This window comes from Eschscholzia californica, unplaced genomic scaffold (genome assembly GCF_041429995.1).
Source record: "Eschscholzia californica isolate CP2 unplaced genomic scaffold, dmEscCali1.0.p SCAF_5, whole genome shotgun sequence".
Lineage (NCBI taxonomy): Eukaryota > Viridiplantae > Streptophyta > Magnoliopsida > Ranunculales > Papaveraceae > Eschscholzia > Eschscholzia californica.
The window spans coordinates 25,240,326-25,307,316 of NW_028238472.1; the positions used below are offsets into that span (position 1 = coordinate 25,240,326).

Consider the following 66,991-nt stretch of genomic DNA (forward strand, 5'->3'; position numbering starts at 1 on the left):
TGTTTTGGGTGTTTTGGACTTAGTTTTCAACATATTTGGATTTTCAACTAAAGGAACCCAGGTATGTTTAAACCTATATAATATATATATATATATATATATATATATATATATATATATATATATATATATATATATTGTCCTTTTATATCTTCAATTGTGAATTTTGTTTGAGCATCTTGAAAACCTTAAATTTGATCATTTCTCTGTTTTACTTACTTCATGTTAATACCTTGCAGTAAAGATTTTATTCATGATCGAAAATTGTATATGACAGGATATTGTTGGTTTCTAGGGTTTAAAAGAGTAATTCGCTTGAACCAGAATACTTTTATCAGCACTCTATGAGAAGAACTATGTCAGATTCCTGCACAAAGGGAGCAACTGGATAGGTATGACCATATGAAACAAAGTCATAAGTAGCTTCAGCCTTCAGGGCATGAAATTAGTAAATTGCATTTTAAATGTGCGGGTCTTGTTGTTCAGTCAGGATGAAAGTGGCATTTTGGATGTACAAGTCCTGTAAGACTAAAGACCACCATTGGACACCAGTCTTTCTTAACCACTAATGGTTCTAGTCCACATTGGTGATCACAAAAAGACACTGTTAGGAATCAAAGAGAGGGTTTAGTTTTAATGCTTGCCAACTGTCTAAGAGATCCCTCTTGACATTGTGAAGTGGTAAGTTGATGATTCAAAAATCCATGATAAAATATTAGAAAAACGCACTTCCTCTACAGGGAACTGATATGTTGATGATTCATGAATCCATGAAAAGTAAAAAAAGTGATCAAGTTTAACTTGTCACTTTGTACATACTTACTTCCAGAAGCTGGATAAGATTAACACCAACAGATGAAGCAGTTGGAGGAGTTTACAGTGAAAATGGGAGCGTAAGCGGGGTGTTTGAAGTTCTCTGGAACGTACGCAAGTCATATATGTTTAACAAGCTTCACCATCAGATGTAGTTCTTCAATTAAAGGTTGATGGAGTTCCTTTGAACATTTAGTTGAACTTGACGATCTATCATATCGATTAAGTCACAGTTCGTCTAAAAATGTACACTATTACAGCCAAAATCCAAATTATGAAGAACTAATGCGATTCAAGTTACAGAGATCACTTCATATCTGTAAGAAATTGAACCTGGTGAATCTTGATCGAGATTGTCGATCGGTGGAAGAGGAAATGACTACAATGGAAACTGGGACATACTTCCGAGAATTTAAAGCATTATAATCAAAATCAAGTGCAAATTTCAGTTCGCATTCTCGCATCTTCATAAAGATGGTCGATCGATCGATGAAAGAAGAATCAACGACCTCGGCCAGCAAGAATCCAGGTCGCTCTTTCATGCCCTTATGCCTTCAAAAAGTAATTTGTTTAGACATCAAATACTTCTTGAAGTCTTTGAATTAATCTGTTCCTTATTTATGACATCAAATACTTCTTGAAGTCTTTGATCTTTCACATTTTAGAGGTAATTAGGTCTATTTTCTGCATGAGAAGGCTGCTCGATTGGATTAGGGACTGTTGTGCCTAAATACTTGGAAGGTACTGTTTCTAGAATTTGATTTGTGTTAGAATTGTGTTTCATCGTTTTAGTATTTCAAGTTTTACCACAGATTTTTGTTCTATACACAACTTGAATTTTCTGTATATAACAGGATATAGAGGGTTTCTAGCCTCTAGGTTTCAAAAAAGAAGAAAAAGCGTCGGCAAAATGGATGTTTAAAATGGCACTCCAGGTAATTTTTCTGATTTCAGTTCAAATACCTAATCATTAATGGGAAGCATTTCTGTTGATGTAGCTCCTTAGTAATTAGAGCATAGTGTGACAAAAACCTTCAATTTATTGGTAATGCAATCGTTTTGGAAGGCAGTCAGGGAAGAAGGCCTCGTTAATAATGGGCCTTCTAAGTCTGGGTCCTGTTGTTCAATTAGGATTTAGGAATAAATTGGACTTCGGAACTTATGTGTTCTGTAAGAATAAAACCACCATTTGGCCCTTGTCTCTTTACTATCTTTGTCATCAGAGATAGTTCTATATTTAAAGGTTAATTCAGTTCACATGAGTATCTCTTTAATTGATTAAGTCGCATTTTTTCTAAAAGTTTCACCATTGCAATGAACTTTCAGTTATTAAGAACTCATTATGTGATTGAACTTCTGGAAGTTGCAGAGTTCAGTTCATATCTGTTTGTGTCTTAACAATTATTGTAACAAATTGATCCTGGTTAATCTTGATTGAGATTTTCAATCAGTCGTTTTGTCGACGGAAGAAGAAATGACAACAATTGCAAGTAAGAAATGCTTTCAAGAATTTCAAGCGTTAATCAAAATCAAGTTCATGAAAAATCATACGATTTAATTGCATATTTCCAGTTTGCGCTCTTGAATCATGATGAAAGAAGAATCGTCGACCTCGGCCAACAAGGACGAGGTTGCCTTTCGTTGTAACTTGTAAGTACTATTCAGCTTTTTCATGACCTTATGGCTTCAAATAGTAATTTTCCTTCTAGTTATCTTTCCAATATAAGACGAGTCTTGTGGCAACTAAAAGTACTTTGCCAGCACTGGTGCATCTTGTATGCTGTGGGATACCTTTTCATTTTATATCTATATGATGCTACATGTTTATGGCTTTATGCATCAGTTATTTGGGTTCTGACTAGTTGTATCTATGTAGGGGTGGGAATCGGGCGGGCGCGGACGGGCTCGGGCTATAAAGTGTCGGGCTCGGGCGGATCGGGTTCGGATAAGCCGAGCCCGAGGTAGGGAGTCGGGCGGATCGGGCCGGGCGAAACAAGCCATCTAAGTGCCCGTAGCTAGGGTTGGGAATCGGTCCGGACGGGCAGTCCGCGGGCAGACTTGCTCCCGGTCCGGGCGGAACGGACAAAACTCCGCGATGACCACTCGGGCTGGCGGACTAAACGGACGGACTAACCGGAATTTTTTCCTCAAAATGTCCGCCCGTGTCCGTTTTATCCAACCGGACATGCCGGGCACCGGTCGGTCGGGCGTCGGGTATAGTGTTAAAATACCTAAACAAATGCCAAAATTCAAAATTTACTAAAGTAACAAATTTACATAATTATAGTTATAAGTTTAGAACTTAATCTCTAAATGAATTCAAAAATTACAAAAGTTAATATTCAAATCAAGAAAGTCATAAAAATGACATTATGTTGCATAAGATAATGACAGTAATGTTGTTGTATCCTGAAAAACAAAAAAAAAATCAAGTAAGAATGACTTGAACAAAATAATAATGATTTAAACAGATAAAATAATAAAGATTCAAAGTTAAAATAAAAACAAACAGAGAAGAAAATCTCTTACCGAGTTTAGATCTGAAGATGAGTAGATCGAAAAAAAAGAGAAGATGAATAGATCGAACAGAAAAAAGAGAAGATGAGTAGATCAAACAAAAAGATGAAGAACATGAGTAGATCGAACAAAAAGAAAGAGAAGATGAGTATATCTTACCGAGTTGATCGAACGGTTGAAGCCTTGAGGGTTGAAATCTTGCAGATAAGTTGAAAAGTTGGAGACTAAAGGTTAGAGATTTAGGGTTCTTCAAACATGTGTCTCAGCAGTCATACCTACATTGAGGGGTTGAGAATTTGGGAATGAGAAGAGAAGTGGCCAGGAGAAGGGTAAAATGATTTTAGGTTTTGTTTTGTATTTATATATAAGTCACTTGCAAATCTAAAGGCTCAAATATAACCCTAAGAAATCTAAGGGTCAGTAATCTTTCGGGCTAGAGGCGGGTAATCCGGACGGGCGGACAGACCTTCACTTAAGCGGTCGGTCACGGGCGGACCTCCGGGTAGGCCCTTTTGTCCGTGACCGTCCGCCAAAGCCTTCTCGGTCGGACGGGTCTTGCCCGATTCGGTCACGGGCGGTCCCGGTCCTTTGCGGACGTGGGCGGACGCGGGCGGATCCGGGTTTTCGGACCAAATTCCCAACCCTACCCGTAGCCCGTCCGAGCTCGGCTGCCCGAGCGGGTTCCAACGGGCTCGGGCCGGACGGGCTCGGGTTTTTGAGACTTAAAAAATATTAAAAAAAAACAATTCTTTAATAAAAAAATCATTTTGTTGGTACTAGTCAATTTCTTGATTCTGAACACTTTCTATTATATGAAACAAAACCCAATGTGGGTATTGATTTTCCATTAAAATTTTGATCTAAGAAAACCTAATCCATTTGGAGTGATGAGTGTGAGATCTTCAGGTTCATTAAGAAATATTGTTGAAGAAGCCATGAAATGAAAAAATAAACAAAACCCACAACAAGAAACTAGTGCTAAATCTTCAGATTGAGTGATTGAAACCCTAGAAATCAAATTTTTACTGAAACTCAACTATATGGGATTATTAGAGAGGGAAGGAGAGAGATTTTAAAGTGAATCAAACTGCAACGATCTTCATTTCGATCTCTTTCTCTGCCATTATTATATATTGTTCAGTAGATTAAGCATGTTTTGTTACTGAAATATCTCTTCTCTCTTAATCAAACTACTATTCTATTTTCAGATTCAATAACCTTGCCCTAAATAATAGACATTCTTCTTAGGGTTTGATGTTTGTCTTTAGATCCTCTTGCCATTTTGCATAGGAAAGAAACAAACAAACATTTAAGAAGAAGAATGTCTTTCTTCTTTTTCAGTTTTCACCCACCCTGAAATTAAAATTATGAACCCCCAAGATTATCATAGGGTGAAACCCTAAACTAAAAATTTTGGAAAACTTAGACTATGAAAAGATTAAAAAAGATCTTAAACCCTAAATCTTCATACTAAAAAATTTGATTTATTAAACCCTAGAACAAAACATAAATCTCCATAATAACAAATCTTCAAAAAGAGATTAAAACCTAGATTACCACCTACTTGATCACATATCTGATTTATAAAACCCTAAATCTTCATAATAGTAAATCATAAAAATAAAAATTACAGTGAAGTAAGAGAGAGAGAGAGAGAGAGGAACAGATATAGATAGAGAGAGGCGCAGAGACAGAGAGAGGTCGAGAGGTGTCATTAGGTTTAGGGTTTGGTATGATGTTTGGCCTTTTTTATAGGAGACAAAGGGTTATTTGCTTTAGATCTAACGGCTGGGGTTAATTTTGAAAAGGCATCTTACAGAGCAGTTAGAACTTAAGAAAGTAGGCGGGTTTGTGACGGGCGGGTTCTCACGGACGGGTAACTGGCGGACACTATCGGGCCGGGCTTCGGACGGGCTATACGGGCCGGGACTCGGAATTGAGAACCTGACCGAGTCCCGGCCCTATTAGCCCGATCTATCGGGCCGGGCTAACCCGGCTCGGGGTGCTTTCGGTCAGCGGTCACTCACGGTTCGGGCCGAACGGGCCGGACCGCGGGATTTCGGACCGTTTTCCCAGCCCTATATCTATGACATTACCATACTTCCAGTCACAAGAGAAAAAATGTTAACTTGCGCAAGAGCGGCTGCACTGATAAGAGCGTGTACAAGTTGGATACGCGAAAAGGTCAGAGGACTTTTAGATTCTTAGATCTATATAGAAAGTCTTACATGGTTTAAGGTTTAAAGCTTATTTAGCATATGGACCGTTTCATGAAGCTGGCTTGATTATAAGTTTGTTTGATTACTGCTATCTGTCATCTTTTACTTTGTGTAGTTACGGCATAACCTGAAGTCTTTGCTTGTAATTTTATTTATTTATTTACATGTTCTGATCAATTTGGTGATATGGATTGGCACGTACCCGGTAACATTGGCTGTAAGAGATTGAGCTCTTTGATATAGGAGCTCTTTGATATTACCTCTCTAACAACCATTTTTAACTCCACCTATCCGATGTTTGGTACTGGTACTTGCTGGGACCGAGCCCGCAAAAAGGAAGGAGGATTTTAAATTTGGGAATTTCAAGATGCATCGAATGACTATTCATCTATTGTATTTGCATTCAAATAGGGGGGCAGGAAGGCTCTATGGAAAAATGGTGGTTCAATTCGATCTTGTTTAACGAGGAATTTAAACACGGGTGCGGGCTAAGTAAATCAATGGATAGTCTTGGTCCTATTGAAAATACCAGTGGAAGTGAAGATCCCGTTATAAATGATATAGATAAAAATCTTTCTAGTTGGGGTGATAGTAACACTTCTAATAATGTTGATCATTTAGGGGGCTGTTGTGGGTTACCTAATTGGAGGAGATCCAATTTCCATGTGGTGTATTGGCTAGTTGTTTCTATGTCATGATATTGTTAACTTGTGCAAGAGCCGCTGCACTGGTAAGAGCGTATACAAGTTGGGTACTGACTAGTTGTTTCTATGTCATGATATTGTTAACTTGTGCAAGAGCCGCTACACTGGTAAGAGCGTAAACAAGTTGGGTACTGACTAGTTGTTTCTATGTCATGTTAACTTGTGCAAGAGCCGCTGCACTGGTAAGAGCGTATACAAGTTGGGCTACTTAAAAAGGCAATAAGAATTTTAGATTCTTAGATCTAAATACAAGGACTTACATGGTTTAAGGTTTGAAGCTTGTTTACCATATGGGCTTCAATCAGTCCATAAAGCTAGCTCCATTATAATTTCGTTTGATTACTGCTATCTGTCGTCTTTCACTATGGTTAGTTATTGCATAACCTGCAGTCCTTGCATCTATTTATTTTTGGTCTACTACTTCCGATCAATTTGGTGATACTGCACGTATACGGCTAACATTGACCTTAAGAGCGTGAGGTCTTTGATATGGGAGCAGGGGAGGTAGTGAACCTACAATCCAGGAAAATATTCAAATCGCGTCAGGTGAGATTTGATCTGTCACTGTCACTACACATCAAATAACAACCTCAAACATTTAATGCCTTCTTTTTCATTCAATATTATTAAGAACTTAGGATCTGGTTGATTAAATTAACTTGATCTTGTGCGATTTCTCTAATTTTTATTTTAATTTTTATACTTATAAAATTTACTATTTTGTGTCCTTTATTCTTAGCAATCCAAACTTGAGGAGCAAAAAAAATGGATAATTCCTGATGAACCATTTTAGGCGACACAAGCAACTCCAATACACATTTGGCGACAAAGTTAATGTGTTTTACAGTTTTATCTAAGTGAATCAGACTTGATCCATTAGGTTTGATTTGATGAAGGAAATTGCTCACTGGTTGTCTTCGCTGTAAATAAGAGAGAGTTCCCTAGACTGGCTTGGAGAAGCTTTATGCTTCAGGAATACGTTCTAATTTCAATCCACTTTTTTTTTTAGCAATGTCTAGTGAAGAGCTTATTGATGGTGGGAATAAGAAGCTGGATAAGAAGGATCAGGCTATTGAACGGTCGAAAATAGTCTGAGTTAACTTAAAACATTTCTTTGTGTAAATGTTGTTATAACTAATGGGGTCTTCCCTTAAAAATTAATGTAGGTTGTGCAGTTGTGGAACAAACAATTGAAGTGATAGCTTAAACTGGATCTACCTTAAAGAACAAAGTGAGTAGATTTACTAGTTCCTTAGGCATCTGATACCAGACTGAAGTTGATACGGTTGCTTTTGAATTTTCAGTTAGAAGTATCTTGTGTTGCGAATGCAAATTGTTAGGGAGAGGAATCAAGGCAGGCCAGGTACCAGAGCAGCTAAGGCCATTTTATTGATTTTATGTTAAAATTAAGGATGCTGCAGAAAACATATGCTAAAAGGACAGAACTTACAGAGTTAAGATTGATGATAGTTTGGAATCTTGACTTATGGTAAAGTAATTAAAAGCTCTAGATACAAATGTATTGTTGATGTGACACGAAAATATCTCATTTGGAGAGCCTAAGTCTGATTAGATTGTTTCGAGTATTATAAATAATATTTTATGTGTTTTTCATGTTATATGGGATATAGAAAGTTCTATGATGTTCTATAAGAAAGGATTTCTTCCTTAATACTGAAATATGCAATGTAATAAAGTTCGATGTTTTATAGGAAAGACATCGTCTTTGTGAGGCAGATTGGGCTTTCTTCCCTTACCAAAAGGCGGCTGTCTAGTTCATATTTTCTCCTTTAGTTTCTTTCCTCTGCGATGATCTACTTCTGTTCCATTTTCTTTCTCAGGGAGGATCTTTGACACGGACTAGGAGTAGCTATTCCTGTTCTTCCTGTATTATCACGGGGTAGGCGGTCGCGTTTGATAAATCTACTAACATTATTGCTTTTGTGGTCTTTTTTTGTAGTTCTATGTTTATTCTGCTTTCTTGTTTGCTATTTTATCCTTGTTAGAGGAATAATAATTTAAGCATGTGATATTTATTTAATTTTTCCTTCTCCTTTAAACTAGACTTGTCCTAGGAAGATAATTTGATTTTCTCGTGAGGATATTTTCTTAGTTTACATGGATCACTTAAACTAATCTCTACAGTAGGTTTATCCTTTTCTGTGAGTGTTTACATGCTTTCCATTAATATGCAAATCAGCAAATATTATAGATAGTTTCTTCGTGGGAAAAGAGTACTATCAATAATTTCCTTTTTGGATATCTTTTCATTACCTAACATATGCAGTCCTCTTTTGCGTTGTTCGTTTGTTTCGAGGACGAGAAGTGTCTAATGGAGACGGTTCATGTGGAATATATCTCTATATGGGGAAATGTGTTACATACAACAGTGCCTCAATTCTTATTAGGGGTTTTCTGAAAGCTTAGATTACTCTCTGTCCACCTTTTTTCCTAATCATATTAAAAATTCCTTAGCTATACTTGCAGGGTGTCTGCCTGTTGGGTCTGGAAGAGCTCTCCTCACAAAAAGTGGAGCTTTCGTATTTCTTGTATACCATCTATCTGAATCCTCTTAGCTTGTTCCACTGAATTTTTTTTGTTGAGTGAAGACCATCTTTCTAGTTCTCCTTTTCTCACAAGTGTATTAGGTTTACACTGTCTTGTTTTTTTCTTGAAGGGGGTTTTCTACACCAACAAGTAAAAGATGCCTCAAATTATTTCAGGAAATGTTAATGGATGTCTGCTATCCAACACCCATCTTGATCCTTTATATTCTAGGACTAGAAATTGCTCTGAAAAACGACTCAGTAATCGGTATGTATGGAGGGAGTTTTCTGTATTAAGTTGCGTTATTGGTTCTGGAAGATAATGTTGCATGACTTTATTTAATTTTTCTCTCTGTATTGAAGTTATATGGACCAGGTGTAGTGGGATTCTGATGCGATGAGTATTTTCGGGGTTGTTTCCATTATTAGCGGGATAATAGCTTGTGCCCAGGTTCTTCACTCTTGTTTCCTTCTTGGTTTCATTTTGGTCTTCTCCTGGTGCCCAGATTTGATTTCATGTCGTGCCACTGCAATGGATGACGTTATGGTAATTTACTTTTTTGTATCTTGAGGTCCTCACGTGCTTGATGTTATAGTTATCTAGTTAGGTTGTTATTTTTTGTTCTTCGTCTATTTTGGCTTCATCCAAACTTCTTTTCTGCATCTGTTAGTTTGTTCTATAAGCTACTTTAAATTGCATGTGAGAAATATTTTCATTGGATGTTATCTGGTGACTGACTTACCATGAATTATTTGTTTCAGATGTGGTGTATGCAGTGTTTATGTCGAAGTAGGAACTGGAATGATTGTTGTGGTAGTTCTTCCACATGAGCCTGCCGCCAAGGCATTCGATACTACCTTCACAGCAACCATTTTAGACTCTAGGGAATTGATGTTTTATAATTGTCGATGTCTAGTTAACTAGTTAGGTCCATACCAGTTTTGTAACTTCAACATGATCTAGTCTTTTTGTTACTGTCAATTAGAATCTGTCGCCCCCTCGTGGTTTTCAGGGTTCATATGGAATTTAGTGAGATAACCGGGCGTTGCTGCTTGCATAACTTTAGAACATCATCTTGGTTCTGGAAAGTTCGGAAGGTTTATCGTTTTCCTTAGATATCTTTATAATGCTTTAGAATTCCACACTGTGATTACAGGATTGATGATATGGGGATGGCTGCCTTCATTTCAGTGTCCATCTAAAATCTACAACATCTTCAACAAAAATATATCTACCAATTTGATGGGTTGGAATTGATTGTTCTGGCTCATGTCCCGAGGGGAAAAGAACATTCAGACATCACTTCTCGATCGCCATTCATATGTGTCTTGTAATTGTGTATGGTAAGTGAAGTTATCGGTTCCGAAAAATAAGGTTAGATGACTTTCTTAAGTTCTCGTCCCCGTTTTGAAGTTGTATGCTGTCTAGTGGTGATTTATTTGTTTGTAGCACAAAGCCCTCACGTGCTTGATTTTCTTGTTGTCTTCTTAGGTTGTTAATTTTTTTTTTTATTATATATCAATTTTGGGTTCAGCTGTGCTTTTTTTTTGCATCAGTTTGTTCTACAATTGGCTACTTTAAATTGCAAGTGAGAACTATTTTTGTTAGATGTTATCTGGTGAAAGACTTGACATGAATTATGTGTTTCAGATGTGGGTATGTAGTGTTTTATTTGAAGTAGGAGTTGGAATGATTGTTGTGATACCGCCAAGGCATTTGGTACTACCTCTGCAGCAACCATTCTTAAATCCAGCGATTTGAAGTTTTGTTCTTGTAATTGCCGGTGTCTAGTTATCTAGTTAGGTCCATATCAGTTTTGAAACTTCAACATGATCCAGTCTTTTTGTTAGTGTTAATTAGAATATGTTGTCCCCATGTGGTTTTCACGGTTAATATAGAGTATGTTGAGATAACTTGGGTATTGCTTATTTTATAAATTTAGAACATTATCTTGGTTGTTGGGGTTCATAATGTTTATTGTTTTGCTTAGATATCTTTATAATGCATTGGAATACCACACTGATTAACGGATTGTTGATATGGGGATGACTGCCTTTGTTTCAGTGTCCATCTAAAATTTACCAACATCTTTAACAAAGTATTTCAACCAATTTGAGGATGGGTTGGAATTGATCACCGTCAATAGTTGGTCGACTGATGAACTAAATTATGGTTGATCTGATTGCTATGCAGGGAATGCACAAATTCTTTGTCAGTTCAAGCAGTGAGGGAAACTATATGTCACCTTGTTGCTGAATCAGAGCTGTCTGGGAGTGAATATTTGTAAATGTCCTTGGTTTGATTGTTGTTTTCTCCTGTTGGTAATGCATTTCTTGTTACTCAGCCGGTGTAGATTATATTCACGGGATGGAATAAAAAAATTGAAATGTTGACATGAAGGCCGAAGGGTGTCTCGCTTGCGTCATTTGTTCTAGATTTTTTTGTTGTTTCTTAATTACGAAGCATTGTAAAAAGTTCTACGATGTTCTATAGGAAAAGAAGCGTCTTTGTGAGGAAGATTGGGCTTTCTTCTTTTATTAGAAGGGGATTGTCTCTTTATAAATAGTTTTTTCTCTTTATAAATTCAATCAAAGTTTCAAAAAAAAATCTGACTCTCATGTTGAATTTTATTTTATTTGCTCAAGATAATCAATTTTGGTAATTTCTGTGCCATTTTCTTTCTCAGGGTGGATCTTTGATATGGACCAGGAGCAGCTATTCTTTATCTTCCTGTATTATCATGGGGACGGCGGTGGCTTTTGATAAACCTACTTGCATTTTTTTGTGGTCTTTTTAGTAGTTTTATGTATTTATTCTGCTTTGTTGTTTGCTAGGAGGATTGGATTCAACTATGAGGAGCTAATTCCGTTGTATCTGAATGAGTCTTCTTAACTTGCTTCTTTAATTTCTTATCCTTGTTAGAGGAATAGTAATTGAAGCGTGCGATATTTATTTAACATTTTGTTTTCCTGTGAAGTGGAAACTAGACTTATCCTAGATATACCTGTGGAGTCTTGGTTCTTTGAAGGGGGTTTTCTATAGGGCTTTGATACATGTGGAGTCTTGGTTCTTTGAAGGGGGTTTTCTATTTCAACTGATCCTTCGTACTCTAGGGAGTCATTTCCAGCACTCATCTTGATCCTTCAATTAGGAGTAGAAACTGCTCCTAAACATGTGGAGTCTTGGTTCTTTGAAGGGAGTTTTCTATTTCAACTAATCCTTCGTACTCTAGGGAGTCATTTCCAGCACTCATCTTGATCCTCCAATTAGGAGTGGAAACTGCTCCGAAACATGACTCAACCTATCAGGAGGGAGTTTCCTATATAAGTTGGTTGTTGAAATTTGTTAATTCGTCTTTGTTTATGCATATTCAAGCTGAATGTAAAAAATGTTCACTTCATTTTGGGATTTGCATGACAGTGGTTGTTGGTGTCCATACTAACCTTAAGCTAGAAAGAGAAACATTTGGAGCTCCTGTGGCCTCCTATTTGTGGGTTCTGCTCAATCTCGTTCAGTTCTGTTCTCATTTCTTAGAGAGTTTGTATGTTTGCGGTAGATTTTAGTCGTAGATTGGAAACCTTATACCTTCGGATTTTTCTTTTGTGCCGCATAGCTATTTTCAGCATGAATCGTACAGTTTCCTTCTACTTTCAGGGCACACAATTTGGACAACCACAATCTATATTTGGCTCATGTCCTGAAGGGAAAAGAACATTGGATATCTCTTCTCGATTTGCTGTTCGTATGTGTCCTGTAATTGTGTATGTTGAGTTATGTTATTGGTTGGCGAAGATAAGGCTCGATGGCTTTCTCTAGATGTAGAAAAGGGTGACACTTCAACTCCCACTCTGAAATCTGCTTTGTTTTTTTTGATTGGCTGTGTTAATATTGTCGCTTCAGTTTCTCTTTTCTTCCGCTGAGTCTGGTTACATTTTCCACATTTCAAGGGGATAAATTAATCTTGATCTCTTAGTTGTATTACTTACGTACAGATGATAGGATCTACTCGGAGAAGCGATCTAATTGTTGTTAAGGAGGTTTATATGCTCTCTTGGTTCTTTAGTTCATAGGTTGGAGGTTTTAGCACTCTGTACCGGGCCGCAACAATTCAGGAAACAGTTACGTTTTGATTGACCCCTTAAAAACTTAACCCTTTTGTAGTTTCACTTTTGTTCTTCCTCTGAACGTCCCTTCCTCATTTTCCCATGGTAATTGGGATTTAACCCTTGAAGAACTGGTGTGGCTCTTCTTTTCGAGGGAGTCTTCTGTCCTTGTTCCATGGGAGAATGTTTTTGTGTTTAGGTTATGTCCGTTTCGACGACTACAAGATCCAGTTGGATATAACGATGCCATTTGCGTGATTTTGCTGGTCGAAATTCAGATGATCGCTGGCATTTGGTATACTAGGACTTGGATTGAAGCAGAGCCTGTTTAATGTCAAGGGGGTTTTCTACTTCTTGCTCTGCTGAAAGTTTAGTTTACAATTCGTCCAATTTTCCCACCGTGTTTAAAATTCCTTGACTTTTTTAGATTTGGCGCCTGTTGTAGTATGGACGCGCTCTCCTGTTAAAAAGTATTGTGTTCGAATTTCTTCCTTAAATTGGTCTGGAACTTTTGCTTTCTTTGGGTTTTTATTCTACAAGCTAATTGAATTTCTTGTATTGCCGCAAAGAGTATCTTTCTAGATTTGGTTTCTTCTCGAAGCAGGTTTACTACACCCACACGTAGAAGTTATATGGCCAATCTGCAGTTTCAGTTTTACTGCCTTTGTAGCCAAGTTCCTGTCCCGTGGGGACTTGTCCGCGAGAAGTGGTGAACAGAAGCAGACCTTGAGGGAAGTATCTCCACCTGTCTATGCGAGAGGACTCAACTTGCCGACCACATTCGTGGTGTTGGACTCTCCGTCGGCCTACAACATGATCCTAGGCAGACCGTGGATACACGCAATGAGAGCAGTGCCCTCAACATTCCATCAGGTAGTACGGTTCCCTACACTCTGGGAAGTTAGAGAGTTTAAGGGAGACCAAGGGGCCTCCCGTAATTGTTATAGAAATACAATAAAATCTCCTAAGACCCCTTTATAGCAATTACAGATCAAGCAACCACACAGTGCTGACCCTGACCAACCTAGCATAGAGGAGCTGGATGAAGTACAAATCCATCCAGACTACTCTGACCATAAAATACAATTAGGGTCGGTCATCCGAGAAATGTCACCTCTTCTTTGCTACTCTAAAGAAACCCAAGGACTTCAATTGGACACCAGCTTGCGAGGACGCACTTCAACAACTAAAACAGTACCTCACTTCGCCTCCATTGCTTTCAAAACCTACGTCAGGTGAGCACCTTTACATTTATTTAGCAGTATCTGAAACAACTGTTAGTTCTGTCTTGGTAAGAGAAGAGGACGGTGAGCAACTGCCAGTTTACTACGTCAGCAAGTCTTTACTCGATGTCGAGACTCGGTACAATCAACTAAAAAAGCTGGCATTAGCTCTGGTGACAGCCGCTAGAAAGTTGAGATCGTACTTCCAATGCCATTCTATTGTGGTCGTCACTGCCTTCCCGATAAAGAATGTCTTGCACAAGCCAGACATGTCTGGACGCTTGACTAAATGGTTTGTCGAACTTAACGAGCACGACATCACGTGCCAACCAAGGACGGCGATCAAATCCCAAGTATTAGCTGACTTCGTTGCCGATTTTACTCCTGACTCTCTAGTGTAGGCCCAGAAAGAGCTATTCTGCCTCACCGAACCTGACCGTCAAAAGTGGACCTTGTCCGTGGATGGGTCAAGCAACATGAATGAAGCTGGCCTGGGTGTCATCCTGACCTCCCCACAGGGGGACATAGTCCAGCAAGCAATCAGGTGCGAACTTAAAGCAACTAATAACGAAGCATAATACGAAGCTTTAATTGCAGGTCTGACCGTGGCTAAAGAATTGAAAATACAGATTCTTGATGTAAGGTCTGACTCTCAGTTGGTGGTCAACCAACTTCAAGGTATGTACCAAGCCAAAGATGCTAGGATGACAGCATACTTGGAACGTGTCAGGGAAATGCAAAAATATTTCCACGAAGTTAAGTATGAACAGGTACCCAGAGCTGAAAACAGACATGCGGATGCTTTGGCGAATCTTGGCTCGTCCATCCAAACAAAGGTAGCTCGGAACATACCCCTGGTCCTGCTCCAGTGGCCAGCCGTCTGGAAGAATCCACAACCAGAAGTAGCAACTACAGATACAGCTGACACCTGAATGACCCCTGTCATAAAGTACCTGACCAACGACGAGCTTCCCTCGGACAAAAATGAAGCGAGAAGACTGAAAGCGAAGGCTGCGAGATTTTGTATACTCGACGGTTAATTACTCAGGAGGTTGTATTCAGACCCTTACCTCAAATGCATCACTCCTGAAGAAGGTAAATATGTCTTAAAAGAATTACACGAGGGAGAATGCGGCAACCACTCTGGTGGTCGTAGCCTAGCCAATAGGGCTCTGACTGTCGGCTACTACTGGCCGACCATGAGGGCTGATTCAGTTGATCATGCCAAACGATGTGACAAATGCCAAAGGTTCGCCCAAACTTCTCACCTACCCCCAGAAAAATTAAATTTCATATTATCACCTTGGCCTTTCATGAAATGGGGCATGGACATAGTGGGGAAACTTCCCACTGCCCCAGGCCAACGTGTGTACATGTTGGCCATGACCGACTATTTTTCCAAGTGGATCGAAGCCGAGGCCTTCCACCAAATAAAAGACAAAGAGGTTATGAGTTTTGTGTGGAAGCATATAAGTTGCAGGTTCGGAGTACCCAAAGATATCGTCACTGACAACGGATCCCAATTTATAAGTTTCGCTTTCCAAGACTTTTGCAAGGACTGGGGGTATAAAACTCAGTTTTTCAACCCCAAGGTATCCTCAAGCTAACAGCCAAGCTGAATCATCAAACAAGACGATCATGAACTCTCTGAAAAATAAATTAAAAAAAGCTAAAGGAGCATGGGCAGATCAACTACCGGCAGTACTATGGCCTTATCGAACAACCGTACGCACGCCAACAGGTGAAACCCCTTTCTCATTAGCTTATGGTTCCGAAGCTGTAATCCCAGCTGAAACAGGAGTCCCTACCGCACGGTATCTGTGGACTGAAGAAGAAAGCAATTGGGTCGAGCTTAACCATAACCTCGACACAATTGATGAACTAAGAGACAAGGCAGCTATCAGAAACGTCGTCTACCAGCAGAGAGCAGCCTCTCACTATAACAAAAATGTCTGAATCAGATCCTTCAAAGTTGGGGATTGGGTACTTCGAAAGGTCTTTCAGAACACCAAGCAGACAGGAGCAGGCAAACTAGCTCCCACTCGGGAAGGGCCTTATCTCATCACCCAAGTAGTGGGACAGGGAGCATACAAGCTCCGCTCACAGGAAGGTCTGGACATCAACAACAGTTGGAATGCAAGACACCTAAAACGGTATTATTTCCAACCCAATTTCACTAAGTTGTCATTTATCTTTTATATCACCTACTGACTTGGGCGCCGGAAGGTCGATGGCTATGCCATCGACCTCCCCCCCCCCCCACTAAGGGGTGTGCAGGCAAGCCAGGCTCCGACTGGGGGACAAGCGGAAGGAAACAACAACAACTTTGCCAAACAAAAGTCGGCGACATCACTTTATCTCTCCAAGAGACAAACAAGGATAAACACAACTCCGCATCTACCCCACTTGAAGACAACCAGCTCTGCAAGCTAGTTCCGCACTATTTCAGACTCCGGTTATGCACACTGCCCAGATATGCAAGCCAGCTCCGCACTGCTTCAGACCTTAACTCTGCCCAAAAGTTAGCCCAACTCTGCAAGCCAGCTCTGCGCTGCTTCAGACCCTAACTCCGCCCAAAGTCAGCTCAGTTCTGCAAGCCAGCTCTGCACTGCTTCAGACTTCGGTTTTACTCGCGTCACTACATGTAAAAGTCTTGATGTCAAAAGATCTTTACTAAAACGACACTGCTCGTATCGCATGAATATTTCTCTTGTAATACAACATTATTTCAAAAACGATGATGTTTCAATTCAAGTCATATTTTGTCTATGCAAAGCAGACTAAGGGCTTCAACGCCACAAAACTTAGTCTAACCCTAGACCTTCTCAAGCTCTAAGCTCAGACTAGGGGACAGATGGACAGTCATCCTCCACGGATTTCAAATGCGTTATGACACTCAACATACACTGACTCGAGTATTCAAACAAGGCAACCACGCTTCTCCAAAACGTTACGAGCTTTGGCCATGCCAAACACAATGCAGGTATAATATAAATTATCTGTAAAGGGTAATACCCTTACCCTTTGGATAAAAGAGGCAAACAATATGTGTCTGTAAAGAGTAATACCCTTACCCTTATGGATATGAGGCATTCATCGGCGGAGCTACACCCTGGAAAATCAGCTAAGTCCACACCAAGAGCACTCGGCAAACTCGCCTTGCCTTGAATCGACAAGCTTGCCCGTGCCTCGATCAGCACACCAGCTCCGCCTCATTAAAAGTTTACGATCAGAAGCACTCGGCGTATAAGCCTTGCCTTGATTTATAACCCTGCTTCGCAAGCCTTCCTTGATTACAACAGGCTTCATTAAAAGTCTACGATCGATAAGCACTCGGCTTTTAAGCCATGCCTCGGTCAGTAGCTCTACTCTACAATCCTGCCTCGATTTGAGTAGCTTTCACTAAGTCTGCGTCAAGTGCACTCGGTGTATAAGCCTTGCCTTGATCGACAACCCTGCATCACGTGCCTCGCCAAGAGCACTAGGTCCGCCTCGCCAAGAGCTCCGGATCTGCCTCTTTAAAGAATTTAGGTCAGGACTACAGGCAGACACCCTGCCTTAATTGGTAGTCCTACCCTCTCGTCAAGTGCACATAAGCCTTGCCTTGATAACATCACAACGTGCCTCGACAAGAGCACTAGGTTCGCCTCGTCAGGAGCTCCGGACCTGCCTCATTAAAAAGTATATGACTACCCGGTGAATACCTTGCCTGGATATGTAGTCCTGCCTCATGAGCCCGCCTCATGAGTCCTGCTTCATGAGCCCGTCTCATTAAAAATATATGTCAGGACTGCCTTGATTGACAGTCCTGCTTCATGAGCCCGCCTCATTAAAGTATATGTCAGGACTACCCGGTAAATACCTTGCCTGGATATGTAGTCCTGCCTCATGAGCCTACCTCATTAAAAAGTATATGACTACCCGGTAAATACCTCGCCTGGATATGTAGTCCTGCATCACGAGTCCTACCTCAAGAGTCCCGCCTCACGAGCCTGCCTCGATTAGAAAATCTGCATGAATAGCACCCGACATATAAGCCATGAGAGTGGGGGACAAATTGTATGGTCCAAAATACGTCACCAGGAGCGTCCTTAGAAATCCATGATTTATGGGCCTAGACGGTGACCAAGCCCATGAATCAATGACTAATGGGCCAGACCCATTTATCTTCGGACACCCCGAAGCAACGCCAAAGTGTAGAAGCACTTCCAGCTCCGGAGGAAGAGGTCCGCCCTCGCCTCCTCACCAGGCTGAAATATGTGAACCACTTCCAGCTCTGGATAAAGAGGTCATCCCTCATCTCCACAGCGAACCTGCCACCTTGTATCCGTTGGAGAGACGTTACCGTCATTCATAAAGACAATATCCCGGATATGTCCGTTCAGAGGTTACGAAGGCCGTATTAATGGTGACAACCCATGCGCTACAACCATTAAGGATGACAACTATCATCAGGCAACGGTCTACTCAAGACACTATAAAATGACGGAACCAAGAATGATGCAGATCATCGAATTGGGGACAAAAACACTCGATCATCTGGTTATCGTCGAACGTACTCATATTCCACTAATATCACTATCAAGCACTCTAATATCATCGAATTCTAGGCTAATACACTCGACCATCTGATCCTGAGGGAATTCACTGACTACTTGTTTAGCATCATCTGGTGATTACGAAATACAGCTCACAAAAGCCTCATCCAATTCCCATCTAAAGCGGTGGATCATTTGATTCCGGGCAAACACATCGAGTACAGATTCAATACAAACATCCAATTTCTCTCTCATACAGAGTAAGCATCTGAGCAACCATCGAGCTTCCTTCCTCTCACCTAAATACAATTACAATCTAACATCCGAGTGCAGGACCCTTCCAAGTGCAGGACCCCTGTCAAGTGCGGGACCCTTCCAAAAACAAGGCTTTCTCAAGGGTCGACCTACGTTTCTCTCTTCTGGACGACCTGACATCCAAGTAAGGTCGACCTACGTTTCTCTCTCCTGGACGACCTGACAACCAAGGAAGGCAGACTACTTTATCTCTCATGGAGGTCAGGCTTTCATTATCTCACCCACGTGAATTTTTACAAGGCCAGGTCCTTAAAGCTTCCCATTTATTTATGATACACACCCTTGGACAAGGCAAACCACTCTAGGGCTGCTTCATTTAAAGACAGACCTCATAGGCCGTTATTCTCTCTCCAATTAAGTTAGTCATCCGTAGAGTGCGAGCTCCGGCCACTCTACGAGTCGTGCCTAGGCTCCGACCATTATCCAACCAACGGTAACATTCCAGGGCTAATATCCACGTACACTTTACTTCTCTTGCAAGCTTACTGACTTGACCGTCGGAGCTCCCTTAGGCCGGCACCATCCCGGTGTCCCCTAAGACCTCACGATCACATGTGGTATTGTCTCTTTTGTCACAGGTTAAGCCCAAAGACGTCGTCGGTGCCTGCAAAATTATTAACAGGTGGAGGTTCGACATCCAGTCAACGCCCCGGTCTAGCTAACTTCTTGACCCGCGATTTCCTACCCTCACAACCGTCTTGCTCAAGAAACGTATTTAACTCGATAGCTCAAACTCTGGTTTATAATTCCTATTCATTATTTGCCAAGTTTGCTAACTTGACTGTCGTAGCCCCCTTAGGCTGGCACCATCCCGGCGTCCTCTAAGATCTTACGGTCACGTGTGTTGTTCTCTCTTTTGCCACAGGTTAAGCCCAAAGACGTCGTCGGTGCCCGCAAAAATATTAACAAGTGGAGGTTCGACTTCCGGTCAACAACCCGGTCCAGCTGACTTCTTGACCCGCAAATTCTTACCCTCACAAAAATAATATAAAAAAATAATTAAAAATATTAATAAATTAAACTGAATTTATTCATAATTTTCTTTTGGAATTTTTGTAAGGTTTTTTTACACTTCAGGGATCATCAAGCAATCAAGCTTAGCAAAAAAGAATTACAAATTGCATATAGGCTCGTAGTCTTATTCCAAATTTCAATCAGAAAGTAATATGACATCTTTATAATCATATACTTATTTTTTTTAAATCACAATGATTTAAAAAAAAATACATAATAGTATTGTCAATGTATCGAGTGAAACTCTAACTAAAACTCCAAGCAACTGTAGCACTCTCGGTTGCTGGATTTAGTTGGCTCTCTTTCATGAATATCTTTACAAGTTTTCATGCTACTTAGACCTTTAATTTTTATAAATAGAGAAGATGGGAGGGGAACAAATAGTTAACTTAGGGCTAAAGAAAAGCCAATGGTGAGGGAGAAAGAATGGGTAGTAAGAAACAAGATGAATAAGAAAAGGGTGTTATTGTTCCCCCAATGTTGCTTCCCTTAGCCTATCTTTCTCTTGGTCCAATGACTTTTTTAGTGCAATGCACTTTGTGTATAACTCAAGCATAGATTTCTCTCTTCCTCTGTCTTGGCCCCTTGCTTTGTTGCTCAAAGCCAACCTCAAACACTAAACAAAGACAATTATGAAGCAAAGTTTGAGTTGGTCTCTGTCAAGTTAGAGAGATAAAGATAGACTTCTAGAGAGAGGAGCCCAATTAAGCCTCACTGTCTTAAGCTTAATGGACCATTCTCCCAATATCTCATTAGATTGCCCCCCATTCCCTATAGTACAATTGTTTATTTTCCAAAAAGATAAAATTGTGAACCCAATAAAGTCCACCTATAGGAAACCAGATTTCTATCTATCATCCAATAATATTTTTTTCCAAGTAAACTGTGGGTGTCTTTTCATAGATTCATGTTCGAATTTTGACCATGACTTGTATCTCTTGTGCTTTGATTTTTCAGTTTTCTTCCTGAAATTCTCAATCAAGTTATAAGATTAGGCTTGGATTTGATTTCCCAAAGTAAATAATGTCCCCATAAAGTGTAAAAGGAGAAGCATATGGGATTACTTTGTGGGATTTCCTCTCCTTAACCCTTTGAATTGGTAGGTGAGAGAATTCAAATTTGATTGTATTTAATCGCGTTTATCAGATGCAATTGAATAATTAACTTTTTGACCACTTGTTCTTCCAATGTCCTCTAGCTCAAGCTCTTTGGGGTAAACTTCTAGCAGCTCTGGGTTGTCATAGACAAGGTCTGGCCACTTTGGATGCTGAGCTAGAATGGTGTCTTGAAGCTTTTAAAGGTGACTCCCTTATGGCCAGAATGGGAAGGGTGATCTTCTGTGCCTTCCTATACCATGTGTGGCAGGAGATGAATAATAGAGTGTTCAGACAGAGAAATCTCACTATTGCTGCCATCTATACCATGATTGTTGATGAGGTGAAGATTAAAGCTGCAACTTGGAAGTGCAGGATTGAAGCTACTGCCCAGAATATTGCCTTTGCTGAGCAGTGGAACTTGTCTGTTAAGCTCACTAGAAAGCATAGTAGGGGTTTCAAGTGGGAGCCTCCTCCTAGCTCTTGGGTTCTTCTTAACTCAGATGGATCCCTAGATAGGGATTTTGCTGGTTATGGTGCTGTGATTAGAGATGAGGAGGGATCTGCCTTATGCCTAGGGGCTGGGACAGCACCATGTCAGACCATTGTTCTTCATGAACTTCAAGGCATTGAATTGGGTCTTAGACTTGCTAGACAGTATCACTTTCCTAAAGTTTTGGTGGCTACTGATTCTATGACAGTGTTTAGGCTTCTCTCTGACTTTGAGAAGTTACCCCCTTGGATAGCTTGGCAAGTTTGGAATAAGGTTAAGAGTCTTTGGGCTGAGTTTGAGCAATGCACAGTGAAGCATGTTATTCGAGAGCTGAACTGTGTGGCTGATTTTTTGGCTAAGTTGAGACCTGTTTCTGAGTATGAGCTAGACAAGGACAGTATTCCTGTGGACTTAGCTAGGCTGATCAATGAGGACAGGAAGGGCACTGTGAGGATAAGGAGGAGTTGGGAGTAGCTGCTGGGTCATTTTGCTTGTTGAGTTTTTGATGAGTGGTTTTTGTTTAGTGGGCTTTTGCTCCTGGTTTTGATTTTGTGTTTTTCCTTGTGTTTTTGAGTTTTCTTTTCTTGTTCTGGGTCTGGGCCCTTTATTCCCTGCTCATCAATGCAAAAAAAAAAAAAAAATTACACACGCATCTCTCTAAAAAAAGAATTACATAAACAAAAAAAATAAAGAAATCGAGGGTTCTAAGAATCAAATCTATTATTTTCTACATGACTTTTATAGAAAAAAAAATGGAGAGAGAATTAGAAATAGAACAGAGAGAACAAAGAAAGAGAAATAGAAAGATGAAAGAGGGACCAAAGAGATAGATAACAGATCTAACAATAAAAGATACACAAATCACAACTACTAGTCTTTGTTCATGATCGAATGAACCATTAATATCGTCTTTTGGTTGAACCGAAGAACTCCGAAGGCGGCTTGATTTCTTCATAAGAACATTCTGAGCATAATCTATAAGTGATGCCCCAATACTCTCAGGACGAACTCCTCGAGATCTCATGGTTGTTATAACTCTTTGATACAAATCAACCAAGGAAGGTCGACCATTACTTTCTCTCTCTTGGGCGACTTGACAACCAAAGAAGGTCGAGCATTACTTTCTCTCTCTTGGGCGACCTGACAACCAAGGAAGGGCGACCTACCATTATCTCTCTTGACGAATCAAGTAGGCAGGCTTCTTTATCTCTCCTAGAGGTCAGGCTTTCCTTATCTCACCCACGTGAATATTTACAAAGTCAGGTCCTTAAAGCTCCCCACTTATTTACGATATATACCCCTGGATAAGGCAAACCACTCCAGAGCTGCTTCACTCAAGGACAGACATCTTAGGTTGTCATATTCTCTCTCCAATCAAGTCATTCATCCGTAAAGCGCGAGCTCCGGCCACCTACGAGTCGTGCCTAAGCTCCGACCATTATCCAACCAGCGGTAATATTTCCAAGGACATCGTTTACGTACCTTTTACTTCTCTTGCAAGCTTACTGACTTGACCGTCGGAGCCCCCTTAGGCCGACACCATCCCGGTGTCCCCTAAGACCTCACGGTCACGTGCGTTGTTATCTCTTTTGTCACAGGTTGAGCCCAAAGACGTCGTCGGTGCCCGCAAAATTATTAACAGGTGGAGGTTCGATATCCGATCAACGACCCGGTCCAGCTGACTTCTTGACCCGCGATTTCTTACTCTCACAATTACATGAATGCATTACCAAGATTCTTACTATACGGCTGAAGGGAGTTATTTATTCGATGATCAGCCCGAACCAATCAACCTTTATTTATGACCGTACTATTCAGGACAATATCATGTTAGCCCATGAGATTGTTCGGAATTACCACCGACCAGACGTCTCGGCTAGGTGTACGGTTAAGATTGACCTTAAGAAGGCGTATGACACAGTTCGTTGGTCTTCACTATTCTCATTCCTTGGTAAGTTTCACTTTCCAAGGATATTCATAGAATGGATACGGGCCTGTTTCACTACGTCTAAGTTCTCGATTATGGTTAATGGTGAAGCCCATAGTTATTTTGATGGGAAGCGAGGTCTACGGCAAGGTTGCCCGATTTTTTTCATAATTTAAAGTAGTGAATTTGACATCATCTAACAATATGAGACTCAAACCAAATATAGATTAAGAAAGTGAAGTCATGTTTAGGGCTTTAAGACAACCCCAACTCAAATGAAATTAGCTACTCATATGTGAAAATAAATCAGCAGAATAAAAGAAAAAAATACTAGAACTCCAAATGGAAATCAGACTTTGAAACTTCTATTCCCTTTCTCTTGCTCCTTTTACTTGCAAAGATGTTCTATTTATAGTCTAAGTATCAATTGTTATTAACACCTCATTAATTCATCCTAATAACTTTTTAGCCACAAACTACTAACTTTACAATTTAATCCACCACTTAATGTCTTCAAAATAATTGTCATCAATTAAACCTTAGAATGAATTCAACCATAATGTTAAAACTCCAATGAATCAGGACCACTTGTTGCACCAACTTAACTTTGCCTCATAATTGTCTTTGGTATGTCATTTTTGCCTTATAAATGTGAGCTTTGTAGTCTGTTTTTGGCCTCGTGTGGGTACACATCTAGCTTATTTTATGAGCTTTTATATTAGCCCATAAAAAAAATCGCTTAATAATAAATAGTTTTTGTCATTTGGTAAAACATTAATCAAATGAACATGTGATATTGAAAACACAAATAATGATTTCTCGACAACAAATAAAGTTTGTTTAAGAATTTAGTAAATGATTGTAAGATGATTATCAACTAGAGGTATACCTTGGAGGTATATTGACCAGATCTTGAGATTGAATTATAACACTACAACCAATTTGGCCACAAAATATTAAACCGTGCAAACAAGATCATGGTGATTGTTTACCCTAAAACTTTTGTTAATGTATTGTTGATGTGACACGAAAATATCTCATTTGGAGAGCCTAACTAAGTCTAATTAGTTTGGTTCGAGAATTATAAATAATATTTTATGTGTTTTTCATGTTAGGTACCTATTTTGGAGTTAAACATGTAATTTAAAATAAAGAGGGCGAATTATCACTATCATTTCATGTGCCGAAAACGAGAGAAAAAGATACCAAATCAAATGACAAGTAGAGACAATGACGAGTCCGACGGTGAAAACGGTATTCGATTCGGAGTTTGGACGAGAAATATATTAAAGAAAGAAGCCAAGGTCTTTATTTGAAGGCATCCTTCTTTGTTCCTAATTTGAAATCAAAGACAAGCCAAAAGCCCACAAAGAAAAAGAAGAAGAAAGAAAGGAGTAGAGATTTTAGAGGCACCTCTTTATGGCCCAACTCAAAATGGTCTTATAGACTAAGTCTAGGGTTTGATACAAGTTAGAGAAAGGGGTCAAAGAGGGATCTTATCCAATCTACTATTCATCATCTTCTTCACCAAGCAAGAGAGAGAAAAGGAGGGTTTCTAAGGTTTGAGTTTTTGAAGGGTTGAAAGAGCTAGAGAGAAAGAGCGAAGTAGGTCGGCCAAAGCTTGGCCGGACAGCAGCTCGGAACAAGGCAGAGGAGCACGGGAACGACCACACACGAGCTGCTCAGGCACGCTCAAGGGAACAGCAGGGACGCGTCCTGCAACTCGTTCGAACAATAGCTCCGACCATGGGATGCGAACAGCCAGCACGGGGCAGCAAGTTCGGGACTTAGCTGCTCGATTCTTCAACGCACGGGTTGCACGGGACTTCACGACACGAGGGATAGCACGGACGCGCTTGGGGCAGTAGCTTGGAGCTAGCCGGACCTTCATCTTGGTTTCTTTTTTTGTTGATTCTTCGATTATAAAACCCCCCCGTTTATCCTTGTTCCTTTTCTTTTTTAGAATTATTCAGCGTGTGCCTCGAACCCTTGACCTCTAGGTGGAAGATTATAACTCTTACCACTCCAACCAAGGGTTGTTTCTTTCCTTGTTCCTTTTCTTTTCAGTCTAAGTTAGCATTTGATACCTAGATCGGTGGATAAGACCATTCGTTATCCGAATCACCTTCCTATCCTTGGATCGACCCCGACCTTCCCGGGTTACTACTTGATACCTCCTCTTGGGTGTGCAACCTTTCGGGTGCATCAATTGTACATCACTAACCAGATGAATGTACTAACATTATTCCTTTTCTTTCTCAGGGAGGATCTTTGACACGGACTAGGAGTAGCTATTCATGTTCTTCCTGTATTATCATGGGGTAGGCGGTCACGTTTGATAAATCTACTAACATTATTGCTTTTGTGGTCTTTTTTGTAGTTCTATGTATTTATTCTGCTTTCTTGTTTGCTATCTTATCCTTGTTAGAGGAATAATAATTTAAGCATGTGATATTTATTTAATTTTTCCTTCTTCTTTAAACTAGACTTGTCCTAGGAAGATATAATTTGATTTTCTCGTGAGGATATTTTCTTAGTTTACATGGATTACCTAAATTAATCTCTACAGTAGGTTTATCCTTTTCTGTGAGTGGTTACATGCTTTTCATTAATATGCAAATCAGCAAATATTATGGATGGTTTCTTCGTGGGAAAAGAGTACTATCTATAATTTCCTTTTTGGATATCTTTTCATTACCCAACATATGCAGTCCTCTTTTGCGTTGTTCGTTTGTTTCGAGGACGAGAAGTGTCTAATGGGGAAATGTGTTACATACAACAGTGCCTCAATTCTTATTAGGGGGTTTTCTGAAAGCTTAGATTACTCTCTGTCCACCTTTTTTCCTAATCATATTAAAAATTCCTTAGCTATACTTGCAGGGTGTGTGCCTGTTGGGTCTGGAAGAGCTCTCCTCACAGAAAGTGGAGCTTTCGTATTTCTTGTATACCATCTATCTGAATCCTCTTAGCTTGTTCCACTGAATTTTTTTTGTGGAGTGAAGACCATCTTTCTAGTTCTCCTTTTCTCACCAGTGTATTAGGTTTACACTGTCTTGTTTTTTTCTTGAAGGGGGTTTTCTACACCAACAAGTAAAAGATGCCTCAAATATATCAGGAAATGTTAATGGGATGTCTGCTATCCAACACCCATCTTGATCCTTCATATTCTAGGACTAGAAATTGCTCTGAAAAACGGCTCGGTAATCGGTATATATGGAGGGAGTTTTCTGTATTAAGTTGCGTTATTATCAGGAAATTGGGCTGAAGACCCAATTTTTTGTTTTTTTTTGTCTAAAAGACAAGTTATCTTTTTTTCCTTCTAGGCACCATGAAAAGTTTGGAAATAGGCTTGAAGGACAATTCTAAAAATCCCTTAATTTTGTATACCTGAATTGACCTTTGTATAAAGGAAAATTTTAGAAACACCCTCAGATTTTCCAAAAACCCTCACATTTTATATAATCTTACTTCTTAGTTACTTATTTTGTTAGGGTTTGATTTTGCGAAGCTTTGCAAACTAGTTTGCAAACTGATTTGCAAACTGGTTTGCAAACTGATTTGCAAACTGGTTTGCACTACTTTGCAAATTGGTTTGCAATCTGGTTTGCCTTGCAGAGCTTTGCAAACTGATTTGCAAACTGATTTGCAAACTGGTTTGCAATCTGGTTTGCCTTGCAAAGCTTTGCAAACTGATTTGCAAACTGGTTTGCACTAGTTTGCAATCTGGTTTGCCTTGCAAACTAGTTTGCACTGCTTTGCAAATTGGTTTGCAAACTAGTTTGCAATAAGGTCAGTTTTGTCTTTTCCTATATTAGATAATTTACAAAAATGCCACAGGGTGCTGAAGCCCATAAAAAATTGTCCAATCCTTTTTAACCAAACGCCAAAGTTTTTAGGGAGTTTTGGCCAAATTTCCCTAATTGGTTCTGGAAGATAATGTTGCATGACTTTATATAATTTTTCTCTCTGTATTGAAGTTATATGGACCAGGTGTAGTGGGATTCTGATGCGATGAGTATTTGCGGGGTTGTTTCCATTATTAGCGGGATAATAGCTTGTGCCCAGGTTCTTCACTCTTGTTTTCTTCTTGGTTTCATTTTGGTCTTCTCCTGGTGCCCAGATTTGATTTCATGTCGTGCCACTGCAATGGATGACGTTATGGTAATTTAGTTTTTTGTATCTTGAGGTCCTCACGTGCTTGATGTTATAGTTATCTAGTTAGGTTGTTATTTTTTGTTCTTCGTCTATTTTGGCTTCATCCGTATTTCTTTTCTGCATCTGTTAGTTTGTTCTATGTATAGCTACTTTAAATTGCATGTGAGAAATATTTTCATTGGATGTTATCTGGTGACTGACTTACCATGAATTATTTGTTTCAGATGTGGTGTATGCAGTGTTTATGTCGAAGTAGGAACTGGAATGATTGTTGTGGTAGTTCTTCCACATGAGCCTGCGGCCAAGGCATTCGATACTACCTTCACAACAACCATTTTAGACTCTAGGGAATTGATGTTTTATAATTGCCGATGTCTAGTTAACTCGTTAGGTCCATACCAGTTTTGTAACTTCAACATGATCTAGTCTTTTTGTTACTGTCAATTAGAATCTGTCGCCCCCTCGTGGTTTTCACGGTTAATATGGAATTTAGTGAGATAACCGGGCATTGCTGCTTGCATAACTTTAGAACATCATCTTGGTTCTGGAAAGTTCGGAAGGTTTATCGTTTTCCTTAGATATCTTTATAATGCTTTAGAATTCCACACTGTGATTACAGGATTGATGATATGGGGATGGCTGCCTTCATTTCAGTGTCCATCTAAAATCTACAACATCTTCAACAAAAATATATCTACCAATTTGATGGGTTGGAATTGATTGTTCTGGCTCATGTCCCGAGGGGGAAAGAACATTCAGACATCACTTCTCGATCGCCGTTCATATGTGTCTTGTAATTGTGTATGGTAAGTGAAGTTATCGGTTCCGAAAAATAAGGTTAGATGACTTTCTTAAGTTCTCGTCCCCATTTTGAAGTTGTATGCTGTCTAGTGGTGATTTATTTGTTTGTAGCACAAAGCCCTCACGTGCTTGATTTTCTTGTTGTCTAGTTAGGTTGTTAATTTTTTTTTATTATATATCAATTTTGGGTTCAGCTGTGCTTTTTTTTTGCATCAGTTTGTTCTACAATTGGCTACTTTAAATTGCAAGTGAGAACTATTTTTGTTAGATGTTATCTGGTGAAAGACTTGACATGAATTATGTGTTTCAGATGTGGGTATGTAGTGTTTTATTTCGAAGTAGGAGTTGGAATGATTGTTGTGATACCGCCAAGGCATTTGGTACTACCTCTGCAGCAACCATTCTTAAATCCAGCGATTTGAAGTTTTGTTCTTGTAATTGCCGATGTCTAGTTATCTAGTTAGGTCCATATCAGTTTTGAAACTTCAACATGATCTAGTCTTTTTGTTAGTGTTAATTAGAATCTGTTGTCCCCATGTGGTTTTCACGGTTAATATAGAATATGTTGAGATAACTTGGGTATTGCTTCTTTTATAAATTTAGAACATCATCTTGGTTGTTGGGGTTCATAATGTTTATTGTTTTGCTTAGATATCTTTATAATGCATTGGAATACCACACTGATTAACGGATTGTTGATATGGGGATGGCTGCCTTTGTTTCAGTGTCCATCTAAAATTTACCAACATCTTTAACAAAACTATTTCAAACAATTTGAGGATGGGTTGGAATTGATTATTCTCACTGTGTTTGGAGATGATTTAATGTCGATGAGTGTTGTGTGCATGATACAATCCACATTAGGATCACCGTCAATAGCTGGTCGACTGATGAACTAAATTATGGTTGATCTGATTGCTATTCAGGGAATGCACAAATTCTTTGTCAGTTGAAGCAGTGAGGGAAACTATATGTCACCTTGTTGCTGAATCAGAGCTGTCTGGGAGTGAATATTTGTAAATGTCCTTGGTTTGATTGTTGTTTTCTCCTGTTGGTAATGCATTTCTTGTTACTCAGCCGGTGTAGATTATATTCACGGGATGGAATCAAAAATTGAAATGTTGACGTGAAGGCCGAAGGGCGTCTCGCTTGCGTCATTTGTTTTAGATTTTTTTTAGTTGTTTCTTAATTTCGAAGTACGCAATGTAAAAAGTTCTACGATGTTCTATAGGAAAAGAAGCGTCTTTGTGAGGAAGATTGGGCTTTCTTCCTTTATCAGAAGGGGGTTGACTCTATCTGACTCTCATGTTGAATTTTATTTTATTTGCTCAAGATAATCAATTTTGGTAATTTCTGTGCCATTTTCTTTCTCAGGGTGGATCTTTGATATGGAGCAGGAGCAACTATTCTTTATCTTCCTGTATTATCATGGAGAAGGCGGTGGCTTTTGATAAACCTACTTGCATTTTTTTGTGGTCTTTTTAGTAGTTTTAAGTATTTATTCTGCTTTTTTTTTTTTATTTTGATAAGCGGGAGAAGCCCGAAACGAGTACAAAGAAATAAGAAATCAAAAAAAATAAAAAAAAAAAACAGCAAGGAAGTCAAATTACATCATCTCATTAGCCCCACCCTTTCCTCATTCTCACTGTACCTCTAGAGTCCGCATTAACGATATTGACTAATTCCACCGGAAGTTGACTAATATTCAAGTGAGTCACCCCCGGTCCAAGCTTCATCTTCGACAGGAAATCTGCAGCCTGATTGGCTTCTCTATAGACATGAAAGACACGAAAACTCCGAAATTGACTCCGGAGCCTTTGAACCCTCCTCCACAAACGCCTCGCCCTCCATGGTAATTTCTTATGTGGTTTATTCTGCTTTGTTGTTTGCTAGTAGGATTGGAGTCAACTATGAGGAGCTAATTCCGTTGTATCTGAATGAGTCTTCTTAACTTGCTTCTTTAATTTCTTATCCTTGTTAGAGGAATAGTAATTGAAGCGTGCGATATTTATTTAACATTTTGTTTTCCTGTGAAGTGTAAACTAGACTTATCCTAGATATACCTTGATTTTCTCCCGAGGGGTTTTTCTTATTTTACATTGATTACGTAAAACTCAACTCTACCGTAAGTTTATCCTTTTCTTGATTGATAACATTTGATTTATCAAAAACTTTACAATAATATGTACATATCCATGGATTGTTGTTTGTGAGAAAGAGTACAACTAAATTTCCTTTTTGGTCTCTAGCTTGCCATATTCTAAGAATCATGCTATGTCTTCTCATTACCTAACATATGTAGTCGGCAGACCTCTTGTGTTTATTTGTTGGTTTCAAGGACGAGGAGTGTCTAATGGATACGGTTTCTTTGGAGGGGCTTCTCTATCTGGGATTCCTTTCGAGTTTGCCTCTAAAGTTCCCTCTAAACTAGGTGTTCTATTTTCTTCACATGCTTATTTGATTTTTATTCTTGTTAAAGGAATAACAATTTAACCTGGAAATTTCTTTGACATTTCCAGGGGTCTTTAAAATGGAATTGCTACAAGGAGTTGTGACTTGGCTTGTCGTCAAGGGGTTCCCAAAGACCAACGAATTGTGACCTATTATGAGGAGTTGTACCATATTGTTATCCTCTACCGAGAGACCAGTTGTCCATGTCCTTGTTTGTGTTATTTGCCTGTTTCGAGGATTACTGGGGTTTTAACTTTTAAGGAGACGTTAATTCGTGTTTTTGGATGGTATTGTCCTATCGAGTTCCATTTCTGCTCTAAAATTCTTATTGTTTCGATAACTAATGAGTTGTTTGTGTTGAGAAGGGGTTTTCTGCCTTCTAACGTGGTTGCTGCTTGAATCTTATCGTCCGAGGAATTATTAAAGCATGCAAAATTCATTTTTTTTTTCTCAGGGATGTGAGAGTTGGACTTGCTCTAGGGAGTCTGTTTCTTGCTTTGTGAACTGAGGTTTATATTCTTATCTTCTATTGTTCCATAGAAATCTTCTTCCTTACTGTTGAGTTTGGGAAGGTTTAGTTATGCCAATACATAAATGGTGAATCTATTTAATGATTTAATCCTTCGTCAGACGCCTGCAGTACTCGACATCATTTACTTTCCTCTAGAGGCGGTTTTCCTAATTTATAAGTTCTTTTCGTAGGGGTGTTACTTCCTAAATCCGAATTACTTATTCAAACACTTCTTTCAGTATCTGTAGTATTGAAAATCTGGTTCCGTTCTTCCATCATGCCCTTTGGGAGAAATAGTACCTGGAAATTCTTTTATTCTCTTGCATTTTCTAGCTAGCATAGATTGAGAAATTTGCTTTACGTTTTTTTTCTAACATGGTACCTTGACCCGTTTCTAATTGTTGGCATTTTATGGCAAATCATGTCTATGCAGAGAGCTACTGTGTCTTCTTTGAAAGGGGAATCTGTCTCAAGTTTCAATTCACTAAGGGGTCTTTTGGCCCAAGTTTTATTTGAATATAAAGCATTCGATGTTGTTTACGTTTCTTTATTTACATGTTTTGGACTTGGTCGGTTGTTTTATAGGGCTTTGATACATGTGGAGTCTTGGTTCTTTGAAGGGGGTTTTCTATTTCAAGCTGAACCTTCGTATTCTAGGGAGTCATTTCCAGCATTCATCTTGATCCTTCATATTTTAGGAGTAGAAACTGCTCCGAAACATGACTCAGCCTATCATGAGGGAGTTTCCTATAAAAGTTGGTTGTTGAAATTTGTTAATTTGTCTTTGTTTATGCTTACTCGAGCTGAATGTAAACAATTTTCACTTTATTTTGGATTTGCGTTACAGTGGTTGCTGATGTCCATACTCCATACTAACCTCAAGCTAGAAAGAGAAACATTTGGAGCTCCTGTGGCCTCCTATTTATGGGTTCTGCCAATCTCGTTGAGTTCTGTTCTCATTTCTTAGAGAGTTTGTATGTTTTCGGTAGATTTTAGTCTTAGATTGGAAACCTTAAACCTTTGAATTTTTTCTTTTGTGCTGTATAGCTATTTTCAGTGTGTTTCTGATGCAGGGGCACCCGGCGTGGAGACTATTTCCATGACCGGACCCGGTCATGGACCAACCGGCCAAAGAGAGTAGAATTAGGAAGTCCTTATTTTAGTATGATTATTAATTAATTTAGGTTTAGGAATTATGCTATTTTAATATTTCCAATAATTGGAAAGGTTCATATTTGAGTCCAAGTTATTTAGGAAGTTGCAGTATTTAATTATTTAGGAAGTCTAATTCAAGTCTATCTAGGAAAGTCCAGAATCCTATAAAAGGATGTCTAGTTTGTCTATTATTCTCAGATTGAGAGAAAAACCCCATTGAAGTTTTAATCAAGTTTATTATTTAGAGTTATTTTGATCTTTATTTTCATCGTTCTTATTTAATTATTCATCTCTTTTAATTCCGCTGCGTTTCTACATCAAGTGGTATCTAGAGCCATAAATTTTTTTTTTTCCTTCTCTCTTTCCGGTCTTCATCACTTTTATCATCATGGTTAATACTACTATCTCAACTACACCAACTAAGGAGAGAACACCAACTTTCTCCTCTGAATGGGATAATATTAAAGAAGGGCTATCTGCAGGTAAAAAGTTGAAAGAAGGGTTCAATGAGTACAAGAAAGAAACAACAGAAAAATTTGATAAAATCGATCAAAGATTCAATCAACTCAATGATTCCATCTCCGTCATCTCCAAACAACTAGAAGGTATGTGTAAAAACCAAACTCCATCTCCCACTACTATCACACATCAACATCCCACACAACTATCGGGTACCACCATCACCACACGTGTTCCTCCTCTCGGTTTCCCCCCCGAGCCAACAACACCATTATTTGGTCACACCATTAGCCACCCTCCACCGGTTATCACACCACCATTCATCACCTCCTATTCCCCGAACACACCCTTTCAAACACCCCCGTACCCCCACTTTACCCACACGTCAACCCCACCATCGTTTTCCTTCACCGAACCAACAACAACACAACACCGACCACCACCCGAGAGCCACTCCTCGGCCGACCACAACCTCCTCACCAACCACCAAACCAACAACCGAACCACCACTAGCCAACCTCCTTTAGGAACCATCACAACCTATCAAGAACCACGTCTCTCATACCCGTATACCCGATATCCTTCCTTCACTACCAACCACATCGAAACCCACCCAATATACCAACAACATCACAACCACCCCAACCCCCTTACCGAAACACGATCAACCACCTTGGCTGTTGATCCGATTACACCACCGCCACAACTCCGTCGTCCACATGAAACCGAACCAAACATCAACATCCCTCTCCAACCCGACAACACCACTAACCCACGTCACCAAGCCAACCCATTCAACCGAACTCGAGAAACCGAAGACCTCAACAACCCCTCCTATCATCCACCCGTGCAATCTATTCTCCCGCGTTATCGAGAACCAGACCACAACTTCACTCGATCAGCTACCCATAACCCGACCCATCGGCAATTAACCATTAACCCACATCAACAAATTGCAACCGTACAACTACCTCCAACGGCAAATACCGAATTTAACCAATCGGGTTCTTCTTCAACGTCAAGTCCCGCTTATCGTATACGAATGGATGTTCCTTCTTATGACGGATCCATAAATATTGAGGAATTTCTGGATTATATCTCCCGTTTAGAATTTTTTTTTGATGTTATGCAAGTGGAAGGTCCTGAACAGGTACGTTGTGTTACTGGTTATTTATCTAAAACTGCTCTTACTTGGTGGAACCAGGAATCTGAGAATCGTCGTTTATTGCACCTTCCTCCTATTTCTTCATGGTTGGAATTGAAACCTTTAATGTTTTCCCGGTTCCTCCCTCCGGATTATGAGAACCAACTATGTGTTGATTATTTACGTTGCCGCCAAGGAAGACGTTCCGTTGAGGAATATGCCTCGGAATTCCAAAGACTAATAACAAGACTTAATCTCCCAGATTCAGAGTCAATGAAAGTAGAAAAATTCAAGGACGGACTTCGTAATGATATTAAAGATTTGGTTAATTTGAGAGCTTTTAATTCGGTTTCTGAATGTATTAGTGTAGCTCGGTCTTTTGAATCAGATTCACGTTCCATTTTTCGGGGACATAGTACGAGAAGTCAATCAGTCAGAACTCTACCCGATGAATTAGATCAATCAAAGCAGGCGGAGGACGGTACTAAATCACTAACAGAAAATCCTTATAAAAAACCTCCACCAGTTAAGTGTTATCGTTGTTTTGAAACAGGCCACTATTCTAATGCTTGCCCCTCTCGCGGTAAAGCTAATTTGGTGGAAAAGAAAGCTGATTCGGATACAGATGATGATCAATTGGAACGAATTGATACTATTCCCGACAACGGTGATCGGGTTATGTTACTCACTCGACGAGTTCTTTTCACACCTTTCAAGAGGAATTTATCTCAACGAAAGAATTTGTTCGTTACAAGAGGAACAGTACTGAATAAAGTTTGTACTATTGTGATTGACAATGGTTGTGTAGAGAATTTGATTTCTACAAAACTGGTCAAATTTTTGGGAATTCCTACAATGATTAAATTAAACCCATATAAAACCGCTTGGATTCAGTCCGGAACTACTACACGAGTTGATCACATGTGTACTATTAATCTTTCTATTGGTTCTTCTTATATGTCTACAGTTAATTGTGATGTCACCGATATGGATTTATGCCACATCATATTAGGATGATCTTGGCAATCTGATGTTGATGCCACTTACCGTGGTCGTTTGAATGTTTATGAATTTCCGTGGAAGAAGAAGATTGTGACGTTATTGCCAATTGAAGATGGATCGGAAGAACTACATTCTCTTCACAAACGGTTCGGGACGAACCTCTTGAGGGAAGGGGATGCTGATGCAGGGGCACCCGGCGTGGAGACTATTTCCATGACCGGACCCGGTCATGGACCAACCGGCCAAAGAGAGTAGAATTAGGAAGTCCTTATTTTAGTATGATTATTAATTAATTTAGGTTTAGGAATTATGTTATTTTAATATTTCCAATAATTGGAAAGGTTCATATTTGAGTCTAAGTTATTTAGGAAGTTGCAGTATTTAATTATTTAGGAAGTCTAATTCAAGTCTATCTAGGAAAGTCCAGAATCCTATAAAAGGATGTCTAGTTTGTCTATTATTCTCAGATTGAGAGAAAAACCCCATTGAAGTTTTAATCAAGTTTATTATTTAGAGTTATTTTGATCTTTATTTTCATCGTTCTTATTTAATTATTCATCTCTTTTAATTCCGCTGCGTTTCTACATCAGTTTCCTTCTACTTTCAGGGCACACAATTTGGACAACCACAATCAATATTTGGCTCATGTCCTGAGGGGAAAAGAACATCTGGATATCTCTTCTTGATTTGCTGTTCGTATGTGTCCTGTAATTGTGTATGTTGAGTTATGTTATTGGTTGGCGAAGATAAGGCTCGATGGCTTTCTTAAGTTTTTGTCTCCTCTTCGAAGTTATATACTGCCCAGTGAACCTTTGTTTGTGGATTTCTGATGTGGTGAGTATTTGCAGGATTGTATCCATTTTTAGCGGGATAATGACTTGCGCCAGGTTCTTTAACCTTGTCTCTATCTTGGTTTCATTTTCTGTCAAGTACAATAATGTTTAATCTTATTTAGTTTTTCTCAAGAATCTGGAATGTTTGATATTCAGATTCCCATGTATACTTGTGGAGCAATATCATCAAAAATATTGAACCTTCTGTGGAGCAGGGCCATGTAAATTTCTTTTGTCCAGTCAGTTTGCAATCGTAATTGTTCCGACATGTGTATTTAGGTTACCTGATTGATTGCACCTTGTTTCTAAGTTTTATGCTAATTAAAGGTCTAGTTTTATTGGATTGGTGTATCGTGATTGTGTCAGTATTTGGAGGCTTGTTGCTTATCCAGTTTTAGCGGGAGTTCGTGCTCAGGTCCTTTACTCTTGTTTCCGTTTAATTTTCTGCCTTTTGGATGTGTCAGGGGATATGTTTTCTAGGGAATGAAGATCTTAATGGAGATGTTAACTAAATCGACATTGACCATTTAAGCTCGGTACAATAATACAACTTACTGATGGAGTTCGGATATAGTCAACTTGATCTTATTTTGGTGGCGTGCCGTCTGTTGAATGCTCCTCATCTAAGATATACCCTGGTGCTATAGATACTATACTTTTCGAATCCTTTATGGTGCTTAGTATTTGTGTGTATCATAAGGTACTCACATGTGGATATTCTGATTTGTTACTCTTGTCATTGACTGCTTCAAATCCTGAGTGAAAAAACTGTTTTGGATGAATGTTTATTTCGAAAGAGTTTTAACATACATTTTTTGTTTCAGATGTGGTGGTACAGATTGTCTTAGTATAATATGAGGCTGGATTTTCGTTCTTGGTCGGTTGGTTGCTTCTGTAGTTATGATTGATGGGCCTAAAAGGTTACCCTAAAAGGTCTCCACCCGCAAGTATACGGGCGTCAAGTAATAAGTCCGGTAAGACCGGTTCGTTCCTCAGAGACTAAGTTAAACTAAAATCTAACCTTAAAACTATTGAGATTTAAAAATGGTTTGATGGAGGTTTAATAAAAATAAAACAAAAAAAATAAATAAACAAAGAAATAAGTCGGTATTCAGAAAAAGGGAACCTAGGGCTTTCGAATCCGTCTTCCTAATAATTCTAACGACAATTTAATTTTGATCTAATTGGATAGTTCTTTATATAACTCAGGTTTTCAGTCCATGAACGGTCTAAAAACCCGGAAGATATTATCGTTAAAATAGTAAAAACTGTAATAAATTTATCGTTAGAATAATTATTATAACTTCATCTAAAACCCTAGATATAAAATTAGTTCTTTATGATAAAGGATGGAAGCTTAACTATATAGAAAAAGGAAAGAAAAGTAGAAAAGTTGGATTTCTTACTGATTTTGTAGCCAAACAGAGCCTAAGGAAGTGATCCTTCTGTTTTTCCCGGAATCTGCCAAACGCACCCTCTGGGAAAACGATTTTCTCGTCTTCCCGGAAATGGTTTCCTCTCTGAGAAAATTATTTTCTCATCTTCTCCAACTCTATTTCTCTCTCTAACTTTCTGTTTCTTCTCTCTTTCCACTAGAACTCTCTGTAATCTCTCTCTCTTAATGGATTCTATATCTCTCTCACCAAGAAAATAGAAACAAATAAAAGAAAATCAAAATAACAAGATGAAACTAATTGTTTATCTCAAAACCGAACCTTAATGTCTCTCTCACTTTCTCTCTTCCTCTGTAATCTCTCTCTCTCTCACTAAAAAACTAAGATTACATAAGAAAAGAAACAAAAATTCAGAAATCAAAGCTCTCGGTTCTCTCTCTCTCTAAATATCTCTCTGTCTCTCTCTCTAAAGCCGTGATCATCCTTCTCTGATTTTCTCTTCTATAAAGCTGATGATATCCTCTCTTTCTGTAATCTTCTTTCTTATATAGACCCCCAAAAGATCAATTCAAATCTCGGCCAAAACAGGTTTGATCTCTTCCTCCAATATCTCTCTCTCTCTCTAAACCGAACCAACAATATTCTTCAATCTTTCTCTCTCTAATTCTGTTTTGATTCGAACAGAATATCACCTTCAATCTCCTCTCTCTCTAGTGTATAGACCCGGCAAGACAAATTCGAGTTATCTTGAATTTGAATTTTGAGAGAAGATAATGGAGGGAGAGAGAATCACGTACTCGGGTTTGGTTGATAAGAATGAGAGATTATGTGCTTCGCGGCTGGACGAACGAAGTTACAACTCATGCTTTAATCCGCGGCCACGTTACTTGATTTTATTTCGTCCGTTAGATTACTTCGGGTCGCGCAAATATCTCCGTGTACCTCTGGCTGTGACAGAAGGTAGCCCGCGACTTCTCCGGTTCGTACGATTTCTCGCCAGATGCATGCCACTTGTCCTTCTTGACTCTTGGTCCACCAAATTTGACCCGATCTTTGACTCGCTCTAATTTATTCATCCGGACTCCGATTAGACTTCTGTTTTCGCCTACGGGTTTGTCTTGGACTCTACTTTCCATCCGAGCACTAATACTGACCAAGAAGTCAGAATCAACAAATGACCAAAATGCCCCTAGTCTATATTCTTTCCGATTTTATCCGTTTTGCACGCATAACTCTGTAAAAAGGTACCTGAACATAAAAGAGAGTAATTCGTGAGAGTAACTGCTCTAGAGAGACTAACTTGCCTAAATTAAGAGACTCAGATGGGACATTTCCATGTCTCATCAAACATCCCCAAACTTAGATTTTGCTAGTCCTCGAGCAAAACAGAAAAATAAAACTAAACCCATTTCACCACTTTCGTAGGGACCCACGATTGCACTTAGCCCGTGCAACAAGCCGTTAAACCTCTAGGTTACCCAAGAGGACGAGTTTTGTCTCGTGAGGGTTTGCAGTGAATCTACCCACAAAATTCAAAAATCAAAAATGCAAAAAGGTCTAAATATGATGTGGACTAGAAATGTTCATCCGGTAGATTTTCAAAAGTTAATAGACATGAAATCTAAGTCGACCAAACCATACAAATGCTAAAAATTCCTTCACTAGTAATCAAGACTCGAAGTGCACGTGACCAGCCAATATAAGTATCATTTCGGTTCTGAAAAGACAAGACCTCGATTACCGTCTCGATACATTTCGCCTCGACTACTGCCTCACGGTCATACACTCAAAAATCAAAGTCACTCAAGAATGGTTCACTCTATGTGTTGGTATGAATATGAAGGAAAACTCAACACATGAAAAAGACGGACTATAATTTTTGTGGACGACTGATCTCAAAGAAGGAAACAACCACTAATACAAGATGGGGAAGCTAACCAACTCTTCTCACCTGATCTACTATCTAACAATGCATCCTAGAGGTAGATAGACACTAATGAGGATCTGACTAGAACTCCTGAGAACTCGACGTCTTCAAATCTTCAAGAACTACTTCAAGGGATAAACACTCCAACAAAACTAATCAAACACTTTCTTTTTCTTTCATTTTTCAATTTTTTTTTCATTTTCACATTTTCATTTTTTTCTTTTTTTTTTTTTTCTTTTTTTTTTTTTTTTTTTTTTTTTTTTTTTTTTTTGCTACTGACTCTGGTAATAAAACTCAAAATACATAACATACTTTCTTCACATTATTCTTTCCTTGGATAAAATTCTATTCACTTTGCTTCATGCCTTATTCTCAGGGTTCTAAATAATGATGGCGTTCTATCTTTCTCTAGTTGACACTGTTTTCAAGTTTCTCAGACTACAAGAGAAGGTTTGCATTCCTGATGACATCCCTAGTGGTTGTAAAATTTGAACTCAAGAGATCAACTGAGTTCTAATGAATACTGCGAGGTTGAGTAGCTCTTCATTCTACTCAGAATTAGCTCAGAAGAGATCACTCAAAACAAAAAGAAAGGCTCAGAATCTCGCATGGGTTAAGTCTCCACTAATGATCGATTAAGTTCTCTTAGAAAAGTCTACTCTTCACCTATCTAATACTCACATGGCTAGTGCACAGACAACTTCAAGACTCAAAATTCGTGGAAAAACCCTTAGCAAAAGCATAGTACAACCGACTAGACTCTATAACTATTAACAAGCAAAAAACAACTAGACTCACGTTTCTAATCCAAAAATTAAAAATTTTGAACCCTTTTGAATTTTTGAAATAAGGACTAAAAATTCAATCCCCATCCCCAAACTTAAACCGAACATTGTCCTCAATGTTCTGAAGACTATGCAAAATAACAGAATTAGGAAAAGATGTTACCAGATTCAGAAGTCCTATGCATGGGTTGCCTCCCAGAAAGCGCTAAGTTTAACGTCTTCAGCCAGACGAAACAGATGACTTGAAAAATAGAAAGAATTATACCTACTGGATTACAAATATGTGATTAACTGTAAACCAATAATCGATACATCTGTGGGTCCACCCAAAACACAAAGTTTTCAGTGAACGATAGTCTCACATTTTCGTAACTTGGTGATAGTGTAAGTGAGACTATCAAGATAGAAGGGCAATCCCCAAACTTAGACGACAATAAGGTCGTTAAGTTTGGTACTGCACCAGAGAGATCACAGACCGAATAGAATGGGTCTTCATATGGATGATCGACAGAGGGAGCGAGTCCTTCAAAATCTACACATGGTTTTGAGGGACAAAATACAAAGCAATCTAGAGGACTATCAATGACACCCGGACTTAAACTAGGGTTCTCTAAAACAGGTACTTCGGGTTCCTTCAATGGAGAAACCCTACTATCAGACTCACAATCCCTAGAAGTCGAGTTAGATAGTCCTTCTATAATTTCTTTTATCATTTTATCATCGGTGTCCCTAAAGAATTCTAAATCTTCGCCTAAATCAGGCGAGTCAATCCTCTCATTTAGCAAATTGGTCAACCATGATTCATCATCCTCAGTTGAGTCAAACGACTTCAAATCATCTTCAACTCTAGTGAACTCTTCATTATGGTCTGAATGTATTTCAAGTTCGATACAATGAGAGGATATCTCAATATCGGGATCCATCGTTTCTGAGATTTTAGTCTCAATAACGATGTTGTCGGGAGAACTATACTCCTCTAAAATTGTATCCTCGTCATCATAGTACACAGGACACTGTGGACCGTACTCTACATTCTCATGGTGATCTTCTTCTAAAATACTGGTTGTTATTTCTTGTAGAGGTCTACAGATATTGTCAGTCTTTTCTTCTAAAGTCTGACAAAACTCGAAAGTACTCTTTTGAAGATCACTAACAGTTTGGGTCAATGAAGATGATCCTAAAGATGGAGAGTCAATAGTTTCACCGTTATCCCACTGAAGTTGAGACACGTGTGAAGCATGAGACTCTTCATTAATCCTCCTTAGTGCACTCATAGACTCTTCATGAACCTTCTTTAACATACTCATAGTTTCGGCCAACGAAGGTGATGCTGAAGATGAAGGATCAATAATTTCACCGTTATCCCATTGAGGTTGAGATACGTGTGAAGCATAAAATTCTTCGTTATAATGCATGTAAGAGTCATTAGCTTCAATGTTTTCCCATTGAGGTTGGGACACATTTGGAGCATAAGACTCTCTACTATAATGCATGTAAGATGATCTGTCAGGATATCTATAATATGGTTCGTAACCTTCTTGAGGTTGATAATAATCCCTATGACCATCATTATGCACATTGTATCTAGGATGACTAACACTATTCTGACCATTTGCTAAATACCACCATGGTAGATTTGAAGAACTCTCGTCCCTTCTGCCATTATGTTGGGACCACGATCTATCCATCTCTCAATTTTTTTTTTTTTTTTTTTTTTTTTTTTTTTTTTTTTTTTTTTGAAGACCGAAAACCCGAGGAAGCCCTACGAAGATCCTATAGGAAAGCAAACACAATCAGGCTGACTCCACCAAGCAACCTAGACAAAATCTAGCAATGAGTGGGTTTGTCAGATTCACCTAAAAGCTAGACAGCTCCTACTTCTCCACAACACTTGAACTTTGACTGTTATAAAGGTTACTCGATCAGAGTAGTCGGTAAACAATTCTCCAGGAAGACAACCAACGATGAACGTTGTGACAGCCGTCTTCCTTCGGCAAACGTTTCCTCTTCTCGAGGCGGCCTTTTTGACAAGAATTGTTTACAAACTTTCCTCTGAGAATGCCTAGATAAAAGTCAATTTCCCGAGTTGTTTTTGAAGGGTCTTATGAGCTCGATACCTTAGGGGCTTATGTCTAAATAATATTTTAGCTTTTTTAAGTGAGGTTTGGGTTCGTGAATGTTGTTACCTATGTGGGCAAGAGAACGGTGATGAAATCCGTTTCTTATCTTGTAACTGGGTTAGTGCCCTTACTAGAATGATTACACTAACAGTTCGATCAAAGCAATTAAGCACACAAATTCACACAAATACCCACTGACAGGAGATTCGTGGGTGTTCAAGAAATTTACCTCCCGTTCAAGACGGGCGATGACCTTTGTAGATGACCCGCGAATGTTCCGACCCGAGGCTTCGTTTTGGTTTTTTTCGGTTACAATTTAGCCCTTTAAATTAGGGTCAAAACTTAAAAAAATAAAAAAAAAAAAAATAAAACTAGAAAGTCTAAAAAGTCTCTCTCTCACCAAAAAAAATAAAATAAAAATAAAAATAAAAATAACAAAAAATGTAAATTCTTCTTCTTGAGCTCCTCTCCTTGTTGCGCCTTCTCCTTTGCTCCTTAGTGTTTTTCTACACCAAAAACGGAGAAGCAAGTAAAAGTGTCCAAAAATATAAACTTACCAAAAATAGAAATAAAATTAGATTAAATTTAAACTAAGTCCCCGGCAGCGGCGCCAAAAACTTGATGGGCCTAAAAGGTTACCCTAAAAGGTCTCCACCCGCAAGTATACGGGCGTCAAGTAATAAGTCCGGTAAGACCGGTTCGTTCCTCAGAGACTAAGTTAAACTAAAATCTAACCTTAAAACTATTGAGATTTAAAAATGGTTTGATGGAGGTTTAATAAAAATAAAACAAAAAAAATAAATAAACAAAGAAATAAGTCGGTATTCAGAAAAAGGGAACCTAGGGCTTTCGAATCCGTCTTCCTAATAATTCTAACGACAATTTAATTTTGATCTAATTGGATAGTTCTTTATATAACTCAGGTTTTCAGTCCATGAACGGTCTAAAAACCCGGAAGATATTATCGTTAAAATAGTAAAAACTGTAATAAATTTATCGTTAGAATAATTATTATAACTTCATCTAAAACCCTAGATATAAAATTAGTTCTTTATGATAAAGGATGGAAGCTTAACTATATAGAAAAAGGAAAGAAAAGTAGAAAAGTTGGATTTCTTACTGATTTTGTAGCCAAACAGAGCCTAAGGAAGTGATCCTTCTGTTTTTCCCGGAATCTGCCAAACGCACCCTCTGGGAAAACGATTTTCTCGTCTTCCCGGAAATGGTTTCCTCTCTGAGAAAATTATTTTCTCATCTTCTCCAACTCTATTTCTCTCTCTAACTTTCTGTTTCTTCTCTCTTTCCACTAGAACTCTCTGTAATCTCTCTCTCTTAATGGATTCTATATCTCTCTCACCAAGAAAATAGAAACAAATAAAAGAAAATCAAAATAACAAGATGAAACTAATTGTTTATCTCAAAACCGAACCTTAATGTCTCTCTCACTTTCTCTCTTCCTCTGTAATCTCTCTCTCTCTCACTAAAAAACTAAGATTACATAAGAAAAGAAACAAAAATTCAGAAATCAAAGCTCTCGGTTCTCTCTCTCTCTAAATATCTCTCTGTCTCTCTCTCTAAAGCCGTGATCATCCTTCTCTGATTTTCTCTTCTATAAAGCTGATGATATCCTCTCTTTCTGTAATCTTCTTTCTTATATAGACCCCCAAAAGATCAATTCAAATCTCGGCCAAAACAGGTTTGATCTCTTCCTCCAATATCTCTCTCTCTCTCTAAACCGAACCAACAATATTCTTCAATCTTTCTCTCTCTAATTCTGTTTTGATTCGAACAGAATATCACCTTCAATCTCCTCTCTCTCTAGTGTATAGACCCGGCAAGACAAATTCGAGTTATCTTGAATTTGAATTTTGAGAGAAGATAATGGAGGGAGAGAGAATCACGTACTCGGGTTTGGTTGATAAGAATGAGAGATTATGTGCTTCGCGGCTGGACGAACGAAGTTACAACTCATGCTTTAATCCGCGGCCACGTTACTTGATTTTATTTCGTCCGTTAGATTACTTCGGGTCGCGCAAATATCTCCGTGTACCTCTGGCTGTGACAGAAGGTAGCCCGCGACTTCTCCGGTTCGTACGATTTCTCGCCAGATGCATGCCACTTGTCCTTCTTGACTCTTGGTCCACCAAATTTGACCCGATCTTTGACTCGCTCTAATTTATTCATCCGGACTCCGATTAGACTTCTGTTTTCGCCTACGGGTTTGTCTTGGACTCTACTTTCCATCCGAGCACTAATACTGACCAAGAAGTCAGAATCAACAAATGACCAAAATGCCCCTAGTCTATATTCTTTCCGATTTTATCCGTTTTGCACGCATAACTCTGTAAAAAGGTACCTGAACATAAAAGAGAGTAATTCGTGAGAGTAACTGCTCTAGAGAGACTAACTTGCCTAAATTAAGAGACTCAGATGGGACATTTCCATGTCTCATCAATGATATTTATGCAATTTTGAAACTTCAATTGTCATTCGAATCAACTATACATTGAATTCAACTGCACACTGAATTGAGTTTGTTTTCTGCTTTTGCAGGTCTGTTTCGTTTTTTTTAGCTGGCATTTTCGTTATGGGATGGCTAGTATTGTTCTGTACACCGAATTGAGTTTGTATGTGTTCTTACAATCGTGTATTGAGGTTACCTTTTGGGTTGCACTCTGTTTCTAAGTTGTATGCTGATTAATGGTCTAGTTTTAGTGGATGTGTAAATGGTGATGTTATCAGTATTTGCAGTCTTGTTCCTTTTCCAGTTTTAGCGGCAGCTCGTAATTCTTGCCCGGATTCTATACCCTAGTTTCCTTGTTTATTTTTCTGCCTTCCAAAGGTATTACAGAATTTGTTTTTTTTCTTTTTTTCTGGGAAATACCAAGATCATATTATGAAGTTGTGAACTGTATTGATAATTGTCCGTTCCATTTCAGCTTGGGTAGAGTAAGACAACTTACTGAAATAATTTGCATTTAGAAATTCCACTTGACGGTGTCGCGCTGTCTGTTGAATGCTCTTAGTCTAAAATACACCCTGGTCATATTTAGCACATTATTCGTGTTTTTTATTCTGTGTTACTACTGGAATATGCAATATAAATTATAAAAAGTTCTTCGATGTTTTTCAGGGAAGTCGGTGTCTATTTGAAGGACTGGGCTTTCTCGGTTTGCTCAAAAAGGGGGTTCTGTAGTCTAGCTTTCCTCTTTCATTTTGTTCTTGCTTTGGATAAGGATGATCTTTTTTAATGAAAAGTTGGTGAAGGTTTATGCATTTTCTTTGCGAGGTATCTTCGTGATGGAATAGCCACTCCTATTCTTCTTGTAATCCTGTGTTTTTCACGAGGTAAATTGTGCTATCAAGTCTTGTGTCTTGCATGTGAATTTTTAGTGATTTTCTATGCCATCTTGTTCCTTTCCAAGGCTAACAAGTTTGGTCTTCCGGTGTGTTAGGTATTGGTACAAAGGACATCTGCTTGGGATATCGTTCGAGTTTGTCTCTGTACTTTTGTTTTTTCCAGTAGTTGACATGTTTTCCATTTAAAAAGTGTTTTTCTGTCTTTTGACTTTCTTCTTTCTTCTTGCTAAAGGAATAACATGCTCCTTCGATTTTCATAGCTAACTTTGAACTGGCCTTACTCCAAGGAGATTTGACTTGGTTTGCGGTCAAGAGGGGTTTCCAATTCACATTGGTTGTACTACATTCTTCTTCCCTATTGTTTGTCTATCCTTCTCTAGTAGGGTTTATAACTATTTTGATCAATGACATTTTTATCCACGTTATACTTTCAGAATTGTGATATCCATAACCAACTGTTCGTGTTCTTTTCATTTCCCCTGGGAAGATAGTACCATTTAATTTCTTTTGATTTGTAGCTTGCCATATTTTAAGATTGTTGATTCCCTTCGCCGTCTTCTTTTTTGTTATTTGTTGGTTTATTTAAGTCCCCAGAGGAGAAATTTTCTTTGAAGAGAGTTTTGTGTACGGAGTTTCATCTTAACTTGCCTCTAAAACTCTTTCCTTCTCGATGACTAAAAAGTTCTATCCTTTTGTTAGAGAAACTAAAACTGAAGCATGCAAAATTCAATTTATTTCCCAGGAATCTTCGATTTCACTTAATCCAAGGAGATTTCATTTGGTTTTCTCGTAGGGGGTTTCCAATTTGTCATCAACCTCCCAGAATTTTTCTTCTATTGTTCCATGTAAGGTACTTCCTTATTTTTGTTTATGAGACTGTTAGTTATGCATATATAAAAGCGGTGAGTTCATTGATTACATTTTCAGGAACCTGCACTTGTGGTGTTCTTCGAGGCCTGGGTTCTTTTGTTTTCTTTTAAGGGGTTTTCTGATTGAACTTACCCTTCTACCAAACAAGTAGATTATAGAGATAAGTATAAAGTACACAGCCAATGTTTTAAAAATCGGTAGATGCACACGCCTCAATGTGTGCCTCGAGGCGAGGCGGTTTGTTTTCGCCTCGAGGCGTACGCATTACAAAAAAAAACTTCCAAGCATTGTGTCAGTTTATACAACATAAGAAGTAACGACATTTATATTTCTTGTTTGTCAAACAGTAAAAGCTTTATATTGTTGTAACAAAGTGAAAAAGACTATACTATCTTATTTTTGCATATCAATGTGGTGTCATTTATTTTTCTAAAGAATTAGTTTATGCCTTTTGCGCATCAAGGGATAGCCTCAAGACGGCGCTTTGTATTTTCGGAGAACCCGCCTTGAGGCACGAAAATGTTTTATAGAACATCAACTACAGTTATTTTAGCTTCGGAATCAAAACGAAACTCAAGAGTCTAATATTTATTAGTACTTCCCAACTTTACCATTAGTATAAAATAACATGAACTGCGAGATCGCAGAAAAAGAGAGAATAAGCTGACTACTTACTGATTACAGTTGTGATTTCCACATACAGAAAAAATTAGCTTACCCAAATGAGGTCTTAGTCGGAAGGCAAGTAGATTACTTAGTCAGTTTAGAATAGTCTTGAATATGTAACAAAAATTCATCTGAACCCAGAGATTAAGAAGATATATACCTTATACACAAGAGCATCAAAACCCTTGCACATAAATTTGAACAACGTTTTCGAATTCTCCGGGCCAGGAGCAGATCCAAAAAATTTGAGTAGCTCCATACAGAAAGAACTAATTGACACATCTACAACTAATAGAAGATAATATGGGAAATTAAAGAACTAGAAAAAACAATTTTGTCACCATAGGAATATAATCCTGCAGCAATAGCTCCCGCCATTGCAAGACCAAGTACGGCTGATTTTTCACAACCACGAGCAGCCAGAAGAGCAACAGTGCTCCATAGTGTCTTATCCAGAACTGAGTCAAGGAAAGTAAGGACAACTCTTGCCAATTAAAAACATAACAATTATGAGATGATGCTGATCTTTGAAAGTTTTAACCAAGTAGCAAGGGCTAACATCTTTTATATCGATAGTCAGTACGACCATAATTATACCTGTCCTACAAAATACCTGATCCATTTTACGTCATTCCTTGATCAATGGGCCAACAGGGAAATCATAAACAAGTTTTTCCTTTAGATTCTTCAAGTCATGTTGCGTTTCTGAATGTCCTGAATCCTATAAAGAAAGGAGGCCATAAGGAAATCAGAACAGATTAGTGCTCGAAACACAATATTCACATCCACTTTTTTTTAGCTTTGAATGAATAAGTATTACTGAAAATTGTTAAAGTGGATGGTACATATGAACTTAAACTACTATGTTATGTCATTATGTAATCCGAATTAAAGACTATATCATGATAAGAAAGATTTTGCATCTATTTTTTTTTTTTTTTTTGAAACTTGATTGAATTCATGAAGGAAAAAATATACAAGGGAAAGAACAGGAAAAAAGAATGATAAAATAAACGACAGACCGGGGGAGTATTAACGTTGCATATTAACTAACTATACCCCCCCAACTCGAAACAAAATCAAAATAGGAGTAGGGTTTAGCCCATCCAATATGTCTACTCCAGGAAAATAGAATTCCTAGGACGTCTTCCTTATCCACTTCCATACTCTTGATCGAGTCCTTAAAAATCCCATCGTTTCTAGCCTTCCATATAGACCAGCACACAGCGTATGGAACGTTATAGTATCCCATTAACGTCCTACTCCAACGATATAGTATCCCATTAATGTCCTCTACTTGAACTGCACACTCCATGTTTGAATCCTTGAAGATCTTACTATTGCTATCCTTCTTTCTAGACTTGGGCCACTGTTCTATTGCATCGTGAATGATTACAGGTTGGCTCCAGGTAGTCTTCCCCAATCTAATGAAGTACTTCCGTAGGTTGTAGGCGAGTTTACAGTGGACAAACATACTAAAATAAAAGTTCACATCTAGCAACTACATAAAATCAGTATAATAACTGCAATTCTTGTTTTGGGAACGAAGCATACTCAAAATAAAAGTTGAAAATGATATGTTGGCTCAGGTACAATTTTGTTGATAAAAATAAACTAAACGAATATTCCTATAGAATTCATCTAGAACATACAAACTTCAAAAACACAATCACTAAGGAGTAAAAACTCACCTCCTCAACAGGAACTGGTTTGATTGATCAAATGTGTGATGAAATCGGTAGCAAATTCAACTCATCGTCCATAACAACACAGGCATTGCACGACTTGTAAACATTTCCATTAACGATAATAGTTGACAGGTAATGTGCAAGAAAATCATCTGTAGAAAACAACACTTTTAAGAGCGAAACAGAGAAACCTCTATATATGTTGATATACATATATTATACAACAATTTCTATAATATAATGTACGTTATATTATATAAGATCTGTTAAAGCTATAACAATCTGAACATTAAAGAAACCCTCGATGTAAAAAGGCTGGATTCATGGACGAAAGTTTACGAATGTAACCACTCACTTGTATATATACCTCATTTCCTAACAATATTAATTCAAAGTTCCAAAACAGGAGTTGTTTCTTCTGCTATAAGAGTTATTGACAATTCAGCAACTATTTATAAGAAAATATTTTGAATATACACTTGATAACCTTAGATCAAAGATAACCCCCAAATACCAGGCCTACAAGAGTTGTTTCGTCTGCTATTGGACCTGCATTTATGCCAGCGACCTTAAGGACTAACAGATTGCCTTTTATCGACAGTGTACCTGCCAAAATTAATGAAAAATACAAAAATAGGAACCTGTTTATTATTAGATTAACTAGGTGTAAACAGTTCTATATCTGCTCAAACTCAAGTCTCACCTTAATAGTTTCTGGGCATCTTCCATTGCAACAACAGATGAAAGAAGTGTTTTGTTCATACACCTCTTTAAAATGCTTCATGCAACTTCTTTGACAATAATACTTATAAAAAATGTTAGGAAAATTGAACCTCAACGAACCCTTTTGGCACAAAGATGCCTCTTTTCGGTGTCATGCTTCCATCCAACACGACACGAAGTTATCCCTTCGCTCCCCCCTCTTATGTTGGTCGATCTTCTATGGAAGAACCACCCGCCCACAAGATTAAGTCATTATCAGATCCAAAATCGTTCTAAAGCCAGAAGCATACGAGAAGAAGGCATCCACACCACAGTTGTAATGGTAGGACTGTAAATGCGTTCTTCCTAGTCATATTTTAGCAAACCCCCAAACACGTGTTCTTCCTAGGCATCCGCACCACTGATAATAGCTCATGACATGCATAAGGTTGATAGAGATATATGAACTAAGAGGAAGAAAATACAAAAACCAATATCATAAAAGGGACTAAATACCTGTGACCAGAATAAAAGATACCTTAGCATATGGCGGTCTGAGATTTGTATCCACCTCTGAAGTATGGGAATGTATAAAAATATAGCTGCCAGTAAACTCTGAAGCAAGTATAACGAACTGCCGTAATACAGAAGATGGTCTTCTAGACTCTGCCCTTAACCTTTTCTGGAACTATACGGTATGATGCCCTTTAACTTGCGAAAATATCCCTGTGAAAAAAACAAGAGAACTTTTCATGTTCCAATTATTATTCCTCTAACTAGGATAAAAATTGAAGCATGTTCAGAGAGACCCCTTCAGATACACCACGATTAACACCATAAAGTTGACCTGCTAAAACGACCCAACCACAAATATGAACGCCGCAAGTAGGCATGTCAACTGGAGAAAGTTGACTCTCTGCATGTAAAGATTTTCGTTTTTAGTTCAAAGAAGAGCGCTACCAACTGGAGAAAACAACAATCACTACATAAACATTTTCAAATTTTAACGCCAGGTTGAAATATCCTGATGCTCAACACGTCCTGAAGTTACGCGAAAGCTGCCACACCCACTAACACAAACGGATACCTAAGCTTCTGTAAAGAAAACCAAACGAGTAGCAGATTTTTGGCGAACGAGTAGCAGATTTTGACATTGGCGAACGAGTAGCAATGTCAAAATCTGCTACTCGTTCGCCATTTACCTCTAGAGGTGGAGTATAACGCAGTGGAGCTTTCTGTGAGGATTTCTCCTTTGTGAATAGTCGAGTCCAATTGAATTGTTGTCCTTCCGTGTGATGTGCAGCACTTAAATCTTCACTATTCAATAATGGTGAAGTAATCTGTCCCGGTGCAACAGGAACCCTAGCAGCTAACGGAACTCTAGGGTTTGCTGGAAAACTGCTGTTGTGATTGTTTCTTCTTGTTATCACCGGTGAGTGGTGGTTTAAACCTTCCATTGTAACTGGTTGCTGATTTCTCGAAGTGTTTCGCAAGATACTCGAGAACATATTGGTTTTTATTGCGTCTGCTAATAATTTATTACCCAAATTCTGACCTGTTTGCAACTTGAGTTGGCCGTCTTCACGTTGTTCCTGGTTCCTTGACTTATGTGCATTAGGGTTTGTATTAGGGTTTGGTTTAGTTGCCGAGAACACAAGCCCTTCTCTGTTCGCCAATCTGTCCAAGGTTGGATTAGTTTCCTCAACTGTTTTTGATGGAGAATCATCTTCTCTCACACGGTCATGACCTTTTCCATGTTGTTCTTCACGTGAAACCAGAGAGGTTTCCTCTTCCATGTCCTCCTCTTCATCTTCACTAATCACTCGGTTCCCAGCCAAGAGGAACCTTCCTTCACCGATCTCACCTTCATCTCTCATATCTCTATCATTACTAAGATAAGAATCAATCATTGCCGGACTAAAACCAGATCAACCAACAAGAAATCTGATCAGAAAATAGAAAAAAACGTGCAGCCTCACCAAAACCCTAAAATCACGTCACTTTCTCTCTCCTCACGTCACTTTCTCTCTCCTCCAAAGTATATGGGAAATAATTTAGATATCATTGCTCCTACTGAGTCTAGAACTCGGATGTCTTTTGCTCGGGTCCTTGTGGAGATAGGGAAGGACTGCTCTATGCCTTCTACTATTACAGTTTTGATTGATGGGGTTAGAAGAATTGAGGTGAGGGTTGAATATGCTTGGAAGCCATTGAGGTGTACTGGTTGTTCTTCTTTTGGTCACTCTTCTAATCGATGCCCTAATAAAGGTGTTCGACATAATGTCCCTGAGAATGGGTGTTCTTTAGAGGCTGGGAAGAAGGTCCCTTCTGTTTTTGTTCCAGGTAAAGGGAGTCAGGAATGGGTTCCTAAGGCCCCTAGTCCTTTCCACTAGGGTGAACCAGGGAAGCCTAGCAATCCCTCTGGACCTCCTCATAATTATGCTCCATCTTGTGCTCAGAATGAGTCCTCCTTGCAGGACTCTTCTGCAAAAAGAGGGGTTGGTCGAGCTCAGGTTGTGTTACCTAGTGTGACAGAGTCTGCCAAGAGCAAAGAGGAGATCGTTCCTGAGGTTTTTGTGACTGGTATGCTGTTATGGCAGATAATGGTGGTGGCTGGTCAGTGGTCACTACTAAGAGAAATAAGAAGGCTAGTTCTGATATTGGTGCTGTTTTTTCTTCTCCTTTGGGGGAGCAAAGGATTGCTAAAGGATCTAAAAGACAATGTATGGGTGATTTCTCATCTTATAAGAGCCCAGAAGGGGGTTTGGTGTTTAGTGCCAGTGGTAAAGAGAATGTGGTCAGTGCTCAGGTCTCAGAGATGGTGGAGAATGAGTCTGATCTTTAACTTGCAGGGCATGAGGATGTTGCTACTAAAGTAGCTTTGTATACCAGAAAGGGGAGCTCTACTTCCTCTAGTTCTGGTGGGAAGGTAAGGGGGTCCTTCTCGAGTTTTCAATGGTTAGTTTTGGCTATTGGAATGTGAGAGGGTTAAATAACTCTCTCAGAATAAGAGATGTGAGAGATCTCATTAGGTTTAAGAAACTTAGTCTTATGGGGTTGGTTGAAACTAGAGTTTTAGAGGGGAATAAGCAGGCTATTCAGAGGAGTATAAGTCCTTTTTGGAGTTTTTTGGACAATTATGAAGAAGATGAGGGTGGTAGAATTTGGCTGGCCTGGGATGCTAGGGAATTGAGGGTTGATTTGTTGTTTCGGTCAGCCCAATTACTTACTGTCCATGTAGAGATGCAAAATGGTAGTGGGTTTCTGTTGGCTGTTGTGTAAGGTAGTAACCTTGCAGTTGAAAGGAAACTTCTCTGGAAGGATATTAAGGAGCTGACTGCTGAGTTTGAGGTGCCTTGGTTATTTATGGGAGACTTTAATTCTATCTTGGGGTGTGATGAGAAGATTGGTGGTAAAGAAGTCAAGGTCAGCCAATATGAGGAGTTTTTGGATTGTACTCAGGTATCTCTCCTTTTTTACTGTCCTTTTACTAGTAGTTTCCTTACTTGGTCTAATGGGCAGGAGGGTGCAGTTGGCATTTGGACTAAAATTGATAGAGTTCTAATCAATATTGATTGGCTTGATCTGTTTCCTGGTACTAAGGCAGATTTTGGAGAGCCTAGGTCTTCTGACCATTCTCCTGCTATTGTGACTCTTGATGAGGTGTTGGTTAGAGGTAGGAGGCCTTTTAAGTTCTTTAATTGTTGGGTGGAAGAATCAGGGTTTAGGGAGCTTGTGGAGGAGGTCTGGAGTCAGGAAGTTGAAGGGAATCCTATGTTTAGATTTTTGACTTTTCCGGCAAGGGGGCGGTGGTCGGTGAGTCCCGTGTTCTTGGATAGGGGTTTTTCAGTCGGTCTGGCGGCTGGGGAGCAACTGCTCTTGCTCCCTCCTGTTTTTAAGGAGGGAGCAGGACTTAATTCTTCTGCTTTTGGAGCAGATTTTTCTAACAGTTCGAGTTCTTCATCTTCTCAACTTCCTGGTGGTTCTGGTTCGAAGGAGCAGGAGTGGAATTCGAGCTGGGCTTCGTTGTTTCGGCCTGATGCAAAGAAATATCGTGCTAAGTTGGGTTATTCACTTCGTAGGGTTTGTAAGGAGGGTGAATTACCTGAGATTGACCTTGATGATTTTGAAGAAGAAATTAAGGAATGTGAGGATTTACTTATTGGCTCTTTTGTTGGTTAGAGATTACCTTTTCCTCTTGTTAGAAGAGTCCTTACAGCTCAATGGAAACCCAAAGGTGAGATGTTTTTGACTGTTCATGGATACTCTTCCTGTTTGGGTGTGCTTCAGGAAGGTGCCTATGTTTTTATGGAACCCTAAGGGGTTGACTTTGATTGCAAGTCATTTGGGGAGGCCTATTATGATGGATGCACCTACCACTCGACGTTCAAGGTTGGGTTATGCTCGAGTGTGTGTGGAGATTCCTAAGGAGTGTACAATGCCTGAGGTAATTTCATTTCAAGTTAAAAATTCTAGGACTATAGATATTCCTATTGAATATGCTTGGAGGCCTTTAAAATGCTCTGGTTGTGGTGTTTTTGGCCATTCTGTGGGTAAGTGCAAGTCCACTGTTCGACCTAATGCCCAGGAAGGAAATGGGACTGGTCCTGCTGCTGGGGCAAGTTCTGGTGCACCTAAGGTTGTAACTAAAGGTACTCATGGTGTTCCTTTTGCTCGTGCTCAGAATGTGACACCTGAAAAGGTGTCTTCTGCTAAGAGTTTTGGTCCCCATCTTGCTTGTGCTCAGGGAGAGGTCCCTCTGCAAAAAGTAAGACTGAGTTGGCTACTATTTCCTCTGAGCTGCTATGGTTGTGGATGAGGGTAATTGGACTCAGGTCACAAGGTCTAAGAAGCATAAAGCTTTTGATGGGGCCAGAAGGCTTGTGGTTGATGCCTCTGATGGTCCTGGTAGTAGTCAGGCTCCTAAAAGGATGTGTGTTGTGGATAGTGGTGCAGTGGTTATCGACAAAGGGCATAATGATGTTATGGATGAGAGTAGTGTGGTGGTTGAGCAGTCTGGTGTTGCTGGTAAGGCTGTGTTGTTTGGGGGTTCTTTGGCTAATATGCAACCTAGCTAGAGATTGAAGGGTAGAGGCCCTTTGAGACACATTAATGATTAGTTTTGGGAGTTGGAATGTGAGGGGGCTCAATGACTCCCTTAGAATTAGGGAGGTGGTTAAATTTATTTGGAGTAATAAGTTGAGTTTATGCTGTTTGGTGGAAACTCATGTAGATGTTAGTAATAAAGAGAAGGTGAAGAACTCCATTCTTCCCACTTGGAGTTGGTTGAGCAACTATGATTGTGATAGGTCAGGAAGGATCTGGTTGCTGTGGGATTCTTGTCAGGTTGTTGTCTCTGTTACTGCTATGACAGATCAATCTCTGACTGTCTCAGTAGTGATGAGAGATAGTAGGAGTTTCTTATTGACTTGTGTTTATGCTAGGAACACAAGCCTTGAAAGGAGAGGACTGTGGACTGAGCAGAGAAGGTTATCTCAGAGCTATGATGGTCCTTGGTTGGTGTTGGGGGACTTCAATACTATATTAGGGGTGGATGAGAAGATTGGAGGAGCTGCTGTTAAGCCTGGGGAAGTGTCTGATTTCCAAGAATGTGTTAGAGATACTTACTTGTTTGATTGTCCTTTTTCTGGGTGTTTCTCTACTTGGTCTAATTTGCAGGTAGGAGAGAGGAATATTGCTGAGAAATTGGACAGAGCTATTGATGGTCCTAAAAAGTTACCTAAATAGGTTTCCACCCGCAAGTATACGGGCGTCAAGTAATAGTTCCGGTAAGACCGGTTCGTTCCTCAGAGACTAAGTTAAACTAAATTCTAACCTTAAAACTATTGAGATTTTCAAAAGTGGTTTGATGGAGGTTTAATAAAAATAAAACAAAAAAAATAAATAAACAAAGAAATAAGTCGGTATTCAGAAAAAGGGAACCTAGGGTTTTCGAATCCGTCTTCCTAACAATTCTAAGGACAAATTAATTTTGGTCTAATTGGATAGTTCTTTATATAACTCAGGTTTTCAGTCCATGAACGGTCTAAAAACCCGGAAGATATTATCGTTAAAATAGTAAAAACTGTGATAAATTTATCGTTAGAATAATTATTATAACTTCATCTAAAACCCTAGATATAAAAGACTTAGCTACTCATGCTAAAAACGATAAATATTTAAAGTAATAGAAGAAAAAGAAGAAAGAAACTTACTTTTCTGCGCTTTTCCCACCAAACAGACCCTTAAGGAATTGATTTCCTTCTATTTTTCCCGGAAATCTGCCAAACGCACCCTCTGGGAAAACGATTTTCTCGTCTTCCCGGAAATATTTTCCTCTCTGAGAAAATTATTTTCTCATCTTCTTCAACTCTGTTTTCTCTCTCTAACCTCCTGTTTTCTCTTTCTTTTCTTAATCTAATCTCTCTCTCTATGTTATTTCTTGCTCTCTCACTAAACAGGAAACAAAAAGAAAGAGAAAATCGAATAATCAAATTAAATTTCTAAAACCGAGTCTCTCTCTCTCTACAATATCTCTCTGTCTCTCTCTTGTTCTTTCTCTCTTCCTCTTTAATCTCTCTCTCTCTGTCACTAAGAAGCAGAAGGAACCAAAAGGAAAATCAAACAAAATTCAAGAAGAAACTGAAATTGTATCTCTCGGTTATATCTCTCTCTCCTCTGTTTTCTTCTTTTAAACCGTGCTGATATCTCTCTTAATCTCTCTGTCTCTCTCTCTATCTCTCACGAATAAAGAAGGAGACAATCCAAAATAAAGAAAAGAAAACAAAACAGAAATAATCAACAAAAAAAAACTTTCTATCTCTCTCCTATTCTATCTTCTCTGTTTTTGTTCTAAAAACCTGATGATGATATCCTATCTTCTCAGCCGACTCCTCTGTTCTTTATAGACCAACCAAAAAAAATAATCGAGATCTCCTTTCTGTTTTGATTCGAATTTGAATCGAATCTCTCTATAATAATCGAGATCTCCTCCATCTCTCTCTCGGTTTCTCTCTCTAGATTTATCTCCAAAACCCGTTTCTCTTCAAAATCTTCCAGCCGAAATTCCATCTCTATCACTTCCCATTTCTGTTATCTTCCTAAACCGTTTGCAGAGAGAATGTCTCTCTTTAGATTTTGACCGAGGGATGAAGAGAAAAATGGTTTAGTTGCTTTAAACCAGGACGTCGATGGTGGTGTTGCCTGATTGGTCCACAAGGGAAGCTTCTTGACAGTCAGATTTCGCGAATCACGGATCTGGACGGTGGAAGACCTCGGGAGTACGGTACTATCCTGCTCACGTGTGTAGAAGATCATAGCATATATCCATCCCGAATGTGTAACCCTCGCGTCCCACAATTGTACCGAAAATTACATCCTAACCGTCAGATTGCACGCCACGTGTATTTGATCTGGTCAACTGTCTTTGACCCAAACTTTGACCATGAATATTTTGCACAACCGGACTCCGATTCGACTTCCGTCTTCACCCACGGACTCGTCATGGACCCCTCTTCTCATCCGAGCATCAACATTATCCAAGAAGTCAGAATCAACAAATGACCAAAATGCCCCTAGTCTGTATTCTTTCCGACTTTATCCGTTTTGCACGCATAACTCTGTAAAAAGGTACCTGAACATAAAAGAGAGTAATTCGTGAGAGTAACTGCTCTAGAGAGACTAACTCGTCTAAATTAAGAGACTCAGATGGGACATTTCCATGTCTCATCAAACATCCCCAAACTTAGATTTTGCTAGTCCTCGAGCAAAACAGAAAAATAAAACTAAACCCATTTCACCACTTTCGTAGGGACCCACGATTGCACTTAGCCCGTGCAACAAGCCGTTAAACCTCTAGGTTACCCAAGAGGACGAGTTTTGTCTCGTGAGGGTTTGCAGTGAATATACCCACAAAATTCAAAAATCAAAGATGCAAAAGGGTCTAAATATGATGTGGACTAAAAATGTTCATCCGGTAGATTTTCGAAAGTTAATAAAAATAAAATCCAAATCAATCGAACCATACAAACACTAAAAATCTTTTCACTAGTAATCAAGACTCGAAGTGCACATGACCAGCCAATATAAGTATCATTTCGGTTCTGAAAAGACAAGACCTCGATTACCGTCTCGATACATTTCGCCTCGACTACTGCCTCACGGTCATACACTCAAAAATCAAAGTCACTCAAGAATGGTTCACTCTATGTGTTGGTATGAATATGAAGGAAAACTCAACACATGAAAAAGACGGACTAAAATTTTGTGGACGACTGATCTCAAAGAAGGAAACAACCACTAATACAGGATGGGGAAGCTAACCAACTCTTCTCACCTGATCTACTACAATGCTTCCTAGAGGTAGATAGACACTAATGAGGATCTGACTAGAACTCCTGAGAACTCGACGTCTTCAAATCTTCAAGAACTACTTCAAGGGACTCAAACAAAACCACATAAACACTTTATTTTATTTTTTTTCATTTTCATTTTTTTTATTTTTTATTTTTTTTATTTTTGCTACTGACTCTGGTAATAAAACTTAAGATACATAACATACTTTCTTCACATTATTCTTTCCTTGGATAAAATTCTATTCACTTTGCTTCATGCCTTATTCTCAGGGTTCTAAATAATGATGGCGTTCCTATCTTCCTCTAGTTGACACTGTTTTCAAGTTTCTCAGACTACAAGAGAAGGTTTGCATTCCTGATGACATCCCTAGTGGTTGTAAAATTCGAACTCAAGAGATCAACTGAGTTCTAAGGAATACTGCGAGGTTGAGTAGCTCTTCATTCTACTCAGAATTAGCTCAGAAGAGATCACTCAAAGCAAAAGAAAGGCTCAAAACCTCACATGGGTTACGTCTCCACTAATGATCGATTAAGTTCTCTTAGAAAAGTCTATTCTTCACCTATCTAATACTGATTCAAAGGGTTTTGGTTCTGATTTTTTGAAGGATAATGGTTCTTCATCATCTTCGAAGGCTGAAGCTTCTTCTTCTCAGGAGAAAGTGAGAGATTCGAGTGGGGTTCACTTTTTCGTTCTAGTGAGAAGAAGTTTAGAGCGAAGCTGGATTATACTCCTCCTGTTGTCAGTGAAGAGGGTAAGCTTCCTCAAATTGATTTGGATGATTTTTTTGAAGAGATAAAGGAGTGTGAGAATTTATTGATTGGTTCCTTCATTGGACAGAGGTTGTCATTCCCTCTGGTTCGAAGGGTATTATTTGCTAGGTGGAAACCTAAGGGTGGAATGTTTTTTACTGTTCATGGGGATTCGTCCTTTATTATTCGGTTTGATTTGGAAGAGGATAGGCAGAGAGTGGTGGATATGGAGCCTCTGTATATTGCTAATCGACTATTTTTTGTTCGTCCTTGGAGGTTGTTTGTTGAGGAGGACATAGCGACGTTGGAGGCTCTCGCTGTTTGGGTTTGTTTCAGGAATATGTCCCTATGTTTCTTTAGAACCCTAAAGGTTTAGCCATGATTGCGAGTAGTTTGGGTAAGCCAATAATGGTGGATGAACCAACAGCTAGGAGATCGAGATTGGCGTATGCTCGTGTTTGTGTGGAGATTCCAAAGGAGAGTGCTATGCCTGAGGTTATTTCGTTTGATATTAAGAACTCGAAAAAAATTGATATTAAGGTGGAATATGCATGGAAGCCTTTGAAGTGCTCTGGTTGTGGTGGCTTTGGGCGTTCCTTGGGTAAGTGCACCTCACATGTTCGACAGAATGCTCAAGAGGAGGTTGGGGTAGTTGGAGCTGCTAATGTAGCTCCTGCTCGTGCTCAGGGTGTGGTGCCTCCTGTGGTACCCCTTGCTAAGAGATTAGGTTCCCTTGCTACTTGTGCTCAGGGTGAGGTTCCTTTCAAGGAACCCCTTGCAAAAAGTAAGATTGAGGTAGCCTCTTCCTCTCATCCTGACTTGGCTGCTATGGTGGTTGAGGATGGATCTTGGACTGAAGTGTGTAGATCTCGAAAGAATAAGGCTATTGATGGTGCTAGAAGGGTTGTGGCTGATAATAGTGATGAGTCCAGCAAAGGGAATGCTTCAAAAAGATTGTGTGTTGTTGATGATGAAGGCTTAGAGCTCAATCAAGATGGTACTGAGGTAATGGATCAGGGTGCTACTTTTGTTGATCCTGCAAGAGTTGCTGAGAAGGTTGCAAAGTTTGGAGGGAGTTTGCCAGGGCTTCACTCAGGGCAGAGGCTGAAGGGGAGGGCTGCTCTTAGATTAGTTAATGATTAATCTTGGTTGTTGGAATGTGAGGGGATTGAATGATTCCCTCAGAATAAAAGAAGTTGTTAAGTTCATTAGGAGTAATAATTTGTGTTTTTGTAGTGTGTTAGAGACCCATGTTGATGTTGGGAATAAGGATAAGGTGAAGCATTCTCTTATGCCTACTTGGAGTTGGTTACACAATTATAGCTGTGACAACTCAGGTAGAATTTAGATTGTGTGGGATCCTTGCCAGATTAATGTTACTTTAGTGTTTATGACAGATCAGGTTGTTACTGCCAGAGTGGTGTTAAGGGATGAAAGAAGTTTTGTGGTTTCTTGCATTTATGCTAAGAACACTATTGTGGAGAGAAGAGGGATTTGGGATGAGTTGAGAGGTGTTGCTCAGAACCTCCTTAAGCCCTGGCTGGTGTTGGGTGACTTCAACTCTTTCTTGAGGGTTGAAGAGAAGTTAGGAGGGGCTGCTATTAAGCCTAGAGAGTTGGATGATTTTAAGGAGTGTGTTATGGATACTCATTTGTTTGATTGTCCTTTTTCAGGTTGTTTTTTTACCTGGTCTAATTTGCAGGGTGGTGACAGGCATGTTGCTGTTAAGCTGGATAGAGCTTTGGTTAACATTGAATGGGTGCAGGAATTCTCATCTGCTAAAGCTGAGTTCTTGAATTTTGGAGTGTCTGACCACTCTCCTTGTATTGTGGGTTTGTTTGAAGGTGATGGTGTAGGACCTATGCCTTTTAAGTTCTTTAACTTCTGGACAGAGGAGGAGGACTTTGTTAAGGTGGTCTCTGCTGCTTGGAAGGTGCAAGTTACTGGTAACCCTATGTATAGGTTAGTTTGCAGGCTGAAGAAGGTTAAGGTTGCTTCGCTTGTTTGGAAGAAGGAGAGATTTAAGGATTACTCTTATAAAGTTCAGTTGGCCAGGGAGCAGATGGAGGCTTTCCAGGATCAGTTGAAGGTTGATCCTTCATGTGAGCATGCTAGGAGGGAGGAGAGGGCAGCTGTGGCGAGCTTCTCTGTAATGGCTAGGAAGGAGGAAGCCATGACTAGGCAGAAGTCTAGGGTGCAGAAGGTTCACTTAGGAGACAATAATACTAAGTTCTTTCATGCTTCTTTAAAGGAGAGAAGGTCTAGGAATAATATTCCTTTCCTTTACAATGAGGCGTGCGAAAGGTGTTAGTATCTTCATGCCACCTCTCCGTGAAAGCCGTGATAAGAACCCGGTCAAGTTTCTAGTAAGAGTACTTAGCGATTTGCAGAAGTCCTGATGTTTGCACCTTCTCACGAACTACTTTACACTCGAGTTCTAGGTCCCAAACATGTTCCTTCTTTGAATCTCGTATACTTTTACTTTCAAGGGCCCCCACTAGCACACCACTTGCGTGATTATGTAGTTTCAAAACAGAACGATCCTACGTAATCAAACATAAAAGTTACGTTTATCGAAAGTTAACAATATATCATTATATTAAACATTGATAAGTGCAAAAAATAGAAAAACATACACGTACCTTGCCATTCCAAATCTGGTATGGAATATGGTTCTCATAGTTCTTGAGAACGCTTCGGTCTGTGGGCCCTCCTGGAAAAGGATCCGCACCTGCTTCACTCGTCAAACCGTCGACAATCTGCTTCCTAGCATCCTCCTTCCTCTTTCTCGCACTTACAGTTTGTGCGACACGTTCAGACATGACTAAAGGTAAAATAGGATATATAAATAAAGTCAAACAACTTGGAAAAAATGGCATTAGAAAGCATAAATAAAGTCACCAAGATTTGATCTACTGGCGAAATTACGGTGGGCAAGAGCCGTGAAATGGCAAAAAAAACGGTTCGAGCCCACCGTAAATATGCACAGTAGCTACTGTGCATATTTTCGGTGGGCTCGAACCGAAAATATGCACAAATTCGGCTCGAGCCCACCGTAAATATGCACAGCTCGGACCGTTTTTTTGACATCAAACGGCTCGTGCCCACTGTAAAAATGCACAGTAGCTACTGTGCATTTTTACGGTGACCACGAGCCGTAAGTTGTCAAAATAACGGTCTGGTTCGACCGAAAATATGCACTACATTAATTGAACAAAAAATTGAACAAAAATTGAAAAACAATTGAACTAAATTAATGGTTTCCTTAAACCCTAAATCAACTAAATTGAACAAAAATCACACACATCAAATAAAGAACAACTAAATAAAATCATATATAGGTTAGATTTAATGGTTTCCCTCTTAAATTTGGGGGTTTTCTATCTCTATCTCTTTTCTCCCACAACCAAACACAATGAACTACAAATTAGGTCTGAAACTTGTTAGTTTTTGTTGCAAATCAATCAATTGAACTTATTAAGCCATTAATTTCAAAAATAAAAAAAACATAAACTAGGGTTTTTCTTGGTTTGATTTAGGTACTAAGAGATACAGGGATAGAGAGAGATATAAGGAGAGAGAGAGAGAGAGAGGTACTAACCGAGAGAGATGCAACCGAGTGAGCTCCTTAACGTTGTGTTTGGTGATTTGAGAGAGAGGGCGATAGAAAGAGAGAGAGAGACTTACGGCTGTTTGAAGCTTGCAAGAAATGAGGGATGAAATGTATTAGGGAAGGTCAATGTAGGGTCTGGTCTTAGGTTAAGTTTGACCTAACGGCGTTAACTTTGCCGTTAGGTCAAATATAGATGAAGGGAGTGCTTTTTTGTAGAGGGCCCCCTATAACCAAATTGGTTATATGAGGGGCGCTTTTAGCGGGGAGGCCTTTTAACAAAAACGGGGGGGCCTTTTAAAATTTCCCTTACTTTTTTTATATTATTTTTGTGAGGGTAAGAATTCGCGGGTCAAGAAGTCAGCTGGACCGGGTTGTTGACCGGAAGTCGAACCTCCACTTGTTAATATTTTTGCGGGCACCGACGACGTCTTTGGGCTTAACCTGTGGCAAAAGAGAGAACAACACACGTGACCGTAAGATCTTAGGGGACACCGGGATGGTGCCGGCCTAAGGGGGCTCCGACAGTCAAGTCAGTAAACTTGGCAAATAATGAATAGGAATTATAAACAAGAGTTTGAGCTATGGAGTTAAATACGTTGCTTGAGCAAGACGGTTGTGAGGGTAGGAAATCGCGGGTCAAGAAGTCAGCTGGACCGGGGCGTTGACCGGATGTCGAACCTCTACCTGTTAATAATTTTGCGGGCACCGACGACGTCTTTGGGCTTAACCTGTGACAAAAGAGACAATAACACACGTGACCGTGAGGTGTTAGGGGACAGATGGTGCCGGCCTAAGGGGGCTCCGACGGTCAAGTCAGTAAGCTTGCAAGAGAAGTAAAGTGTACGTGGATATTAGCCCTGGAATGTTACTGTTGGTTGGATAATGGTCGGAGCCTAGGCACGACTCGTAGAGTGGCCGGAGCCCGCTCTCCACGGATGACTGACTAATTGGAGAGAGAATAACGACCCATGAGGTCTGTCTTTAAATGAAGCATCCCTGGAGTGGTTTGCCTTGTCCAGGGGTGTGTATCATAAATAAATGGGAAGCTTTAAGGATCTAACCTTGTAAAAATTCACGTGGGTGAGATAATGAAAGCCTGACCTCCAGGAGAGATAAAGTAGCCTGCCTTCCTAGGTTGTCAGAGAGAAACGTAGGTCGACCTTACTTGGATGTCAGGTCGTCCAGGAGAGAGAAACGTAAGTCGACGGTCGACCCTTGAGAAAGCCTTGTTTTTGGAAGGGTCCCGCACTTGACAGGGGTCTTGCACTTGGAAGGGTCCTGCACCGGGATGTCAGATTGTAATTGTATTTAGGTGAGAGGAAGGAAGCTCGATGGTTGCTCAAATGCTTGCTCTGTATGAGAGAGAAATTGGATGTTAGTATTGAATCTGTACTCGATGTGTTTGTCCGGAATCAGATGATCCACCGCTTTAGATGGGAATTGGATGATGCTTTTGTGAGCTGTATTCCGTAATCACCAGATGATGCTAAACAAGTAGTCAGTGTATTCCCTCGGGATCAGATGATCGATTATTAGCCCAGAATTCGATGATATTAGAGTGCTTGATAGTGATATTAGTGAAATATGAGTACGTTCGACGATAGCCAGATGATCGAGTGTTTCTGTCCCCAATTCGATGATCTGCATCATTCTTGGTTCCGTCATTTTATAGTGTCTTGGGTCGACCGTTGCCTGATGATAGTTGTCATCCTTAATGGTTGTAACGCATGGCTTGTCACCATTAATACGGACTTCGTAACCTCTGAACGGACATATCCGGGATTTGTCTTCATGAATGACGGTAACGTCTCTCCAACGGATACAAGGTGGCAGGTTCGCTGAGGAGATGAGGGCTGACCTCTTTATCCAGAGCTGGAAGTGGTTCACATATTTCAACCTGGTGAGGAGGCGAGGGCGGACCTCTTCCTCCAGAGCTGGAAGTGCTTCTACACTTTGGCGTTGCTTCAGGGTGTCCGAAGATAAATGGGTCTGGCCAATTAGTCATTAATTCATGGGCTTGGTCACCGTCTAGGCCCAAATCATGGATATCTAGGAGCGCTCCTGGTGACGTATTTTGGTCCATACAATTTGTCCCCCACTCTCTAAGTTGACGGAGTGCGGAAACTTAGAGAGTAGTTCAAAGTTATATGGCCAATCTGCAGTTTCAGTTTTGCTGCCTTTGTAGCCGAGTTCCTGTCCCATGGGACTTGTCCACGAGAAGTGTCGCGTTTATTGAGTTAATCTGAATTGCTCTGGAGAAGGCATGTCGGAGTGATCCGAAAAATTTTAAGTGTTTTTGATTCTCTGAATTACTGGTTGATGGTTCGTTAATTGATGTTTGAGCTGATGAGCACAAACGATTTTCGAGGTTGTATTGGGAGCATCGCAAGTTTCATGTACTTGCGGGTAGACATCAAGACAATTGCTGGACATCAACGACCATTGGATTGTTCGACGAGGAAGGATGCTTCGTGTGGTCGGCTCAACATAACAAATACCGTTCACCTTTTAGTCGGCATATCCAATGTTCTCAGCAAGGCGTGTGTCGATATGGGGTTGCCAATCGAAGCATGGCTTATATGTCGGGTGTTCTTCATGCAGATTTTCAAATCGAGGCAGGCTCGTGAGGCGGGACTCTTGAGGCAGGACTCGTGAGGCAGGCTCATGACGCAGGACTACATATCCAGGCGAGGTATTTACCGGGTAGTCATATACTTTTTAATGAGGTAGGCTCATGAGGCAGGACTACATATCCAGGCATGGTATTTACCGGGTAGTCTTGACATATACTTTAATGAGGCGGGCTCATGAGGCAGGACTGTCAATCAAGGCAGTCCTGACATAAATTTTTAATGAGACAGGCTCATGAAGCAGGACTCATGAGGCGGGCTCATGAGGCAGGACTACATATCCAGGCAAGGTATTTACCGGGTAGTCATATACTTTTTAATGAGGCAGGTCCGGAGCCCTGGCGAGGCGAACCTAGTGCTCTTGTCGAGGCACGTTGTGATGTTGTCAAGGCAAGGCTTATGTGCACTTGACGAGAGGGTAGGACTACCGATCAAGGCAGGGTGTCTGCCTGTAGTCCTCACCTAAATTCTTTAAAGAGGCAGATCCGGAGCTCCTGGCGAGGCGGACTTAGTGCTCTTGGCGAGGCACGTGATGCAGGGGTACCGATCAAGGCAAGGCTTATACGCCGAGTGCTCTTAACGCAGACTTAGTGAAAGCTACTCAAATCGAGGCAGGATTGTAGAGTAGGGCTACTGACCGAGGCATGGCTTAAAAGCCGAGTGCTTATCGATCGTAGACTTTTAATGAAGCTTGTTGTAATCAAGGAAGGCTTGCGAAGCAGGGCTACAAATCAAGGCAAGGCTTATACGCCTGTGCTTTTGATCGTAAACTTTTAATGAGGCGGAGCTGGTGTGCTGATCGAGGCACGGGCAAGCTTGTTGATTCAAGGCAAGGCGAGTTTGCCGAGTGCTCTTGGTGTGGACTTAGCTGATTTTCCAGGGTGTAGCTCCGCCGATGAATGCCTCATATCCATAAGGGTAAGGGTATTACTCTTTACAGACACATATTGTTTGCCTCTTTTATCCAAAGGGTAAGGGTATTACCCTTCACAGATAATTTATATTATACCTGCATTGTGTTTGGCATGACCAAGCGTTTTGGCGAAGCGTGGCTTGCCTTGTTTGAATACTCGAGTCAGTGTATGTTGAGTGTCATAACGCGTTTGAAATCCGTGGAGGATGACTGTTCATCTGTCCCCCTAGTCTGAGCTCAGAGCTTGAGAAGGTCTAGGGTTAGACTAAGTTTTGTGGCATTGAAGCCCTTAGTCTGCATGCATAGACAAAATATGACTTGAATTGAAACATCATCGTTTTTGAAATAATGTTGTATTACAAGATAAATAATCATGCGATACGAGCAGTGTCGTTTTAGTAAAGATCTTTTGACGTCAAGACTTTTACATGTACTGACGCGAGTAAAACCGTAGTTGAAGCAGTGCAGAGCTGGCTTGCAGAACTGAGTTGACTTTGGGCAGAGTTAGGGTCTGAAGCAGCGCAGAGCTGGCTTGCAGAGTTGGGTTGACTTTTGGGCAGAGTTAGGGTCTGAAGCAGTGCGGAGCTGGCTTGCATATCTGGGCAGTGTGCAAAATCGGAGTCTGAAATAGTGCAGAACTAGCTTGCAGAGCTGGTTGTCTTCAAGTGGGTAGATGCGGAGTCGTGTTTATCCTTGTTTGTCTTTTGGAGAGATAAAGTGATGTCGCCGACTTTTGCTTGGCAAAGTTGTTGTTGTTTCCTTCCGCTTGTCCCCCAGTTGAAGCCCGGTTTGCCTGCACACCTCTCGGTGGGGGGGAGGTCGATGGCATAGCCATCGACCCTCCGGCGCCCAAGTCAGTAGGTGAGATAAAAGATAAATGACAACTTAGTGAAATTGGGTTAGAAATAGTACCGTTTTAGGTGTCTTGCATTCCAACTGTTGTTGATGTCCAGACCTTCCTGTGAGCGGAGCTTGTATGCTTCCTCTCCCACTACTTGGGTGATGAGATAAGGCCCTTCCCGAGTGGGAGCTAGTTTGCCTGCTCCTGTCTGCTTGGTGTTCTGAAAGACCTTTCGAAGTACCCAATCCCCAACTTTGAAGGATCTGATTCGGACATTTTTGTTATAGTGAGAGGTTGCTCTCTGCTGGTAGACGGCGTTTCTGATAGCTGCCTTGTCTCTTAGTTCATCAATTATGTCGA

The 66,991-nt window shown here is 39.7% G+C and overlaps 1 protein-coding gene and 3 long non-coding RNA genes across 4 annotated transcripts; all 4 read left to right on the forward strand.

Annotated features, from left to right (window-relative positions):
* Positions 1 to 293: 293 nt before the first annotated feature.
* LOC147537957 (uncharacterized) lies at positions 294 to 1,685 on the forward strand. Its single transcript, XR_015225855.1, has 6 exons — positions 294 to 392; positions 487 to 681; positions 741 to 982; positions 1,117 to 1,342; positions 1,479 to 1,554; positions 1,668 to 1,685. It is a non-coding gene; the product is annotated as an uncharacterized LOC147537957 (long non-coding RNA).
* Positions 1,686 to 7,561: 5,876 nt separating this feature from the next.
* LOC147537958 (uncharacterized) lies at positions 7,562 to 45,053 on the forward strand. The gene is made up of 3 exons (XR_015226344.1): positions 7,562 to 7,616; positions 36,843 to 36,895; positions 44,798 to 45,053. It is a non-coding gene; the product is annotated as an uncharacterized LOC147537958 (long non-coding RNA).
* On the forward strand, positions 27,450 to 29,702 carry LOC147537959 (uncharacterized). Its single transcript, XR_015225984.1, has 3 exons — positions 27,450 to 27,668; positions 28,282 to 28,468; positions 29,390 to 29,702. It is a non-coding gene; the product is annotated as an uncharacterized LOC147537959 (long non-coding RNA).
* Positions 45,054 to 60,024: 14,971 nt separating the features above from the next.
* On the forward strand, positions 60,025 to 60,945 carry LOC147537960 (uncharacterized). Its single transcript, XM_086642890.1, has one exon. It carries the CDS (start codon positions 60,025 to 60,027, stop codon positions 60,943 to 60,945), a length of 921 nt encoding a protein of 306 aa, XP_086499016.1.
* The last annotated feature ends 6,046 nt before the right edge of the window (positions 60,946 to 66,991 follow it).

Coding starts and splice junctions, on each gene's coding strand:
- LOC147537960 (XM_086642890.1), top strand. CDS start 60,025: ATGACAGATCAGGTTGTTACTGCCAGAGTGGTGTTAAGGGATGAAAGA.